The sequence below is a fragment of the Cydia splendana genome, chromosome 11 (genome assembly GCF_910591565.1).
Source record: "Cydia splendana chromosome 11, ilCydSple1.2, whole genome shotgun sequence".
Lineage (NCBI taxonomy): Eukaryota > Metazoa > Arthropoda > Insecta > Lepidoptera > Tortricidae > Cydia > Cydia splendana.
Genome location: NC_085970.1, coordinates 19,517,822 through 19,589,910, shown reverse-complemented (window position 1 = coordinate 19,589,910; position 72,089 = coordinate 19,517,822). Strand labels below are relative to the sequence as shown.

The following is a 72,089-nucleotide window of genomic DNA, read 5'->3' as shown; positions in this document are numbered from 1 at the left end:
GTGTATGCATGTGAAACTCAAAAACTACTGAACGGATTTTCATGCGGTTTTCACCTATCAATAGAGTGATTCTTGAGGAAGGTTTAGGTGTATAATTTGTTAAGGTTTTGTGTAACCCGTGCGAAACCGGGGCGGATCGCTAGTTATTAAAATGTCAATGCTCCTCCAATGGTTGCGGAGTCTATATTAGTAGCATTGTTAACCTTTATTGTAGGTATCTTTCTGTTTTTAGTTTCAAAATCATAACTGTAAAAGGGGTAACTTAGGGTCATGCATCACTCGCGAAATTACTCATTTTATTGAGGAAAACGCTTCATTATTTCTAAAGCTTATCTAAATTCGACCTTAATCTTATATGAATAAGAATCAATACCGAAAATGGAAAGTAAATCCTTCTATCCTTTTGGCATCAAATGAATTGACCACAAGATCTTTGTCAGTCGTGTTAATAATAAACACAAGACCCGATTTCCTGATACCAATTTAACTCGGATAGTATGTTTTTTTTTTTGTAGAAACTAGGTTAGTTCAGAACCAAATCTTAGGCTACCTTTCCACTGAGGCGGAGACGTGCGGGAATCTACCAATAGCAGTGGTTGAGACCCAGCGGATCCTCTTCTCCGCCCACCTCCACCTCAGTGCAAAGACAGCCTTAAGATAATTTAAGTAAGTACAGTCACCAGCAAAAGTCACACATACAATTTTTTTTTTTATTCAAAATCAAAACAATTGATTCTGGAACATGCGACTCCTCTGGTGTTGCAGATATCCATGGGCGACGGTACTTTCTTACCATCAGGCGATTCGGCTGCTCGTTTTGCCTCCTATATAAAAAATAGTATTGTGCAATGTTTTTCTTTGTTATAATTATGAGTATTGAGTAGGTATGTTTACCGATGGAATTGTGTTGTGGTGTGCATAATCTCCATTTTAAATCGCTTGACGCATATATTCGACGTCAATAGTTGTTTAAAACTAGAATAGATAATACAGGGTGCTTAACGTTCTGCCATACTTTATGGAGAAAATAGTTATAGTCTGTCAAACAACTTTGTCGTAGAATAAGGCGCGAAATTCAAATTTTCTATGGGACGATAACCCTTCGCGCTTACATTTTTTTGGCGCTTTTTTTCTACTGACGGAAATAGCTTGACAGACTATATGTAGGTGGTAATGAACAACTTTTTAAACCTCGTAAGTGTATGGGGTCCTGTTTCCTATTTATTTATTTAAACTTTATTGCACAAAAGAAAACTTATCGTACAAAAGGCGGACTTAATGTCAAAAAGCATTCTCTACCAGTCAATCTTAAGGCAAAGCAAAGAGATTGTGGGTGGTGCTACTAATCACTAAAGATAATGTGAAATTTAACATACATAAGCAACGACATACATATATTACCTACAACTACGCAATATAATACATACAGTGAACATAATATACTTAATACACATAATACATACAAGAAATAATTTATATACACTAAATTTAACACTACTAGAAATCCTTCATTCTACCAGCAAAAAAAGACCGTACAGATTTCTTGAACGCAAATCTATTTGTGGAAAGGCAGCCTATTTCACCTCACAGACATAGATGAAGCTCATTCAGATTATGGGTAAACGTTAAAAACACGCTGTATGTCTGTTACTATTGAAAAATACATTATTGATTACTTTTGACATACATTATTGATTCTACCTTTTGCTGCATTAAGTATTGTCTATAAAAATATACAACTTCATTAGGCGAAGTAAAGTTTAATGCAAATGCACTTAGGTCTTATTGACCGGGTTTGTCTAGAGGAGTTTTTATTTACTGCGTGTACAGTCACTTGCAATAATATGTTACTCTTCGAAAGTCGCAAAAATATGTGCCACGCTCTTATGGTTCTAGAAATAAGATCGTGTCAGATATTTTTGCGGCCTTCTTTGTGTAATCTAGTATCGCAGGTGACTGTACCTGACCATGGTAGACCTTATCGCATTGTAATAAGATTTAAGAATTGCAAGTTTAAGTAGTAAATTAATAAAGAGAAATATCTCTCTCTCTCTCTCTCTCTCTTTGTGAGTGTACATGAACCATATTTTAATTTAGGTATTATTCCCTGATATAAGAAAGATGTTCTCTGGCGCAGCGCGCCGCCAGTGCAGCACAAGACCGCACTGGCAGGGTCGCCATGTAATGTGGGGCGTTGAATTGGTTTGGAGTATACTGCTTGAGAGTATGGCTATATTCTGACTTAAGTAACACTTACATGCGCTTGTACATATATGTAGGCTATGCTGGTGTGTGGGTGAGGCGTAGCATGCACACTGAATACAGCATACTGTCAAACAGGAATGAACTTGATAACGAAATGGTGCCCCAAATGTCAAGCTGTCAGTAGTCTGCTACAAGTAACGTTTGATTGGTTTGCATATTTTTTATATTATAAAAAAAATATAAATATATTATAGGCCAATTGCTGCGCACAAAGGGCTACAAAGTTAACTAATTTAACAACCACCATATGAATTCATTACGTGATTAACAGATCCAATGCGCAGATACTCGCGTAGATAACACTTCATTGAAAATATCTGTGCCAAGCTAAATATAGCCGGTCGTTGACACTTAGCTAATTTCTGACACGGCTCTTTATTGTGAGTATGCAGGGCAAGGCAATGCGAGACATTTGTACAGACAGCTACAAAGATGGCTGACATTACAATTTATATTAACGGAATAACTTTCGTTTTTGGTACAAGCTTTTGTCGCTGACTGTACTTTTCTTACCACGGGCAGCTAATGCTCATCGAGACTGTTCTAAAAACCCTAAACACAATTTACACACAATTAGGTTGCGTTGTTTCATCACAGAGTTCCTATCTCCTCTTATCTCCATCATCAGATCAGCTCGATGGTACCATAATATTGCATTGTCACCCGACTTACACACCTATGTATGCACATTTTCAGCTTCATTGGAAGTTGGGAAGTGGGTCAAATTTAACTTGCAAGATTTGGCCCGTACATACATACTTAGGTACATTAAAAGTCAATAAAAAGCTTGTAAAAAAGTCATATTTGGTTACACGATTGAGCGAAAATCGTGAAGGTAAATCCATAAATATATTATCTTTATCATGTTTGTTTGTATTTAATATTTAAATGCGTCAATTCTAACCTACGTAATATTTTGCTATTAACACAGTTGAATCATCAAATTTAATGACGTTTTAAAGGTGTATATGTCGCAGTCGGATCGTATAATCCGCCGTATTACATTACGGCTAGCCGTTTTCAAAAACAGGGGCGTTTTGAAATGCGGCGGTTTAACGATTAGCCGGATTGAATACGGCTGAATGAGAATCCGCCGGAATGTATTCGGCGCCATACGTTCTTCAACACGGCTAGCCGTAATGTAATACAGCGAGTCATTAGCCGCCGCTTTGACAGTTTTTAGTTCCCATTTTTAACACCTGTGGCGCTGCCTGACAAACGCTGGGGTGTCCATCAAATCTGGAGTTCGTCGGACTGTTTCCTTTCAAAAAACATTTTCTTCGCAACTTAACTAGACGGAGCCTCGCTTCGCGGGGCTCCTATTTCTGAGCGGTTTGCCCTTCGGGCATCTGAAGCTACCTAACGAACCTAACCTACCTACCTATTGATTTAGTGAGACGTCCGTGAAAACATTACACTTTGAGGAAAAAAGCGTAGGTAGGTAAGTAGGTTAGGTTCGTTAGGTAGCTTCAGATGCCCGAAGGGCAAACCGCCCAGAAATAGGAGCCCCGCTTGCGGGGCTCCGTCTATTTAAGTTGTGAAGGAAATGTTTTGGAAAAGAAACACGTGTAGTGCGGTGGGACCATGGTAAAAATAAATTAAATTGCAAACACTCCGGTTACGTAGGCGACCGAAAGAACTGGTCACTCTACAATCTAAAATAGTAGTACGATGCGGCTAAACGTAGGCCGTCTTATTGAAGAACGTATCGCAATGACAATCCGGCTAATCGTCGAACCGCCGCATTTCAAAACGCCCCTGTTTTTGAAAACGGCTAGCCGTAATGTAATACGGCGGATTATACGATCTGACTACGACATATATATTCGTTTCCGTTTTGCCAATCTGCATATTTGATCTTTATTTGTCTACCATGTTATCCAGATTTGACTGAAGTGGTATTTATAATAGGTATTATGGTCGTCAAACCAGAAGCTTCTAAGATTCTCTAAGAAATGGCGTCCCTTTTATATATGTACTTCGAATATTTTAAGCGTTAAGTACTCTGTCCTTACTTTTGATCTAAGGCAGGCGGGGCTTAATCCGCGATTTCGTCGCGTCGCTACAAGTACATGCGGCCCACACCAATTTTGGTGTCTAGCAGTAGTAGTTGCCGCACCTACGGAACGCGACGCCTGCTCGCGAGTAGTAGTTGCCGCACCTACGGAACGCGACGCCTGCTCGCGCTTGCGCCACCTTGCGGTCATATCTGTCTTAATAGACGCGTTTTCTTAGAGAGTGGACCTTCTTCGTACTATTATTTATTCTGTCTTATGGTTTATTTGTAGGCAAAGAAGAGCTCGGCGAGGTGTCCCTCTGCGAGATGGTGTTTCGAACCAACTGGCTCCTAGTGGTCAAGGCGAGGCGGCCATGCGCGCTGCTGTTGCTGGACGACCAGCAAAGGGCGTTCCGGGCCGAGGTGCTCTTCAAGTCGCCAATACGGGCGATACGAGCGCGTCGAGACAAGTGAGTATTACTAGATCTGTAGCCTATTTCTAGGCAGAGTTCGCCGAGGTGGCCCTCTGCGAGATGATGTTTCGCGCCAACTGGCTCCTAGTGGTCAAGGCGAGGCGGCCATGCGCGCTGCTGTTGCTGGACGACCAGCAAAGGGCGTTCCGGGCCGAGGTGCTCTTCAAGTCGCTGATACGGGCGATACGAGCGCGTCGAGATAAGTGAGTGTTTTCTGGTGGTAAAATTTTTGACCAGAGGGCCGTAGCCAGTCCTCCGCTTTACGCGGACTGAATTGGCAGATTTACGGGCCGCAGTATGGTGACCACTCATGATGCCTGGTAGAGTGGCGAGCCAAGTCGAGATTTGTATTTATTGTTGTGTGTATTTGTTGTATTGATTTGCGTACCGGAGTTCGAATCGACGAACCCACGACCACATTTATTAAAGCCACCATAAAATATGTAGGTAAATAAAGTACCGCATCTAAAATTATAAATTATGTCAGCTACGCAGCATTGCGTGATGCGTAGTGGTAAAAATCCTCAAAATATACGTATTTGGCATTGGTAGCGGGGATTATAATCTGCATGATGAAATTATTAGCGACTACAAAATAGCGCTTTGTTATATGTGACGTTCCACGGAAAAAGGTGCCTTATGGCGGCCGGCGCTTACGTCGCATAACGCCGCAATAATATTGGAGCGGCGTTAATAATAGCGTAAGCGCCAACCGCCATAAGGTACCTTTGCCCGTGGGACGTCACATATAAATATGTATTTCCGAATAAACATCATTCGTGTTCGTTACCAAAAAGTTCTGATCCAGATTGCTGTTTGCAAAGCTTGTACACCCAAGAGAAATGAAAACGGTTCACTTAATACGAACATTTATTACATTGTTAGTTGTTTAACACAGTATTGTTACAACTTAAGAGTCCTTAAATAACATTCTGAAGTATTTAGACTCAAATATACCTTATATTAGCGTTAGCAAAAACAAAGCTTGTGTTAATATTATACTTACACGTTTCAAACGCCTATTTTATATGCAAAATGCATACTCGGAAGTTTGAAACGCCTAATCTAGACGTAATCGTAGCAGGCCTTCAGATGGCCTTCGATTTACTTTGCCTGTGTTGAGACAAGGAATCTTTGTATTATTAAACAGTTTTTAGTAACAAAGATTCCTTGTCTCAAATACTCAGTTAGTATTTTAACAGTTTACTATTTTAGCATTTTTTACTGCGTTTATTACTTCATTGTGTGGGACCTAGGGGGATTACGGACTTAAAATCTTCTGTTCGTGCTCACTTTTTAGGGTTCCGTTCCCAAAGGGTAAAAACGGGAGCGGGACCCTATTACTAGGACTCTATACTGTCCGCCTGTCTGTTTGTTACCAGGCTGGGCAGGCTGTATCTCATGAACCGTGATAGCTAGTTGAAATTTTTACAGATGATGTATTTCTGTTGCCGCTATAACAACAAGTATGGAATCCTCGTTGGGCGAGTCCGACTCGCACTTGTTTTATTTCTAACTACGCCTCTGATTTCGGCTAAAAAACATTGACTAAAAATTCTTCTCTGTTTTGCCGGGTTACTCTTGGCAGAGCAGTCGTGGTCACATTGAACGATTCTACGCTATTTAGGGCCGGTGCAGACTGACTGCGACCCGACTGCAACTTGTATGGGAACTGCACGCCGACTGCACCTGGCTGACGATGCTTCTCTGGCACATGTATGACTGGTATTTCTGTAAATTGATTTTTCACACACGTCGCTCACGCTTCATCGTAAAAAGCGCCGATAAGATAAGAAGACCTTAGCCGAATAACCTAGTAGTCTCAATACAATATAATATTATAACTAAATAGTTTATCCTTAAGAAAGGCCAGGTCAAGAGCACCCTAAACCGGCGAGCGTGTGTGAGGAATGTTATGAAAATGAAGGAAGCGCAAGAGGTATGTCAGGATAGTATGGCAAGTGGAAATCCGTGGTCTCTGCCTAGCCCTCCGGGAAATAGGCCTGATTATTGTGTGTATGTACATTGTTTATTTTACTTGCCTATATTTTAAATGGCCGTTATGTTAGTACCTATTTAAAGCGAAGCGAAAGAGGTATGTCAGGATCGTATGGCATGTGGAAATCCGTGGTCTCTGCCTACCCCTCCGGGAAATAGGCCTGATTATTGTGTGTATATACATTGTTTATTTTACTTGCCTATATTTTAAATGGCCGTTATGTTAGTACCTATTTAAAGCGAAGCGAAAGAGGTATGTCAGGATCGTATGGCATGTGGAAATCCGTGGTCTCTGCCTACCCCTCCGGGAAATAGGCCTGATTATTGTGTGTATATACATTGTTTATTTTACTTGCCTATATTTTAAATGGCCGTTATGTTAGTACCTATTTGACAACTAGTCTAGTAGCTGTAAACTGCCAAGACTGTGGATGAATATCTAAAATAATGAATGGGATTTGAGTAACTTTCTTTATAGGTAAGTATTTCTTACTAAATAATTTGTTCAGATATTTTCTATTGAATGTGTTCTCTTGAAATTTGTCACAAATGTATATTTTTTTAAGATAGCGGCATCATCAATAGGTAAGTATACGTACATATTTATACACGAATCTATTGTCATGGTGTTATAGTAGGTACTTATAGTGTGTGTTTACATGTTTTCGAGCACCTGTCTAGTACAGATATTTATGATGGCTATAGTCGAGACCGTGTTTTGAAACGGAATCATAGATAAACGTGTTTCTATCATTTCTATTGTTATTTTATTGTTATCACTAAACACTAGGATGTCCACAGCACGTGTAGATCGCGTACACTCAAAACCAACGAAATCTAGTAACTTTAGACATACATTTCTGTACGAAGTGACTCATTTTCATTGATCTAAAGTGTACTGTACATTACTATTGTAATATATATAGTTACTTATAAGTAGAATAAACACTTTGCGGACTTATCTACCCTTAAGTCATGCATATTATTCATGTATCGCACCACCTGAGTCAAATGAACTTTTAATTCAGATGATAACACACATAACGTTTAACATACTTATTGCATATTAAACAAACTTCAAGATTTTTATGGAGGAGATTCTTAGTCTTAGTAATAGTAGTAGTAGTAAACTCTGTTGTACAAAAATACATATTAAAAATAACATACAGCGAGGAAATGCCGCCAGCATCCTTGGTACAATGCCTCAAGGGCCTGTTTTAGATTTAAACTAGTTATTAATTTCGTTTAGTTCACTGAATATATCTTGTATGTAAATTATTTTTACATATTAGTAAAAAGTACAACGGCGAACTTTATCTCAAAGTGCCCCCCTGCACCTTACTTTGATTTATGTATGTTCCCCTATATTTCGAAAACGGCTGGACCGATTTAGAATATCATTTTTGTGTTTAAATGCCTATACATCACAGTTGGTCCCATTGTCATTAAGTCAGGATCTGTTGATGGGATCCTGAAGAAATTGAGGGATATCTTCAATTATTATAAACGCGCCTACAAAAAAACGGGTTGCACTCCGGGAGTGCCAGCAGAAGTGAAAACTCAATGACATTGTAACAGTTTTTCGATCAGGTCACGTGTCCGTCTTAAGCTGTCGCGAGTTTAACATTTTTTTCCCCATCACAAAAAGTGCACAGCGCCACTAAAGAAGTTTTCACTTCAAAAATGAAAATTCGTTTATTTGTCCAGGTATAAAAATAGTACTTGTACAGGTCTTCTAATATTACTGTTGTATCACTATGTTGTGCCGTATGGCGTGATTTTTTTTGTCATTAATAGACTGTGACTGCCTTGTGACTGCAGTGATACTTTTATCGATATTTTTTATACTAGCTCAAGAATTTACTTTCGGACAGCATCATTTGGTAAAACTGCTGATGAAGATCAAAAAACCGAACAAGTGCGAGTCGGACTAGCCCACCGAGGGTTCCGTACTTTTTAGTATTTGCACAGAATAAATAATAGTACTACCGTACAGAAAGGAAACTTCCTACAAAACCGAAGTTTGACAGCGGTTCAGGGTCGAATCATGCTATCCCTTTCTAATATATGGCACTATCCCTTTCGGCTATTTAGGGTTGTCAAAATTCAAGTGATTATCTTATCTGTGGTCGTGCACACAGAAGGAAGTCAAGTGGTGCCAACCCTAATAATTGCTCGGAGCAATGCTGAGCCGAGCGGAGCCGAGTTTGACCGATCTCAGGAGTTTCGCACCCCTGGTATTTGTTGTTATAGCAAATACATAATCTGTGAAAATGTCAACTGTCAACTATCAAGGTTCTTGAGATACAGCCTGGTGACAGACGGACAGTGGAATCTTAGTAATAGGGTCCCGTTTTTACCCTTAAAATGAAGACATTTCAAACTATTTTGTGAAGTCAGTTATTAATACAAAACATGTATTTTTCAGAGTGGCAGTAGTGTTGTCCTCGAGCATACAAGTCCTGTCTCTGCCGTCACTGCAGCGGGTCGCGCTAGTGCGGACGCCAGCCGGCTCGCGGCCCTTGTGCGCATTAGCCACCGAGCCGGGGGCAGCGTTGCTGGCCGCGCCTGCGCCGAGGAAAGGCTCAGCGCAGTTGCTGGTAAGCTCATCAGTTTATAACTATTACCATAATTAATAGTGGCTATGTAAGCTATAGACCTCTTATCTCCCAGTTACGCGCCATTATGAAAATTTTCTAAAAACTTAATTGACAAAAAATCTATATAATTATTGAACCTGCTCACAAAATTTCACGAGAATCGGTGGAGAAATGCGATTTGTAGAGCCGATTTGCCAAAAAAAAATAACTGTTTTTGACATGCCAAACAACATTTGTGTCGCTTAACTTCAAACTCGGGTAAATCCATTCGACCCTCTCAACAAATATCTACCCTATTACCTTTTCTTAATACCAAAATCGCATAATCTGACAGATGGATTTACCCGAGTTCGAAGTTAAGCGACTCATTTATGGTAAGTACATACCTAACACGTGTAAGATAGTTTCATGTGCCAAAAAACATTTGTAAGACAGTTTGAGATGCCAAACAACATTTATCAGACCGTTTGAAGTGCCTAACAACATTTATAAGACAATTGGTGGTGCCAAACAACGTTTTTATGACAGTTTGAGATGCCCAACAACATTTATGTTGTATTTTGAGCTGCCAAACAACATTTATGAAACATTTTGAGATGCAAAACCAAATTTATAAATCAGTGTAAGGCGCCAAACAACATTTATGGTTTATTTTGAGCTGGCAATCTATCAGTTTTAGGTAAAAAACATTAATACAACTTTTTTTTCCAGGATGTGTCCCGGGCGGTAAAAGGTGCCCAATCGAGCTCCCCAGCCGTCCTAGGCTGCCACCAGAGCGAGCTAGTGTGCCTAGGTCTCTCGGCCAACGGCGCGAAGCTGGCTACGGCGTCGGCGAGGGGCACCATCATACGGCTGTGGGACACCGCGTCGAAGCAAATGTTGCACGAACTGAGGCGGGGCTCTGACTATGCTAATGTATATTGGTAAGAAATATTTTTGTTTTTTTTTTCAAGTACCATCGCGCACACTGTTAATTGTACATCGGACGACCTTATGCCTTTTCTAATAAGGTCCACCGATGGACAGTTAGGAGTGTTGCTGTTTGTACATGAATTCGAATTAAATAAATAGCTCATCACATCTCTTTGAAGGCCCCTTGGCATGAACAGCATGAACTAATGAACTTAGAGCATTTAATAACTGGAGTCGCCTTTAAGACCTTACTCCTATGCCGAAAACCTTGCACAGTTGTGCAAACTTGGACTGACGTTTATCTGATATGGCTTTGACGTTACGTACAAATCATGTACAAATAGTCATACATTTGACGTGCCCCTCCCCCGCAAAAATCGGCAGACTGTTTTGTACAGAAATTGTCAGCCAAGGCGTCTCCAGTCACTAAATGCTCTAAGCATGAGATAAGATGATTTAAAAAAATGTAAACGCTCATATATTGATTAATTTTGATAATTTATTGTGAGAGGTGATACGAAATGAACGCAAGTGAATGATGAAATAACGGGCGACAGAGAGGTGTGGAAAAGAAACACATGCTGCGCCGACCCCAAGTGAATGGGACAAGGGCAAGAGAATGATGATGATTAATTTTGATGACAGTATAAAGTTCAACCCCGGGGGCACCCTGGTGTGCTGCGTGTCGGACAAGGGCACGCTGCACGTGTGGGCGGCGCGCGGCCGCTACGCGCACGTGGCCGCCGCCAGCGCGCCGCCCGACACCAGGGCGCTGTGCGCCTTCGCGGGGGACGACCAGGCTGTCGGTGAGTGTCTATAGGCTACGGGGACTGCTTACCGGACGGGTCTGCTCGTTTGCCGAGGGTACCCTGCTCCTCAGGAGACTGATGCTGTAGAAGGACAGCGTGATTAAGTACCTACCTATCTGTCAAACATCGATTTTGTAAGACTGCGAATTTTGTACATAATACGCGCCTGACGCCGCCAGCGCCGTGCCGACGACCAGCGGTGGCAGCATGGTTCCATTTTTATCGCCTGTCACTATGCCCGTCACCTCAAAAAGAAAAAACGGAACCCTTATAGGATCACTCATGCGTCTGTCTGTCCGACCGTCCCCCCCTTATCTCCGAAACTACTGGGTCTAACATTTTGAAATACACAAAATAGTTATTTACCTATAGATGACACCTATTAAAAATGTGCAGTCAAGCGTGAGTCGGACTTAATTACTTAGTTTTTGATCCCACCTCTACGGGTTTTTTAAAGACATTTCATTCACGTTCCACTTAAAAAAAATACATGTACGGAACCCTTGAAACGCGAGTCCAACTCGCACTTGACCGATTTTTCTTGAAGTTCTTCATCATGTTTTAAAAAATAACTGTCTCGGGCGAGACGAGACTCGATGTCGGGACTCCGGAATTGCTCCATTACCAGCGTGGCGAACTTTATCTGAATACCTAAGGGCATACAATAAATAATAGTAGGTACTAGGTACAGAAGATTCACTAGATCTCTCTAACAAAACGCGTTTATCACGCCAGACATGACCGCTAGGTGGCGCAAGCGCGAGCAGGCGTCCGTTCCGTAGCGGTGCGCGGCAACCACTACTGCTAGACACCAAAATTGGTGTGGGCCGCATGTACTTGTAGCGACGCGACTAAATCGCGGAGTGAGCCACGCCTGCTAAGGAATGATGAAGTAACCAGGACACTTTCCTTTTTCCAGTGATATGTGAAGACGGCACGTTCCACAAGTTCACATTCTCGGCCGAGGGCAGCTGCCATCGGAGCGAGTTCGAGTACTTCATGCAAGTAAGTTAAAAATATCTAAGTTGTAATCTATGTTAGCACTTTGAACGCCGCAGACGGCAATCGACGTCAACGCAAAATCGTGATAACGACGCCAAAGACGCCATTTGACGTCGATCGTTTTTTGATGAAAATGTACTGAAATACACCCTACTTTTATGTTGGCATTATTTATTCACAAAACTAAATTTTACCCCCGTGGCGTCAGTGGCACGGCAAATGGAGGCGCCGTTTGGTGTTCAAAAGGTTAAATATTTTTTCCTTTTTTGTGGGACGTACCACATTACATTATAATCTATGTCAAAATAGTTGTACTTAGAGTCAGACCGAGGTAAGACTGCAACGATTTTGATAGTGTAATTTTAAACGTTAAACTTCTATCATATGATGACGTATAAATAACACTTGCACGGCGTGTGCTATCAAAATCGTTGCAGACTTTCAGTCTAACTCTAATTAATTATTATAGTAATGTCAAAAATCGTACCCAGCTTGTACAACGCCACATAAATTGTGGTATACAGACGTCAACTTTTGAGAACCCGAATTACTATAGGTACCGAAATAGGTATAAAGGCCCGTACAGCACACATCTATATACTTCAGCTATCGAATTAATTCGCGTGAATCGAATGAATGAACATACATACATACATACCCACATACATACCGGTCAAAATCATAACCCTCCTTTTGCGTTGCCGTAGTCGGGTAAAAACGGGACCCTGACTCCGCTGTCCGTCCATCTGTCTATCTGTCACCAGGTATTTTTGATGCTGCTACAACAAATACTAAAAACAAAATAAAGTAAATATTTAAGTGGGGCTCCCATACGACAAACGTGATTTTTTGCCGTTTTTTGCGTAATGGTACGGAACCCTTCGTGCGTGAGTTCGACTCGCACTTGGCAGGTTTTTTCTCATCGGGTCATCGCATATGGAGTCCCAGGGCTCTAAATTTGCAAGCCAAAAAAGACCATGAGGTCCATGAGATTTAAAATTTAGAATTGAATCGCATCCGTAAGTCTCTAGGGGTTGATTATTTTTTGTAAATTCCAGACTGTTGGTATAGAGTAAGTACGCTAAGGCTAGCTCAAAAATGGCTAGTTTACTATGCGATTATACGTGGCTTTTCACAGAGAAGGGTCCTTATGCACATGAGACATAAGGACCCTTCAGGCATGGAACGCCACAAATAGTAATTTTTCTATTTTTTTTTTCACGTGAACCTCTTTTTTTTCAGGTGGGCGATGATGACGAGTTCCTGCAATGATACAGCTTACAATATTTTTGGCAAAAACTGTTTATAAATATAAAGTGAAAACCGCAGACTAAGTAAATCCGTAAGTGTCATAATTTAAGATGATCGGATAAGTGTGCAATCTTTGCAATTATATAAGTAATTGGCCAATTAGATCCACACTTACTAACGGGCCTGACGTCGTGCCAGGGGGCCTACCGCGAACACCGAAGTTTGCAATTTTTTTTTTCTCTTTTTTACTCTCAATAAGACGTAATTAGAGTGACAGAGAAAAATGCCCGCAATTGACGAACTTCGATTTTCGCGGTTATAGCCCTGATCAATAATGGTTTTCCGTTTCACGAAATACTAGAACATCTTTAACATATTTTACATGTAAAATTACTTTGTCTCTCATTGCCAAAATGTTAAATGTTTGATATTTTTCCATTTGAATTTTGGAAGTGTAAACTTCTTTTTAGCGGCGCTGTGCAGTTTTTGAGGTGGGGAAAAAATGATAAACTCGAGACAGCGTAAGGCGTCTCTCCTCTCTTTCTACCGCGCGGCGAAAATGTATGCCTGAGCCTGCTGTTTCATTTAGGCGGCGCAGGGCGCTTGCGTGACGTTATGTGTGACGGACAATGTCATTGTTTTTTGATTTAAATGCCATCTAGTGAGTTTCCCTCAAACTGGTATTAATATAACGGTAGTACCAGTAGTAGTCACAGTGATGTGCTTAGGGGTTTCAAGTAATGCGACGATACAACGCTAGATGGCGTTAACCTCAATTATACATAGTGCTGCAGACATTTTGCACTATATGGCGCTGTTATTAATATTTTGAGTTACAATGTCGTTGAGTTTTCACTTCTGCCGGCACTCCCGAAATGCAACCCGTTGTTTTTTTATTACATTTTAAATATTGTTAACGATGTGCTGATATTTCGTAAAACGGAAAACGACTCTTGATCGGACCCGACATCGGACCCTATCGCAAGGCTGGATCTAATTGGCCCTTAAACAAATTGTGTCCATTTATTTACTTTAATTTTATACGAATGTCAGTAACCTAGTAGATTTTTTTAAATATTTTATTCCATAATCCTTGTGTAAATATTTCTAGTTTAAGTTACACTATAATATAAAATTCTTGTAAATTATTAATGTGTCTACCAATTCTAAATAATATATATAGTTGTTTAATAATTATCAAAAATGTGTTCTATGTAAAACAACACATAGGGTTTTCGATTTTTATAGTGAAGAAAACCTATGTTTAGATTAATGTAAACATGTGATCTAGGGCTTTTAAAGTTAGGTTTAATAAAAGACAAGCTCTATTATTTCGCTATGGCAATAAAAATGAGTGACCGAAAACTTGAATGAATGGGTTTTAAGGGAATGTAATTGAATGATTAAATGAGTGGCTTAGGCGTATATTATACCATATTTTAGTTCTTTTGCATTCCCATTTTTCATACTCATTTTTGACAACGATTCATAGATGTCACGGTTTTCTAAGATTTTTTTTTTAATAAAATGGAGGTTCGAAAAACGTGACGATATTTCTTAAAAGATTTGCAAATAATGTAACACGTTGAATGAATGGTATTTGAATGTTTCCTTGCAAACATTTAATTACTTATAATAATCATTTTTGTTATTTTTATTTAGTTTAAACCAAAAATTGTGATATAGAATCAGTTTTTATTTTTTATTTTGTAATCTGTGTTCATGGTAATAAATTAAAAACTATAGCCTGTCAAACAACTTTGTCAGTAGAATAAGGCGCGTAATTCAAATTTTCCATGGAACGAATAACCCTTCGCGCCTACACTTTTTAAATTTGCCGCTTTTTTCTATTGACAGAAATGGCTTGACAGACTTTATATTTACTCATCAATCTCAACATAGCTCAAATATTTTTTTTTCTATTGTACCTTGCATTTGCTCATTTTAATGGTAAACTGAGAAAATTAAACTTTGGCTTTTAAATTATTTTAGACAAACAGAAATATTTATTATTTGTTTCATTGGCAATCACTAAGTAGGTACCTATTTGTGAATATTATTATTATTATTCATTTGTAAAACACATTCTATCGTCATTTATACACTCTTATTCTTCACCAGCTATTCTTTAAAATGCATCTTAGGGTGGTATCACCTGTCCAATATTTAATGAAATTTGTATTTGCGTCTCACTGCATGCTTCACATGCTTAATGAGAGAGTGAGACGTATTGCACATTTGATCAAATACGGGACAGGTGGAATACCACCCTACAATTAAAAAATTGCCGGTCAAAAACGACAGTGTAAAGAAGACCTTAAGAGGAAAAGGGACGTTCACGTGACCGCTGACCAATACAAACGTAGCCACCATTTTCCTCTCTGGATATTAACATTATATAGAGAATACGTTTGTATGGAGACACTGTCGACCACTATCCTCTTTATTATCTCGCTTTCAAGGTATATTACTGTGACTATGTAAATATATGGTTGGTTATTATAGTTTTTATACAATTGTATCAAGAAATTGTAATCAAATGCTGTTACAGCCTGGCAAAAAAGAGTAGAAATTAAAAAGTGGCAACACTGTAGTGTCGTCCCGTTCTCTTATATAAATTGATTTGAAAGCGACGACACCACAGTGTTGCCACTTTAAATTTCTACTCTTTTTTGCCAGGCTGTAGCTTTGTGGCTAGGGACCCAAAGGCTCGAGCCCAGCTAGCTCTTTTTTAGGGCTCGCCTCATCTCTTGACGCCTAAAAGGCTAAAAGCCTTTTTTATTTCATTAGTAAAATAGGCTTTTAGGCGTCAAAAGATGAGGCGAGCCCTAAAAAAAGAGCTAACAGGGCTAGAGTCTTTTGGATCACTATTTGTGGTAACTCCTATATACTTATGATGATTTTTTCTTCAAATGGTAAAAAAAATACATTGCATAGAGTCGGACCAACAAAAGTCTGCAGCGGATTTGATAGCCCACGCAGTGCAATTGTCATTTGAGTCGCTTTACTTCAAACTCAGGTAAATCCATCTGTCAGATTATGCGATTTTGGTATTAAGAAAAGGTAATAGGGCAGATATTTGCTGAGAGGGTCGAATGGATTTATCCGAGTTTGAAGTTAAGCGACACATTTATGCGTCACAATTTCATAGAAGTTTGACGTTTAAAACAACACGTGCACTGCGTGGGCTATCAAATCCGCTGCAGACCGCTGCTGTATATCATTCGATACCTCTCTATTAATAGAGAGGTATGAGAGGCCGTGCCCGCCTTTCGGCTGCGACGGCTGTGGCGGGTCGCTCCCCACCGCGTGGGGAGGTCAGTGGACGTCAATTTGAGGACGTCAGTGCTGCTGGTCCGCTGCAGACTTCATGGACTGACTAGCAACTTTTTGATAGCCAACAACTTGGGAGTGGTATATCCAAGTACCATGGCCGACACTGTTAATTGACAGTTCGTAAACCTTATTACAAAAGCATAAGGTCCACCCATGGACAGTTAAGAGTGTTACTGTTTTTATGTCTAAGTACATTCAGCAGCAAAAGTTGCTAAGCGGGCGAGGTGTTCAAAATTACCTTGACACGCTCTTATTCTCTTAACAATAAAGTTGCGTCAAGATCATTTTGAACACCTCGCCCGCTTAGCAACTTCTGCTGCTGACTGTACTAACCCAAGAACTATTTACTAGATTTACTTGAATGCTTTGAAAAGCACGTTTTAAATGTAAATACAATTGGAGTTTCAAGGACACTTATTTTTTTACAAAATTGCATGCGACAGGGACTCCACTGTTTTGTACAAAGTTTTAGGGAGCTCCGCGGGGTCCCCAAATAGGTTATTTTGGAAATTCTAAAATAAAAACTTCTTTATATTAACTTGTGGTTTTACTTTATTTACCTAAACTTCATGCTGGACTTATATCTTTTATTGAAGTTTTGACCTGAATTGAATATGAAATTATTTGAATAGAACAAAGTGAGGCCATAAATAAATAATATATCATTCTATTAACTAAACTTTAATACAACAACATTAACATAATTAGTATAATTACACTATTTACAACATAACACATAATATTCACTCGCTCTGAGTCTTCTTGCGGTCAAAGGGATCACTCCACACTTTCATATCTAAAAATAAAAAATACTTATATAAAATCTTCCATATAAATATCATTATTGCACAATATGTACCAAAGGTGAGGACGCGGGTTCAAATCCTGGAGAGCGGTGGTAGCCGAGTGGATATGACGTCCGACTTTCAATCCGGAGGTCGCGGGTTCAAATCCTGGCTCGTACCAATGAGTTTTTCGGAACTTATGTACGAAATGTCATTTGATATTTACCACTAGCTTTTCGGTGAAGGAAAACATCGTGAGGAAACCTGCATACATCTGCGAAGAAATTCAAAGGTGTATGTGAAGTCCCCAATCCACATTGGGCTAGCGTGGGGACTATAGCCCAAGCCCTCTCGCGCATGAGAGGAGGCCTGTGCCCAGCAGTGGGACGTATATAGGCTGAAATGATGATGATGATGATGATGATGATGATGTACCAAGGGCTTCTTTAGAAAAATTATAAAGTCTCCTATATTTATGGTAACAAATTCCTGTGAATTTGCAATACTCTAGTGACAGAAATGGAGGTAAGGTCAATGTGGCTAATTCTGTCATAGGGACTATTCCGTCCATTAGCGTTTTACTCCAACAACAAACAAAATTGATAAATTTATGTCGAAGCAGCGACTGCTTTTAGGTTCAGCAATCAAAAGCAAATGGGTTTTTTTTCCTATGAAGGAAAATCAAAGAAATATATGCTTGTGAATGGAATAGTCCCTATGACGGAATTAGCCACATTGACTTTACACTAATTTAAAAGGAATACTGGAATACTTTGATTAGATCCATTGGTTTTATCACTCATTCTAAGATTATAAATATAATTAACTGGGGCAAGACACTTGTAGGGAATTCTCATACTGTTGCTCTTGCCCTGAGAAAATAAAAAAACTAGTGATCCAAAAGACTCGAGCCCTGTTAGCTCTTTTTTTAGGGCTCGCCTCATCTCTTGACGCCTAAAAGGCTAAAAGCCTATTTTACTAATGAAATAAAAAAGGCTTTTAGCCTTTTAGGCGTTAAGAAATGAGGCGAGCCCTAAAAAAAGGCTCACAGGGCTCGAGTCTTTTGGATCACTAAAAAAAACTGTTTGTCTTACCCCACATGACATTACCCAATTTTACTAGCATTGAGGATAAGGCTGCGATTCCATAAAAGATGTGCGAGGTCGAGGATGCATAGCAAGGAAAACAAATGAAGTGATTCTATTGGTTCTTAACAAACAAACATCCCTCACTTCTTACTCGTACATCTCTGGTGGAAGTGCAGCCTAAAGTTATCATTCCTGATATGATATGCTCTGAGAACAAAATATTTAAATTATGAATTTATACTTACTACCAGGTTGAATGTCTTCAATTTTGATATTTTCTCTAGCTTCCTTTTGAATGCTTTCTAAAACAATGAATGATACAATATATTTCAATCTTCACTAATATATTTATTGAGTAGGTTGCGACAAAACTAAAATATTGCGAAAAATCTGGTAGAAAGCTTGTACTAAACTTTTGTTAGACCTACAAAGTCAGGTTATGTCTATGTTTTCTCCTCCTAGTTTCTTTTTAACAGGGCATTCGATTCTACGTGGGCAAAACTTGTAAAATAAACATTGTGTTGCTAAAAACTTACTATATTCGCTAGCATCCATCATTGGGCTAAATGCAATTGGGTACAGAGTCAGTCCGATCATTCCCACAAAACCTCCGATGAAGGCAGCGTACCGCCAACCTTTGAATAATGCCATATTGTTTAGTGATCTCTATTCTTACTAATTTAGTTCATACGTTTTACTAAAGCAGCAATGGAATTCCCAAAAATAGTATTTTACCGACAAAATGATTGTTTTACTTGTTATGTCATTTGTCATTGAAACGTCAACATCAAGGTATTAAAACTGTTCGAGTCGCAGAGTAAAAATTAAAACGTCCGATGGGTTTTTTCTTCGAGTGGGCTGAAGCTATACTGAAACACACCCAACTTGACAGTAGACAATGGCGCGAAATACAATTTTTCTATGGATGATGAAACTGATCAATCCTTCGTGCCTACATATTTTAAATTTGCTGCCTTTTTCTACAGACAAAGTGGCTGTGCCAGAGCACAGAATAAATAATAGTACTGCCGTACAGAAAGGAAACTTCCTACAGAACCGAAGTTCGACAGCGGTTCAGGGTCGAATCACGCTATCCCATTCTAATATATGGCACTATCCCTTTCGGCTATATAGGGTTGTCAACATTCAAGTGATTATTTTTATCTGTGGTCGTACACGCAAAAGGAAGTCAAGTGGTGCCAACCCTAATAATTGCTCGGAGCAATGCTGAGCCGAGCGGAGCCGAGTTTGGCCGAAGTCAGGAGTTTCGCACCCCTGGCCAGAGTATCTCTGCATGGTATGTGCTATGACAAAGTGAGGCTATGTCATTACTAATTTAAAATTTCTATAAAACAAAAGAAAGGGATGAGCTTTCCTGGTTCCAACTGGTTCTTACTGACTGTGTTTGCCAGACTATTACGCAATAAAGTTGCTAGAAAAAGACAGTTATTATTTATTTATTTATATTTATTGGTTCACCAACAATTGTTTACACTTTTTAAAATATAACTACAAACGTTTTAATTATTATCGCTTAGCGTAACAATTACTTAAAGGTGAACACCACATGCATTGAATAAAGTAAGAAAATTGCATTTACGTAACATACCTAATACCGTTTACAATAATAATGCAGGCATTAACTATTATCTATTACATTGAGTGGATTTCACTAGCTTTATGATATTATTTTTGCTAAGCAGGAGCGAACAGATTTTTTAAAGTGATGCGCAGAGCGCAGAGTTACACAGTGGCATGGTTACTTTTTATCACACTTGCGTCATGAAATATCACAAGTTGTAGTTCTTTAGTTTAACCTTTTCGACGCCGTGTCAAACACAAAAGCTGTCACTCGGACGCCACGTCACCGAAGTGTCAAAACTGAAATTGAACTTTATGCATATGCACGTAGGTCTATGTTGCTCTGTGGTCTGTGACCGATTAATCAGTCTTTGGAGTTGGACCTGCGGTGCGAATATATCGGTCATTGGCGTCCAAAAGGTTAATTGCTTTCTCAAACAATCTACATTCATCCTAATTTACTAAACAACAAGGTTCAAATCAAAAATGGGAATTTGTTTTCTATGGTGTGACATTGTCCATTCATTCATTTAAGTAGGGTAAGACACCCAATGATAGGCTCCGAAAATGCCAGTTATTGGCAACCGATTTTTGCACCATTGTCAAACTGACATTTAAACTACACAATATAAGCAAAAATAACTGCTGGATGGTCCTTCACGAAGAGTATTGGACTCCACTTTTACACATTTTTTCTGCTAACCAACTATTTCAATTATTCCGAAATCGGATAAATTACAAACTTTTTCTAAAGCGCTCTCGTTGGTTTATTGTACTTCATGTAGTACAAACAGTAACACTCTTATCTGTCCATCGATGGACCTTATTACAAAAGACATAAGGGCTTGTGCACAAATCACGCGAGGTTCGATAGGGGGGGGGGGGATCACGAAAACATCACGATAGAGCACGTTGGGGGAGGGGGGTATACGGAAACCTCACGTGTATTTTTCTACAGTGAACGGAACTAAGAAAAAAACCGGGCAAGTGCGAGTCGGACTCGCGCACGAAGGGTTCCGTACCATAATGCAAAAAAAAAAAACCGGGCAAGTGCGAGTCGGACTCGCGCACGAAGGGTTCCGTACCATAATGCAAAAAAAAAACAAAAAAAAACGGTCACCCATCCAAATACTGACCACTCCCGACGTTGCTTAACTTTGGTCAAAAATCACGTTTGTTGTATGGGAGCCCCATTTAAATCTTTATTTTATTCTGTTTTTAGTATTTGTTGTTATAGCGGCAACAGAAATACATCATCTGTGAAAATTTCAACTGTCTAGCTATCACGGTTCGTGAGATACAGCCTGGTGACAGACGGACGGACGGACGGACGGACGGACGGACAGCGAAGTCTTAGTAATAGGGTCCCGTTTTACCCTTTGGGTACGGAACCCTAAAAACAAAAAAAAAGCAAAAAAAAAACGGTCACCCATCCAAATACTGACCACTCCCGACGTTGCTTAACTTTGGTCAAAAATCACGTTTGTTGTATGGGAGCCCCATTTAAATCTTTATTTTATTCTGTTTTTAGTATTTGTTGTTATAGCGGCAACAGAAATACATCATCTGTGAAAATTTCAACTGTCTAGCTATCACGGTTCGTGAGATACAGCCTGGTGACAGACGGACGGACGGACGGACGGACGGACAGCGAAGTCTTAGTAATAGGGTCCCGTTTTACCCTTTGGGTACGGAACCCTAAAAAACCTCCCACATGAGTAGATACTTTTTCTCGGTTTCGTTAAACATAAATCTTCACTCTGCACTTCAAAATAGCGAGTCTATTTAACGTAAATAGAAAAATAAACAAGATTTTCCATATACAATACTATTTATCTTAAAATTAGGTCGAATAAAAAAAATTCAATAAAATACACGTAAGGTTGTTTCGGGGGAGGGGGGTAGCCACAAAACCTCACCAAGTATCACCAAGGGGGAGGGGGGATCAAAAAGTAGCCGAAAACACCTCGCGTGATTTGTGCACAACCCCTAAGGTCCACCGATGGACTGTTAAGAGTGTGGGCGACGGTGCAACGCACAGCTTATTAGGGTGGTATTCCACCGATCCAAAAGAGACGCAAAAAGAAGTTGTATAGGTGGAATACCACCCTTAAATAGAAACTCAGCTTTTGAAAATCATAAAAAAGGTACCTAAACAATCTTGAGTCTTGACATGTCTTTTAATGGAAAAACACGTTTTAAAAATAAGTCCGGCAAATATGTAACAATTATGAATCTAATACGATCATTTATATTCTTTTGCTTTCGTACATATTAGTGATTTTAAAAAACGCGTTTTTTCAATTAAAAGACATGTCAAGATAGCTTACCTTCTTTCTAATGCTAAAAACAACGAACATAGAGTTCAAAGATTTGTTTGTAGATAGAACTATGTTTTGAATTTTTAAATAGCAATTAACGTGGAGATATCTAAGTAGAGATTTCAATGACCTCATTACAAACATTCCTTCATCATCCCGACGTAGGTATCTACTGATAAAGAGTATCCGTTATGATTATGACTCACTCGGTGTATGAATGTGCATATTTTATAATTGAATGAACTACATAATTATGACAATACCAATACTAAAGTAATCAGTCATCATAAGCATAAAGGTTAAAGGTATCAATGTGAATCATATGTTTTGTTTTGATATATGTAATTATAATAATATTATTAAAGTGTAAGATGATATGACTGGCCGAAATATTGCGTAATGCCGCCCAGTTGGCGAATAAAATGCAATAAACAATCAAATCAAATACTCTTTGTTGCACCAACGATAAACAAAACAAAACCGTGTAAACATTATACTAAAACTAGAGGCGGTAGATAAACAACCGCTGATCTTATCGGTGTAAGGTGCCGTTCATTTATTACGTAAGACGATTTTGGGGGCAGGGGATCGAACATGTCTTATTTTTTTTGCTAAGGGGATTGGGAGGGGTTTTTCATAGTTCTTACGTAAGATCACAAACATGCGATTGTTTTCTAATTTTTATGAAATTATGACCTTTAAAATAATACTTCGACAGCTTAGACAGGCTCTCCAGTACCTTTGTAAGTAAGTATGTACTTGTTTACAAATAAACGTTACAATTTTTTTTTAAATAATGACAACTTAAACAAACCAAACGAGAATTAATTTTTCCCTGATATTCTTACGTAACATAAGGGGGAGGGGGTCAGTCTATTCTTATTTTTTCTTACATACCTACCTAGGGGTGGGAGGCTGCTGGTCTAGCGGTAAGAGCGTGCGACTTTCATTCAATCCGGAGATCGCGGGTTCAAACCGCGGCTCGTATCAATGAGCTTTTCGGAATTTATGTACGAAATATCATTTGATATTTACCAGTCGCTTTTCGGTGAAGGAAAACATCGTGAGGGTTTCCTCACGATGTATTCCTACTATGGACTAATCGCAACAAGGCCTAGTTTTCCCTCTGGGCTGTAAGGTCAGATGGCAGTAGCTTTAGTAAAAAGTAGTACCTACACCAATTCTCGGAATTAGTTGCCAAGCGGACCCCAGTCTCCTATGAGCAGTGGCATAAAGCCGGGATAACGCGAGGAAGATTGATGATGACCTAGGGGTGGGAGGGGGTTAACAACTGGCAAAAATCGTCTTACGTAAAAATACCTAAATGGCCAACCCTTAGCCATATTCTATGTGGTGAATATATAGGTGATACAGAGCAACTTTTACTACGTGACCAACTTCGAAATCCTCGTAAAATTCAGCGAACAGTTGAAAGAACTCCATGTAGGATAAATATGTATAATTCAAACAAAATACTTTTAGAAAGATTGTATGTACTTTATTACTAAACATAATATTACAGCTAATCTCACATTCATTTTAAAATACGAAGTTATCTCACTTCCCTTCCGTAAAACAAGTTTTATCAACAGTTATCTAAATTTCGTCTATAAATGGGCTGCCCTTAATGCTAAACGTATCAACTTCATTAGTTATGATTTCTACGTCTACGTCAGGATATTTACTACCTCCTTTTTCTAAGAGGTCTAATAACTTGTTGTACACTAACTTAGGTGCATCAATTGCCCACAGAAAATCGATATGATTGAACTCTTCCAAAGGCACTACATAGTTCTCAATGGGATTAGGTAGTTGGTTATATAGATTTGTGACATCAGCGGTGCTGGCTAGCCAATCGTTCTGCGCACCTAAAAGGGCGATTGGCAAGGTAATCTTCTCAAGAGGATACTGAGGCGGCGTTGGAGTCCCGTACTGTATCTTATTTCCATCGTGGCCGAAGTCAAACATTTGGAATTGGCCTTTATTGCGAATCTCTTGGGCGTAGTGGACAAGAGTCTTCGTTGAAGCGCCTGCTGGCACGTGGCTCAAAATGAGAGGTAATAACGTCCTGTTGAATTGCTTCTCATCATGCCCGCAAAGCATAAACAAGGAATTTTCACAAATAGCTTCTTCGAAGTGATTTATTTCGCAAGCGTGCTTTGACAGCCATCGCAAGACAGAGTTCTGCGGCAGAAACTCATTCTGGCCAAGAAGAGTGAGTAAATATTCAATGTCATCGGCGAATCTGGCCAGCATTCTTATCGGACTTCTAATATCCGTCATGTAAGCTACAGGCGCGAGTGCGTAGCCTGCTCTTAAAACTTTATTGTAATGGGTTTTAGTTGACAGCAAAGCGAATAAAACTGATGTGCCCATTGAATGTCCAATATAATTGAGCTTGGCGTCCCATCCTTTGTTCTCCATTATGTAATCGATCACAGCTGGCAAGTCGTGCTGACTGACCTCGTGGAATGTGAAGTTCCAAAAAGCCCGGGATTCTGAATTTAAAGTTATATGAGCTCTCGAATATGTGTTCCCTCTGACATTCGCCATCCAAACATCATAACCGGCGTTAGACAAAATATATGCCAGACCTTTTTCTGGGCCCGCTATTATCCAGTCTGCAGAGCTGCCGAGTAGACCGTGATGCAAAAGAACAGTCTTTCGAGGACTTTCAATACGTTTGCTCCCATTACCCACTTTGGCATGAGGAATTCTGTGCAGCGTGAGAATGTATCCGTCGTCAGTAATGACCATATGGGACTCGGCGGGGTATCCATGAAAGGCTATTAATTGAGGCGTCGTCATATGAATCGTTGGATCATCGGACGTGCAATTAAATTTAATATCAGCTGGAGCGATAACTTCAAACAACTCAGAGTCAGAAATATCCGCTTCATTTAAGTAAATTTCAAACCTGCCATTAATCTGTTCTTCTGTTGTCGTTGTCACGTCCAATGACCTTCCGCGAGCCGAAGGTTTAAAATAAGAAGTCACTTTATTTTGTACACCATCAAAGTAATTTACGAAACTGCGTCCTTTGTCCTGCACATAATTCTTCATCTGTGTAGTTTTTTTGTTGCACATATCGACGAAATTTGACCACCACGCGACCCGGCAGTCACCGTATTGTATGAGAACGATTGTAAACAAAAATAAAAGCGGGAGCCTCATGACGCCGCGCGAGTATGTCGAACACTGAAACTATTGATGCCGGGTGGACGTAATTTATTGTAGAGCGGGGTCAAGGAAGCAGTGAACCCGAGTTTGTAAACACGTATGATTCATATAACACTTCTGGGAGCTGACGTACGCGAATTCGTTTATATTTTATATAACGCAGCGTCGTAAAACAATGTATAAAGTGGAACTGCTATATAAATAATCCGTCGGTGCAAAGGTGTACGAAACCGGTCTTAATGCCATTTGATATTCTTGCCATTGAAAATTTCAAGGTCGATAAGCAGCCGGCAGTCAGCAGCAAGTTGCTAAGCGGGTGAGGTGTCCAAAATGATCTTGACTTCTTGACGCGACTTTATTGTTAAGAGAATAAGAGCGCGTCAAGGTAATTTTGAACACCTCGTCCGCTTAGCAACTTCTGCTGCTGACTGTATATGTGGATAGATACATTACCTATATTATATCCTGATCAACATAAATTACCTATACCAGTGCCTCGTTAGCAAACTATAACCATCGATTTAACGTAAAATAGCATTTAGAAATTACCTACACATAAACAATCATAAAGACAAAGCTATACACAACTTAATTAGTTAAAATGTTAAGAATATGTGGAGGTTTCAAACCAGGGACCGAATACCGGTACCTTTTTAATACAAATTAACCGGTATTCAATTTCGGTATCGCGGTTGTTTATAATGTACTTAGGTATATTTTTGCACTTAATTTAGCTAATGTGATTAATTATTATGCTTGCCTAAATACCTAGGGGCTATTCATAAATTACGTCATTTCAAATTAGGGGGGGGGGGGTCTGGACATCGGATGACGGTAGCATGAAGTAGGAGGAAATGGGGTCATTTGATGCATGATTTTTGGATGATTATAGGGGGGGGGGGGTCCAAAATCGTCAAAAATCGATGACGTAATTTATGGACAGCCCCCTAGTAGGTATTCTATAGGTCTATACCTATTAACCTACCTACCTAATATGAAAGAAATATTGTGGATGCTACTGTACAAAATGTGACGTTTTCAAGTAAAAGGTACCACATTTCATTTAATTTTAAAGCTTTATGGAAATTAGCGTCTTTATTGACCACCGCCAATAAGTACCCGTTTGGTTGAGAACGCCACAAATAACGCACATATCGTAAAATTGTTATCATCAAAGCAACACACTTTACTGACCAACACCCATTACATGTTATCTGTATGAAATAAGTCATTCGGTTAGTCACTTATGGGCCGTTATGACGTTATTCATACAGGCGTTTTCTGATTTTATTAACGTTATGAATTGTATCTGAATCGGATCTGTCAGTGTCAAAACTGACAATTCTTCAACCAAAACCGTCCGAATCGAGATTTAATACAACATAATCTATTATTAAAATCAGAATACGCTTGATAAACGTTTTTCAAATCTAACAAACCGTTGATAGAGTTAGACCAAGAAAAGTCTGCAGCGATTTTGATAGCCCACGCAGTGCAAGTATCATTTTATCATTTTAAATGTCAAACTTCTATGAAATTATGACATATTAATAACACTTGCACTAACTCTATGAATCATTTCCGCAACGTTTGATAGCCGAACTAGTTGGCGCTAAACGGTCGTTGTAATTATACCTATGTTATGTTATGTTATATTGTTACTGGATTGTGAAACGTCAACTATTGTCAACTAGAGTTACCGCATAATCTACGTAGCTTAGCGGTACAGCGCCATCTATATGAGCTGTCAAATTCGAAGCAGGATTTCTTAAGCCGGATTCACATTTGTCTGTCGTGTTGTGTTGTGATGCATCAGAACGGTATCGGTTTCATACATTTAATATGGTTGCGTTCACATTTCTCTGATGCCGTGTGTTGTGACGGCTTGTGTTGTGTCGCATCACAAGCGATCCCGGTCCGCGTCAGGACGGGTGAGGTGCGGGGGGCGGTGCAGCGACACGACACAGCGCATCAGACTAGTGTGCACGCGCCAGTGTTGAGTGTTGTGTTGTGACGCGTCAGAGCCGCATCAAGTATGGACGAGGAGAGTGAACTCTCCGAGAGCCAAGACGGAACTGATAAAAATGCATCATAATGCGTCATAACACGTCATATAGATGTGAACAGTATGCCATCACGACAGAGAGCATCACAACACAACACGACAGACAAATGTGAATCCGGCTTTAGACTTCACTCATCTTTTTACAATTAAATTTATTACTACACCTTATAAAACAAAGTCCCCCGCCGCGTCTGTTTGTATGTTTGTATGTTCGCGATAAACTCAAAAACTTCTGAACGGATGTTCATGCGGTTTTCACCTATCAATAGAGTGATTCTTGAGGAAGGTTTAGGTGTATGATTTGTTACCCGTGCGAAGCCGGGGCGGGTCGCTAGTTTACCTATAAGTACATACTGTTAACCAAAATGTTTTAATTAATTATCTAATTTAATTTGTACTTTTAATATAGACATAAATAACACGACGTATCACATACAATTAATACAATGATTTAACTTTATCGCATAATTCTTCAAAATTAGGTAAATTCCATTTCCTCAATTCTTTTTCCAAATCTGCCGCACTGAATGTATCGAAATACTCAGGATCTGCAACAAAAATTAATAAGTGACTGAGCGAAAGCGAAGGTCTCCATATCAGCTTGAGCAAAAACGCTTTCGTATGTCTGTCCAGCTGTTTTCCTCTACAGGTCGCAGTTCACAACTGATTCTTATGAAATTTTGTGAGCAGTATAATATTTCAAACTTTCGCGTTTTGAACACATATTATCTCTGTTTTAACATTTTGCTGGGACATCAGTTAGCCGCGACCACGACCAGTGAAACCTGTGTCTAAACGTCGGTAAATAAAGGTAATTGAATAAATTTCGCGTTAGACCCGTCTATAAATGTGAGTTTTGTGAGCAGGTTCTATAATTTACCTATAACATTTTTTACAAAAAATAATTGAAATCGGTATAAAGAGGTGGCAAAAATTAGAATTTTGAGTGCCTATTAAAGGTTGTTTTACCCTACATCATTCTTTTCACTTGAAATGGTATTTTGACGCCATCATCCGTATAGTTAACCGCGTATACTTTGTATAGGTACTTATAGTACAGTCGCCATCAGATATATCGGAGCGGCTAAGGTGGTCACAAATATCTGAACACGCCTCTATTGTTATGGTGTTAGAGTGGGTGTTCAGATATTGATGTGACCGCCTTGGCCGCTCCGATATATCTGATGGCGACTGTATATACAGTAGAGTCCGGTTATAACGACGCTCAAGGGACCGCTGATATTACGTCGTACTAACCGGACGTCGCACTAAACGAACTGCCAATTTAAATATATTTTTTAAACAAAATAATGACATCATTTTGTATTTATTAATACATATGCGATAATCACAGAAAAAAAAAACATTTCAATTACATTTTTTATTTACGTTAGTATTACAACCCTTTGTCTTCAATGGAGAGACTTTTGTGTGTTTAGTAGAAGGTACTTTTGTAGGCAACGCGTAAGACTCATCATCCGCAAAATACTCGAATCCCGTAAAATAAAAAGTCGTAATTCTTGGGAATCTAATCAAGATGAGAAGATGACAATCAAAAAAATCAAAAAACATTTCAATTTTCACTCAAGCTTTTATCGCTGACTGTGTACTTTTGTTTCAACAAGCAACTTATACTCAATTGAGTCAATTCTTACATACACAAACTCAATTAGTATGCGTTTTGTCACACAGTTACTATGACCACCTCCTGAGTCCATCATCAGATCAGCTCGAAGGTACAGAAATATTACATTGTCACCCAACTAAGATAATTGTGTATATGAAGTTTAAGCTCAATTGAATAATGGGATTTAGGTTTTATTTTGTTTGCAAGATTACGAAAAGTCGCATGACTATTTCATCTCGCTGCATGCGTATAGGCAAAGGGGGGAGAGGAGTTGAGTGCGCGGGACGGAGTAAGTTTCTTACCAACAATTTATTTGTAACGTCGCTCGTCGTTGTAACCAGACTTGACGGACGAATTTTGTGTCAATTTCCGTCGTTAAAAGCGGTCGGTCGTAATAAGCGGAGTCGTTCTAAACGGTTGTACTTTCATAGTAGCTTGTACTAAAACCAAACAAGTGCCTACTCTTACGTCGCTATAAGCGGTTGGTTGTTATAAGCGAAGTCGTACTAACCGGACTCTACTGTAACTACCGAAATGGTGACTACTAGAAATGCCAAAAAAATTATACTTACTTACAAATAGGTATCATTTGAACAAAGTTTGTTTTACCTAATGAAAAATGAAAAACGAAAAATGAAACGCAAAACTGAATGTAAATGCAAGGTTTATTTATAGTTCATGATGAAGAACCATATTATTATTTCTTTAACCTCCTAAGACCCAGTCATTTTTGCAGTTTTGAATTTGGAACTTTCTTTTATTCCGTTATAGTTCAAAATTCGTTTTCAATTTATTCTTTTTAAAGGAACTCTGGACTTATTAAATATATTAACAACGGGTCACTCACGTATTTTAAGTCGAAAAACGATACGTGAGTGACCCGTTGTTAATATATTTAATATGTCTGTGTCTCACGGAAGTTTTGTTATTAGAACTCAGGACTTGGTACAAACTACTTCGTAAGTTTGTACCTAATTGAGGTATAAAATGTTTTGTCTACATTCTTTGCTATTTCCATTAACCTTTTGAACTCCACGCCTAGGGGCTATTCATAAATTACGTCATTTCAATAGGGGGGGGGGGGTCTGGACATCGGATGATGGTAGCATCAGTAGCATGACGTAGGAGGAAACGGGGTCATTCGAAGCATGATTTTTGGATGATTTTAGGGGGGGGGGGGGGGGTCAAACATCATCAAAAATCGATGACGTAATTTATGGACAGCCCCTACTCGCGCGGCGCATCAGTTACGTCTTTGGCGGTCAACTTCAGATAACCTTAAGATAAGATAATTACTTACTGTACACAGGAAACCATCCGCTCAGCTCCAAAACAGCGACATTGAACGACGTCAACATTTTAACACCCGCAGTGCTCAGTCTTGGTGTCACCAGTACTCTCACCACCTCGCTATCCTGACACCCTGGTACCATATCACTACACCGAGGTACCACTTCCTTACAGTCTGGTATCGCATTCTGGCACTCTGGTACCATATTATTACACTGAGGTACCACATTCTTACACCCTGGTACCATGTTATTACAGCTTGGTACCACAGTCTCCCCATTAGTAACTAATATATTATGTCCTATGGACTTTGATACGAAATATTCAGCCAGTTTAAAGATGTGTTTAACGGCTTTGGTTTTTGTTTCTTTCGTCACTTGGAAACAGAATGCTGGGACGACGTTATTAATTATGTAGAGGGGACCTTTTAAGTAGGTGCATTTCTGTAACAAAATAATTCACTGATTAAATAAATTTAAATTAACACGTTTTTATTAAATTGTAGGTAAGTAACTAATAAAATAACCAACTTACAATATAATAAAATCATGCAACTCATGAAAGCAGACTTTAATTTGACTGAATGACTTGGCTGCTCACTATACATTGTCGTATACAGTGTTGGCCGAAACGTTAATGCAATTAACCATTACTGGCCATTAACCATTATAAATTGAACTGTAAACTGTAACCGTCCGTTACGGTTTACGGTTCAATTTATAATGGTTAATTGCTATTAACGTTCGGCCAACACTGGTCGTATCACTCGTATCGTTATTATATTTTGGAAAAGTCAGCAATAAAAGCGTAAATGTATCAAAAAAGAGCTACTTAAAATGTCTTAATACTAGAGATGCAACGGATAGTTGTTTGGCCGGATACCGGACACCTGATATACGGCCAGACCATCGGCCGAATATTCGGTATCTGGCCGCCGAATATTCGGCCTGCAGAACTATATACCTACATTTCGGTTTTTTTGGTGCGCATTGTCCAGGTTTTGACCTGTTTCGTAGTGAACGTCCGCGCGGACTCATTTCTAGGTTCGAAATGAGTGCACGTGCAAGTGAGTGGGATGTTTAAATTGTTTTAAAATAATAAACGAGTACGATTATGACGAACACTGTTTCTTATTCCAATTTTGTTTACTCCGAAATCAAGCAATTTACTATCCGGTATCCGGCCGGATAGTAGACCACTATCCGGTATCCGGCCGGGTGTTAAAATAATGGCCGGATACCGGATTGTAACCGAATATCCGGTACATCTCTACTTAATACTTATTGAAAAGCATGTGCCAGTGGGCCAGTGTGCCTGAATCTATGAAATAGCAAAGTAGATGTTCGTCAAGTCATTAAGAGCCAACGGGAGTGGTCATTTCTCCATACAAACGTACTTCTCGTTTTCCTCCGTGGTTTTTGAAGCTAGAGCAATGATTTTTTCAACACAGATTAATATTGAAAAGTTGGCGCCAGGCGCTGTTGCGTCAATACCGATCCCGCGTAATTTAATAACTAAAAATAGTCAAACCTACTCTGAAGACGTAAAAATGTATTTAATTAGTAGATTATAGTGCAATTACTTACGACAAGTGTTATCTCAATCAACAGTTTCCGTGTAAGACTAATAAGTGTACTCTATTTTTTTTTGTGGATTGCTAGTGACATTTTATGTAATAGTTTACAAAATAAAACATCCACCCCTACACAGTTGTGTAGAGCAGTGTTTATAAACATCTAGAAACTCAAAGTGATGATAATTACTTTTAATAAATCACAAAACATCTAAATTGCTTAACTGACATAACTTTCAAAAGTCAATGACCTCACAGCAAAACTTTGATAAGTGCAAATAAACAGTGCAAGTACAATAAAATAGTGTCAGTGTAATAATTACTTGCGTATTCTTGTGACGGAATATAAATTCAAGAACATTAAAACATAATAAAGAATGTTGCATTAAAACCTTCTGTTGGACATTTAAATTCAAATCATAACTCGAGAAATGTAAACAAACCATAATCCAATAGCAGCATAGAAGACCCGACCAATCAGGAAACATCACCACAGATAAGATACAGTTAGCACCTAGAGTAAGCACGTATACGCAAGAGTGTAAAAAGACAACAACGCCATCTAGTTTTTAATTCCCACAACACTCAGAGCACACTAGCATTCGATAAGAAACTTATATATTATGTTTAACTAAAGAAACATAGAGGGCGATTACAATAAAAATACGAGTTATTTATTCTAAATAATACTAGAAGGTTTTTATGGACAACAAAATGGGTCAACCAACGAAATGCGATCATTGTTACACCAGAATCTCGAGCAGACGTTCACTGGACTGCTCATCTTGTCAAGTGCGGTACTGCTTAGACTGTCTGGAACGTAAAGGAGTGAGTGGCAAACGATACACTCTAATGACTATCGGTGATAAGAATAGATGGAAGTGCCGAATTTGCTGCGAAAAATTGCTTCCACAGAAACCAAGTAGTCCTTTGCCAAAACCTGGCACATCAAGGCTGCCGCGCTTAGTTTACCCTCAGCCGAAAATGAGCACCTCCAGACAACAACAGAAATTACCGAAACCCCTAATAGACAACTCAATTGTAACAAACTCATCCATGGAAAGCAATGCACTAAGTGAGCTAGGTGATACAAAGTCTTCTCTAGCTGACGTAACAATAACGCCAAATAAGCCAGCTTCAAGTACAATTGTAGACTTGAATATCTCGCCAAATAATCCTCAGTTGACCACAATAAATGGATTAACGTCTTCACAAAACACGCATGCCCTCCAACTGTCCGATGCTGATTTTGTAAAAATAATAGATGAACGTCTAGAAAACCAAAAATCACCAAAAACACAGGGAACCTACCAAAATCTAAACACTAGCAAGACATTGGAATCTAACACTTTAAACAGGCTTCCGATCCGAAAACAAAACACAACAAAGAACCCTATTACCATAGAAGATTTCAGCAAGCTTCTGGATGAGAAATTGGAATTAAATAACTACACAATAATCTCACGTTTCAAATCTATTGTACAGCACGAAATTTATGCGGCAATATCTTTATGTAAGTCAGAAATGACCATAAAAGCCGATGATCTCATAAAAACCGATGATCTCTTTACTAAACAATCGCTTATAGAAGACAGTATAAAAAATCTTAGCCACAAAATACAGACACTAGAAAATGAGAAGAGTGAGCTACAAAAAAACATTAAGTATATTCAAGAAAACACCTCACAAACGGGCTCAACAACATACAATAGAACCTTGGTACTACATGGTCTACACGAACAACATGGAGAAACAGAGGAAGATGTTCACCTAAAGGTTATATATATATTCCGTGACCTAATGAATATCAATATAGAAAATTACATTGAAGAAACTCGACGTATTGGGAAGAGAAAACACTCGAGACCTTTGGCAATAGAACTTCTCAGTAAAAAAATGATACAACAGATACTACAACATAGACACCTTTTCCGAAATACCGGCCTTGCAATCACAGAGTATCTAGATGATATTTCTCTCAACACAAGAAGACAACTAACAATGATTTTACAGGAAGCCAGGCGTGCAGGACACCATGCAGTAATCACAAACAACCAATTATTGATAAACGGTAAAGTCTATGAACCCAACAAACAACAAGACGTACCGCATCAAGGACAAGACCATCCAAGTATACCTCAGAATACTACACCGCCTACACAAGAAACTGAAGTAATTACAGACTACCAAACAAACAATCAACGAAATCATTCCTTTCGGAACTAACTTTTTGATTTTTATACAAAATGTACAAAGTTTAAAAAACAAAATGCACACATTAGAAAGTTTCTTAAGTGAAAAACAGTACCAAGCAATTTGTCTTACGGAAACCTGGATTAAAAAGGACCATGAGGATTACATTAACATACCTGGCTATCACCTAGCTGCCAACTTTGGGCGATCTGAACACAGAGGAGGAGGCACATCGATCTTGCTAAAAGATGGTATCGAATACAAGGAGAGACCCGATATAACGGAACTTTCAATAGAGTGTGTTATAGAGTGTTGTAGTGTAGAAATTAAGCCAGATATATTGTTAGTAACTATCTACAGACCTGACCGTAGCATAGAATCATTTTTTGAAGTTTTAGATCAACTTATGTGTAAATTAAAAGTACAAAGCCATAAGCATGTCATTATTGCAGGCGACTTCAATCTTAACAAGTTCCAGAACTCTGTGCACTACCAAAGACTAATCAATACAATGCTTGAGCTTAATCTCCACCAAATTGTTAATGCACCTACCAGAGAAACAAGTAATTCAGCCACCTGTATTGACCTCATATTCTCTAACTATAGAAACTTTGAAGTGAATGTAAAAGATGAGGGACTCTCCGATCACAAATCTTTAACGTATAACTTTAAGCAGAATGTAAATTTGTTAAATAACAGCATGTACTCCCTCAAAAGAAATTTTAATAATAACAATGTACAGAGATTTAAAACAGCCCTAAAGGATACTAAATGGAACAACATTTTAGATAAACACAATAACATTAACACTAATTATAATATATTTCATTGTCATTTACAGAAACTCCTAAATGAGATAATTCCGCAAAAAAATATTAGGCTTAATAAAAATAAGCCTAAACCTTGGCTAACAGAGGGCCTTAAAAAATCATGCCTCCACAAGAGATTATTAAATACTATAGTCAACAATAATGACAACGATGTTTTAAAGAAACATTATAAGGCATACTCTAAAATCCTACAAAAATGCATTAAAAAATCGAAAAAGCTTAGTTACATCAAGGACATGGAAAAATCAAATAACAAAACTAAAACTATGTGGCAAGTAATAAAAAGGATAACAGGAAAAAATGCCAGTAAACAACACAAAAATATAGAACTAAAAATTGATAACACTACAATTGAAAACCCTCAAATCATCGCCAATACATTTAATGATTACTTTACCTCTGTAGGCCAAAGCACGGACACAAATGAGCCCCGTGGTCGCCCTTGTCCTTCCCCGTCCATCAAATCAATATTCCTTCAGCCCGTGACTGAATTAGAAGTGCAAAAAATTATAAATAACCTACCAAACAAATACACTTGCGGCTTTGACGAGATACCCCCAATTTTAATAAAAGCATGTAACGACGAACTAACATCACCAATCACATTATTAATTAACCAGTCCTTCCATGAATGTTGTTTTCCCGACAAGTTAAAAATAGCAGCTATAAAACCAATTTTAAAAAAGGGCGGAAAACAGCATAATCTTGCTGACTACAGACCAATCGCTCTCCTACCCACAATCTCAAAAATATTTGAAAGATGTATGGCAGACCGAATTTATAACTTTCTAGAAAAGTTCAACCTATTAGAAGAGAACCAATTTGCCTTCCGCAAAAATCGATCATCCACCTTAGCAGTCTACACATTTATCCAAGGAATACTGGAACACCTTAAAACTAAAAACTACGCTATTGGTCTTATGTTGGACATGTCCAAGGCCTACGACAGGGTCTCTCACCCTATATTACTCACCAAACTGTATGAAATGGGAATTCGCGGCAATGCTCATAATTGGCTAAAATCATATCTTAACAATAGACAGCAGTTCGTACAAATAGACCACCACTGTAAAGACTCCGACAAACTAATAAAACCGCAATCTAACTGGCACACTATTAATAGCTCTATCCCCCAAGGTAGTGTATTAGGATGTTTGCTATTTCTAATTTATATTAACGATCTTCCTAAAATTACCAACCACAAATCTATCATATTTGCTGACGACGTTACCCTCCTGTTTAGACATGACAACGATTCCAATGACTACTCGCACATTAAAGAAACATTCACAAATATCTCTGACTGGTTACAGGAACACAATTTAGTAATAAATACAAACAAAACAAAGATAATACAATTCAGGCCCTACCAGAAAAAACCTACCGATTTAACACCGCTGTTGAAGGATCTAAAAATAAAAGAAGACACAGACTGCACTCTATTAGGGATAACTCTTGACACCCATATCAACTGGAAAAAACACATATCAAAATTAAAATCAAAACTATCTTCTTTCCTTTTTGCCCTGAGCATCCTAAAGGCAAACACACATATTGAGTGCGCCTTGTCCGCATACCACTCATACGCTCAAGCTTGGCTTCGTTACGGTATTATATTATGGGGCCATAGCAGTGACGTCCACGATCTCTTTATAGCCCAAAAAAAATGTGTCCGCATACTAATTAATATACAACAAATCGACAGTTGCAAGAAACATTTCACCAACCTCCAAATTCTGACTCTTCACTCTCTGTACATTCTAGAAATTTCAATTTTTGTCAGAAAGAATATAAAATTATTTGAATATTGTAAAAGCGCACGTAGAAATAATAAGCTCGTCCCTCCGGAACCAATTTTAGACATCTACAAAAAAGGCCCTTATTTCAGGGCCATCCAGATCTACAATAAACTGCCTAATAATATCAGAAACATAGAAAATCTAAATTCATTCACATCAAAATTAAAATTATTATTAATAGAGAAGGCATACTATTCCGTCCAAGAGTTCATGGAAGATAGCTTCTTTTTGTAATTACGAGTACCAGGTACTAATACTAATCCCCTGTGTAAATAATGATATAGGTACAACTATTTAATTGTTAGTAGAAATAAGTTAAGAAAATGTTTTAATTAAATTTAAAATTAGGCTTAGTTCTAATGTTCATAAGCTACCTAGAAGTAAGATTTATTTGCAATGCCCTTACAGGGTGCCATGTGTTCTCACAACCTTTTACTGTAACAACTAAATGTACCATGGTTTCGCAATAAAGAATTCTATTCTATTCTATTCTATATTGTCAATATCTGTGTCGGACCGTTTTGCTTTTTTTGATATTTTTGTTTTTTAAGGCGCTAGAGCCCTTCAAAAATGGCCAAAATGGCCTAATTGACTATGCCGCAATGAGAGGCGTGGCATTCAAAACTGATATCATCATCATCATCATCATCTCAGCCATAAGACGTCCACTGCTGAACATAGGCCTCCCCCTTGGACCTCCATACGTGCCGGTTGGAAGCGACCCGCATCCAGCGTCTTCCGGCGACCTTAACAAGATCGTCTGTCCATCTTGTGGGTGGACGTCCTACGCTGCGCTTGCTAGTCCGTGGTCTCCACTCGAGCACTTTTCGACCAAACTTTTTGCACTTTTAGCAAACTGATATCAATTAGCCAAAAAAGCAAAACGGTCCGGCACAGATAATTTCATAATCATTTAGATTTCCAAATTTGGTTACGATTGGTTAAGTTTTGGAGGAGGAAACAGAGGAGTACGAAACCTCGATTTTTGAGATTTTTACGCAGGATTTTTCGCCTTGTCCTTATCGCACTACTTTTAGGTACCGCTTCCGTTAGCGAGACGGGTATATTTACCTAAAATATTTAAAACTCAGCTCCTGTTTCGTCTTAATACATTTCAATATGTGTTTTTACTAAAGAAGAAAAACTGAATATGATCAAAATTAAACAAGGTTACTTACATCAGTTGCAACATGAAATGTATTCTTTTCATACATCAAGTGATAGTGTAGATGGTTCACAGAAGCAAAAGCACAGAGACTGTTGAAACCAATTTTTAGATCACTGCAATTCAATTAAATAAGATTAATAAAACTTATATTCCTCGAAGCTAATTTTTCATAAAAAAACATTAACTAAACAAACATTACCTTAGCAGCATTTGTCAAATGCAAATTTATAATGGCTCCTCTACACGATGGGCCAGCGCCGGCCACTCCAAGGGAAGCAGCAATACGGTAGAATGAGATAGCAATATCACTTGCTCCCTCTAACGCATAAATGCGTCCCTTGGAGTGGCCGGCGCTGGGCCATCGTGTAGAGGAGCCATAATACATTTAACATGTCTCAATAACAATAATACTGAGTTTATAAGAGATACTGAAAAATGTTGATGCCTGATATAATAGGTACCAATTATAGGGTATTTTACCCCATAATGTATGCATAGTGTGTGTTACATTACATCCTGATGTAGGTATTTTATTTTGATTTTGTATAAACCTAGTATGTCAGACTAGTTATTATTATTAAGTACTTATAGCTTTGTTGATTATTTGTATAATTTTATGTGCATTAAATTATAGTTAATAATTTATTAGTGAAATTTTGCAATTTTATTGTATTATTTAAATGAATGAAAGGTTAACTAGGTTAATATTCAAACACCCTGTTTTCACTTTGATTCTTGTTCTTAAAAACCGAACAGACAAAAACATCAGCTACCTATTCTTAATCCATATACTTTCTTAGATTACTTGCCTAAACTCACCGATCCTGCGCCAAGAACTTGACATCTAATACCAGTCTAATACTGTCTTCAGTCACAACTTGTGGCAGACATTTGTTGACCGACGGGCACAGCAGAGTATGGTACCGGGATATGGGACTCACATTTACTAGGAGTAGGTGTGTGTCTTTACCTAAAATTATTAATCAAGCAGTTAAACTTGTGATTAGTTAGATCAGATTTGATTACTTGTAATTTTTTTTATTTTATTTTAAATACAATTGGTTATCACAGACCAATTTAATATTTTAATAATTTTTTACAGATAGTATAAAATTATACTTTGTTTTATCCAAAGAATGTCATTAAAAAATTATATTTTTTTAGATGAGCCTTTGAATTTTATTTTAAATATTACTCAACTGACTATTATCTTGCTCAAGCATTATTAAAAGAAATTCACAGAAGAATTAGAATTTTGTTACTAATTTAAGTGCGAACAAAACTGTATTCATTTATTGTTATTACTGGCTACGGCTAGGATGCAAATGTACAGTCGCCATCAGATATATCGGAGCGGCCAAGGTGCTCACAAATATCGGAACACGCCTCTATTGTCAGGGCGTTAGAGCGCGTGTTCAGATATTGTGAACACCTTGGCCGCTCCGATATATCTGATGGCGACTGTACACTAGATTAAGTAATTACCTTGTAATAAATACCTAATGTTAAATAATTACTAAAATTAAGTACTATGACAATTAAACACTGACTTAATATTCTATATCAATGCAATTAAAGGTACAGCAATACTTACTGTTGTTTTCATGCATAGTAAACAAATGTTCCTTTGATGATGTTTTGTTAAAATTGAACTCATCAGGGTTGTACGGCTTTTGGATACTGTCTATGTACTCTGGCTCCCTTCTCTTGAACCCACGGTCAGGATTCAACTAGAAAAAAAATGGTAGGTACCTATACATAATAAAATATAGGGATGTATGTTAAAATCTACATATATATATATACGCGAAAAATAGAAAACATAGATGGTTACCAGTAGCATGTATCTATTATCCACAATTCTTTCTCTCATTTTGTTAACTTTGTAGCGAAAAACATCTGGTTGATCGTGAATTTCGTCCCATTTGGTTTTAAGCAACTGTTTGAAGCGACTACTATCGACATTTGAAATGTCTTGGGCACTCTCTGAACAATTTGATGGGATTTTGATAGTAAACATAATAACTTAGTTTTTAACAAACGTAAATATTTAAACTTATAATAATTATTATTGAAGTAGATACCTATTTTATAAAGTTTACAAATTTAATGGTTTACAAAGATATAAAATGTCAGTGTCATCGTGTCATGACAATGTCAATGTCAAGCACAGCTGTTCAACCACAGACTAGGCACAACAAAGAACGAATTTCACAAAACCGGAATAATCTCAGGAGCTTGAAAATGAGTTTTAAGGCGTATCCAGACTAGGCAATTTTTCGCCAATCTGATTAAATTGCCCGATCGAATCAGGACGTGCGGACGCAAACGCCAATTTGGCTCGCCGAATTCAACCGCCGATAATGACCGATATTACCGATAAAATGAGGTGCGGACGCAAGAATACCAATTTGTGACGCCAGTATTTTCGTTCTGAGGCATTTTTTCAATTAGAGGGCTCTAATATCACTATAAATCTACTATTGGTGATTAAATTGGAGAATGACACCAATTTCATTTCTGATCAAATCGGTCGATTTGATCATCCCGTCTGAATTTCGCGCCTTTTTCTACTGACAAGATTTGCTTGACCATCTATATCCATCATATTATTATATGAAAGGGAGCATTAAAATAAAAATAACATTGAATTACATATAATCAGACTTTAATGTATTTGGATTCAACGGGTTATTCGCATCATAGAGCAACAATATTTCCATAATTTTATGTGACATTGTAGCTGCATCATAAGAATTCATTTGTGAAAGTTTTCTATTCACTGCTCTGCCTATTTTTGCATTTCTAGAATTGTCTAGACCGAAGGCGTCATTTTGAACTCCTTTGAATATAGTAACTAAGTTATTAGCTATAGCTGTGCAGTTAGTGTTTGTAGCGGAAGTATCTGAGGCTGCGTCATTGTCATCACTACTCCATTCATCTTCTTTGGTGGATAGCTGACTGTTATCCTGAAAAGCACACACAGACACGATTCAACAGTAAGTTCCTTGATAAATAAATACATAAATGTCGTAGACATTGTAGTACAATTTTACACAAGTCAACCTCTCAATAAGGCTTGTGTTGTGATACTCATAAGAACCACAGAAATCTCTTACTATTTTTCAAAATGAGTCATATCACTTATACACCGTGTTTTTATTGAATTCCGTTAACTTCGGGGTATAGTTAAGTACGTTTATAAGAACTAAATGGCATAGTTAATTTTCAAAAAAAAATTTTTTTTTTGTTTTCTTTTTTGTTTTTTTTTTGTTTAAAAAGTAATTAAACGTAGCATATAGCGTTGTTGTAACACGGGTATTACATTTAACTCAACCAAACAATTGAAATCTGTGACATATCAATGTCATTTCGTACATCAATCGACCGAGATTGTACTTAAGTTTAGTAGCAAATGTATGAACTCATTCTAAACACTAATCAATATGTAAGCCGGTCCTAAGGCAAGTGTACACGCTTGTAGAGGCCTTATAGGAAAAAAATAAATTATGGATTATCTCCGAAATGGACTTAATTAGAACATCGGTGTCTTTGAGAAAGTTACTTGATTTAAGCTCAGGAATGCACCCTTGAAATTAACGGAAATCAAAAAAAACACGGTGTAGAGGTACTGGTACTACCTCTTACAAATTAGTAAGGTAAGTACATTTTGTTTATACTTAATTGCATTGTCAAAATTATTTCAGTAATTAAAATTAAGTAAATTGTTTGATATTAATTTATTATAATTATTCTGCAACTAAAATAAAAAAAAAGCTGTTATCATTTTGTGTTTCTTGTTGTTTTAGTTAAATAATTTGAAAATTGGTGGCAAAACTAAACTTTTGAGAATGGCTAAGGAAGTAGTATCTTTAATCTTACTTGTCCAAAGGAAGGATTCAAAATTATCTTACTGTACCACTTAGAAATATTCAAGTGAATCTTACTTTTGTCTCATCAACAACATCCTCAATATCCTCCGCAATACTAGCAGATGTATCAGCTTTGACTCTACGGTTCACTTTCATTAAGAACTGACAGGGCTCCCATAGAGGCCAGTTGACTTTATACTCCTGAAATGTAAAATTCATGATTGTTAAGGACTTTATTTTCTTTGTGACTTCCTAAATAATAACAAGACCTGTGGGCGCAGCACGGTTCCATTTTTATCGTCTATCACTATGCGCGTCCCTTTCGTACTTACATACTTGTTAGAACGTGACAAGCATGGTGACAAGGGATAAAAACGCGACCGTGCTAAGCCGCCTGGAATTATGGTAAAGCGCTTCCCATACCATACTCAGGGGCGTATTTTGAAATTTGGCACCCCAGGCCAATACGTTTCGCCACCCCAGAAGTCAAGGGACAAACACAAAATGCAATCCGCCAGGGTCACCCCTGGGGGTTGGCGCCCCGGGCCATGGCCTGGATGGCCCTAGAGTAAATACGCTCCTGACCATACTTAATTGAGTAACTGAAGACAGGGAAGCAGCTATAGATTAGATACAAGCAATAGCTGTGAGCCTGTCATCCGTTACTGAATCAAGGTTGAAGCGCTTCAGCCTGTACCATTAAAAAATGTATACACTTTACTTATAGTTTAGTATCATCATCATCGTCAGTCGTTTCCTCTTGTGCTATTTGCATAAATATTATGCCTATTTCACCAAAGAGGAAGTAAGGACTTCACTGATCATTATATTTGAAAAATTTGCGTAATCTTTCGACTTTTATAGCACTTACGTCAATACTATCGTGTTAAATCGTAAAATATTGTACCAGAAATAGCTGAAATAGTCGGGGTAAAGCAGAGGGCCTTCCGCGAAAATCGAAATTCGCAAATTGCGACGATCTTTCTCTTTAACTCCAATGAAGGCGTAATTAGAATGACAGAGAAAGATACCCGCAATTTGCGGTCTTCGATTTTCGTGGTTATAGCCCAGATATAAGGACGTAAACAAATTGTACATAGACTTGCCTCACCGTCGCCTTTCATCCGACTGGCGGTAATTTTCCGTACATAATTAGCGAAAGTAGACCGAATATTCGTCCACCTGTCTTTCACAGCCTGTCCTGTGAACTCATTGCCGTATTTCTCTGCAAATTCTGCGTAAGTCTTGTCCCTGTACTCCACGGAAGTATATTTGGGATGCTTTGGGCTCCAGATGTTGGGTTTACTCTGTATGTATTTTACTAATTTGAGATTCATCTTTCTGGTCCAGAAGACCTTCTCTTTGGCAAAATCTGATATCATTTGTGTTTATTATTGAATAAAAACGGAAGTAAACAAACTGCATATCGTCCAAATAATTTTGTTGATTTAACATTGACATGACAGCATTGACATAAAAAAAACGTTACCAGGTAAAAAAATTAAGTGTTCGAGCCTATTTTAAAACTAGTCTAACTAGTCTTTACTTTGATATAAGTGTAGTTATTAAAATTTGTATTATTTTAATATTGTTACTAAGTAAATTAATTTAGTACATTTTTTTTCCTTATAAAAAAACTTTCATTGACTGTATAGAGAAATATTTTCTTCCGTATGTCCCAACGTGTTTTCATTGTGTGGCTCAACTACACTTGAACGATTTCAATGACGTCACAAGTTCAAATGTTTCCCGCCGAGCTTAACAAAGTGTAAACTATACAGTTGAGTAGGACCGTAGGTACTTACGTTAAGTTTTCATGCCAAGTGCTCCGTCAAGTAATATGGAACTTATAGGGATATAGTAGGTATGCATTTTCTTACTGACAAATTTCTGTAAAATAGTCATTTACCTAGTCATTTATTCAATATTGCATTGTCATGTACATAGTAACCTATGTACTTACAAAATATTAATAATAGGTACTTTTTATAGCAAAAAATCTTATAAAACGAAGTTTTTAACCTACACAATGATTTAAAATCCTAATTTATATTATTTAGTAAGTTTAGGTAAAATATTTCATTGTATTTTATTCCATATAGGGTACCTACAACTTTTACTTAAAAAAGCAAGAACAAATATTAACACCTGCATTTTGAAGGCCGGATCTCGGTAATCAGCTATATTTAAAATCCCACATTGAAAAGAGAACGGCAAAAAAACGTACACTGCTATCCAGTTTATGAGATAGCCGACCATGACCGGCACAACGGTACTGTGGACCGCGCAGCGCTCAGTCGACAGCGCGGCCTTAACCGCCATGGGTCGTTCCCTGCTCAAGACGTACCAAACTTTCGCCACAAAAAATGTTCGATACGCAACCACGGGCTGCCCGTTTTCGAAACGGCAGCGTTCCCAAATAGCCCCAACAGCTGAGGTTAGCGAAGAAATTTTCGCTAACGCCAAACCTTACTCCGAAGTGCCGGGGCCTAAACCGATTCCGATTTTGGGGAATACGTGGCGTATGGTGCCCGTGATCGGTCAGTTCGATATATCCCAGTTCGCGAAAGTGACGAAGTCATTCCTGGATAAATATGGTCGGATTGTCCGATTGGGTGGTTTGATCGGACGTCCGGATTTGTTGTTTGTGTACGATGCTGACGAGATTGAGAGGATGTATAGGCGCGAGGGTCCGACGCCATTCAGACCAGCTATGCCGTGCCTGGTGAAGTATAAGTCGGAGGTCAGGAAGGACTTCTTCGGAGAGCTGCCAGGAGTTGTGGGGGTGTAAGTACTTATTTATTAATTTTGTTGCATCTATGTTCATTAAAGTTTTGCCAGTGAGCGATAAAATAATGGAAAGTAATTAATCCACATCCCACATTAATTTTAAAATGGGCAAAGATAACATGATTGTTATTTTGGATATAATTATTCACTACTAAATAATCGAAATCCATTTAAATTTTGGATCACTAAAGAAAGCTTGCCCCTTAAAAAAGGTTCCTACGAATTGTGAACCTCCTTTTTTTAAGTCTGGTTAAACTGATAAACTATATAGGTATTATTATACGTAACTAGGTGCATATAAATTCCCATATACTTGAGACAATACCTAATAAAATAAGAAATTCCTACGACACTGTAGATAATTTTAAGGTCAGGTGGTACCTACCAAACCTTTATTCGTACCTAGGACACCTAGGTATAGGTACCTAAAGGTACCTTACTTGCTAATTTTCTTCGATTATTTGTCATTATTTAAAAATTAGGCACATAACCAGTATTTTCACGTACCGTGACGTCATCACATTAAATGCCGTTACTAATGTGGTTCAAAAGTTTCTCTGCTTCTTAATTTGATACTTTCACTTTCTGCCCAGACATTTTATAACGATGACGCAGGTTGTATATTTATTTTGATCAGAGTATAATCTACTCGACGATTACCATAAGGACGAGATTTGATTGTACCTTTATACGAATAACTTGTTAAGGCGTCCTTATGCCAAGCGACAATGAGGGACTTTTTGTTTGGAAACGACACATACAGCCTACTTAAGTAGGTTACCTAAGTAGGTACTTTATTTAGAATATTTAGTATAAAGACAAAAACATTACCTAGTAAATTGATCAGGTACCTACGCGGGAATTTTCATTTTAACTTGTGCCTACTTAAAGCACGACTTAAGTTATGTTTAAAGCACGACTTAAGTTAATATGTTTAAGTTACGTCTAGCCGTCAATTGCGGTCAATTTTGTGATGACTGCTAACTGGTTGTTAATTGTATGTTAAGTGAAAACGCCCACCTACCTACTTGTCTTAAGTTAGCATTAAGTACGTAAAGAGGAAAAGCACTAAGTATATCTCATTCTTGTATGTCTAGGCCGAAAAAGACTAATCGGTACTTTTAAGAGGACGCTAACGTAAGGTTGTAGTTTTTATTTTTTTATTATTAGACGTAACGCATTCACTGCCAACGTTTTCGTAGCGCTATACGTTAGCCGATTTTACCGTTTTCCCGCTTTGTAAAGGAAAGCAGTATAATGTTAATATAAAATATAATAAATTGCTAAGGGATCGAGCAAATTTTAAACAAAAGCATATTTTCAGAGCAATTGAAATTAAAGTTTAAAAAAACCCGTGCGATGACCATTTCTTTCCTCTCAAGTTTCGCGAAATAATATATATCTTTTGTCCCCTTTTAATTTCCTGGTTTTACGAGCGCCTTAAAATAAAAAGGTTAGACTTATTTCAGACGTATTATGTTATGATGTTATGAAGGTTATGAATCATACTTACATCCGAATTCGAAGCTAGATCAAGATCACCAGCTGTATTACTTAATTTGCTGACCTTACCTCAGTTATTTAAAAAGAAAAAATAAATGACGGAATCTAGGGAAAAATTATACATAACAGGCCATTATACGACATAATTATTTGCTCGTGTTACAGCTAGAGTTAGACCAAGAAAAGTCTGCAACGATTTTGACAGCACAGTCAGTGCAAGTGTTATTTTAAACGTCAAACTTCTATGAAATTATGACGTATAAATATATAAATAACACTTGCACTGCGTATGCTATCAAAATAGTACTATTTTTCACCACAATTTCATCAAATTATAGGGAACTTCAAATATTGACGAAATAAAATGGTAGGTAAAAATTGATTCTCATCGTTTTTCCCCTTAACTTTCCATTACGTACGGTCAACCAAGAAAGTGGTCTACCACTTTTCGACTCTATCATCTGATTGATAGAGTCGAAAAGTGGTAGACCACTTTCTTGCCTGACCGTACGTGCTACGGCGAAAACCGAATATCGAAATTTTGGTTATTTGCCTATCTATCGCTCTTGCTTATTCAAGCGATATCTAGAGAGACAGATAAAGTTTCGATTTTCGTTTTTCGCGGTAAAGGGCCTCAGTGCTTAACATGCATAGTTAAACATCTTGTATTAACTATTATGCCTCCCCTTGACACCAGTTGCATTCAGCACGCAACGTAGGTATACTATCGTCGGCTAAAATCGCAAACCTCTTATTTCCTCCAAAGGAGTTAACAAGTTTGCAACTTTAGCTAACAATATTTAAAGTTGCAAGTCTCTTAACTTCTTTGGAGGAGATACGAGGTTTGCGACGTTAACCGACGCTAGTCATTTTAATACTACTTAACTACTTTACAGTTTGGGACCTTGGAAGCCGAGTTTAAGGCCTTTAAGGAAAAAAAAGTATTAACAGCTTGAGTATAAACCTTAAAATGCCAAGTACTGGTTTTAATCCGAAAAATAAGCGTAATGGAAAGATTATGCAAATAAAATAGTGTCTTAGAACAGAAAATCATCACTTCATAGTTATATAGCAGGGAAGACAAGTGCCACTTTGATCCCTCCTAGCAGGGAATAAATAGTAGTTTGTGTTACAAGGGATCAAAATGATATATTTCCGTCAAGGACTTCTAAAGTAGAAACCTGAGCGCAATGAGAGATTCAAGTGTTAACGCCCAAGACGAAATAATTTTGATACCGTGTGACACATAAGTAATGCTTTTCACATCAACTACATTGAGGAACATAAAAAAATCTTAGTGTTGACACAATCTGATGCTTAAACAGATTATTTAACCTAAAAAAAAATGCGCAAAAAAATTTAAAAATAGTGTGCTAGATCAGAAAAGTGTTACTTTGATCCCTCCTAGCAGGGAAGAAAAGGGCCACTTTGATCCCTCCTAACAGGGAAGAAAAAGCCCTTTTCGAATGGGTAATGTAAAAAGTTATTTTAGTTAATTATGGAAAGCCCACTCACTTAATTTAATTAAGTGCGTTTTTTGGTAGATATGAATATGATATTTGATATCTTTGTTTAAGTTTAATAATATCGTAAACAAATTGTACTCAATAGTTACAATGTTCTAAACAAACTACTAAGCATCTAGAGTCACTTGATCGTCGGGAAAGTATATAAGTAGTAGCATGAGAAAGCCGACCGACGGGTGAAATTGTTGTTTTGTAACGAATCCCACTAACGGAGTTTTAATAGGGTCTAAGAAAAAAAAATCTGTCAAGTGCGAGTCGGACTCGCGCACGAAGGGTTCCGTACCATTACGCAAAAATCGGCAATAAAATCACGTTTGTTGTATGGGAGCCCCACTAAAATATTTATTAGGTATATTCTGTTTTTAGTATTTGTTGTTATAGCGGCAACAGAAATACATCATCTGTGAAAATTTAACTGCCTAGCTATCACGGTTCCTGCATGAGATACAGCCTGGTGACAGACAGACAGACGGACGGACGGACAGCGGAGTCTTAGTAATAGGGTCCCGTTTTTACCCTTTGGGTACGGAACCCTAAAATTAGTAGCAAAAAATGCCAATCGTAATAAATTTTTTTTAATAATTGCGATTCCGATCTCGTAATTATTGTATTACGATAGTGATTATGTAATTATTGTATACGGCGGATAACCTCAATACATACCTACATATTTTATTAAGACGAAGCAAAATTAGTGAGTCATAAAGGATGACTCACGTTAATAGACCGGGCCGTGGCCGGGCCGGAGCTTCCGCGGAGCTTCGTTTTCTATGTAAAGCACCACGTGATCACCGATCAGTCATAGAACCGATGAGAATGTCATGGAAAATGACATGCTGGGATTGTTGGGCGCCCCGGCCCGGCCACGGCCCGGTCTAGTGTGAGTCATCCCTAAGAGTGATTTGCAATTTTTTTTTTACATAATTAGCGTAGTTAAGAAGCAATGATTAGTCTTAAGTTTATTGATTTAATTGTGTTACGAAACATACGTTTTTTTTATGCTGCATATAATTTAAATAAAAATGGCTTAATTGTCGTAAAGTAACACAATGGAATCTATTAACTTTTGACTAATTACAGGTGCTTAACTATGTACAAATTTATTGCAAATCACTCATACACTAAGATTAAATTAATCAATAGAGATTTTTCACATGACCCTTTAAAATAAGCTAATAGTAATTTCTGGACCGATACGAAAATCAGGACTATCAAGAAAAGAGCGGCCTTTAAAATGGGAGTTCAACATAAAGGCCGCCCACGCAATTGCAACCCCTCTGAGGGGCTACCGCGAAAACCGAAATTCGCAAATTGCGGGGATCTTACTCTTTTACTCCAATGAAGGCGTAATTAGAGTGACAGAGAAAAATGCCCGCAATTGACGATTTTCGGTATTGGCGGTAGCCCTACTGGTTACAGGTGTCCATAAGCGACGGCAATTGCTTACTACCGACGCGAAGGTAGTCGGATTCGCCCACCGAGGGTTCCGTACTTTTTAGTATTTGTTGTTATACCGGCAACAGAAATACATCAAGAGTGAACATTTTAACTGTCTAGCTATCACGGTTCGTGAGATACAGCCTGGTGACAAACAAGCGGACAGGAGTCTTACTAATAGGGTCCCGTTTTTACCCTTAGGGTACGGAACCCTAAAATGACCTGCCTCATTAAATTCCGTTTAGCACTTTTGAATCCGGCCTTCGAACTAGGGTTGCCAACTTTTTTTTGGTGGAAATATTTTTTTTTCCAGAATAAAGAATAAAAATATAGTACATTCCAAAAAAATATAGTACTTTCAGATAAAATACTAAACATGAGTGTAATATACGTTTAATCGGAAATATAGTATTTTAGCGTACTATATGTTTTTCCAAAAGTATATAGTACAGACGTACAGAGAGCCAAAATATAGTACAATACTATATAATATAGTACGGTTGGCAACCCTACTTCGAACGCTAATCTTAGGCCTAATCTTACAATTAGATAACTTCTTGACCTTGGTAGGTATATTTAAAATTTTCGTGTTTTGAACACATATCTATTACTCGTAACTATTAACATTTATAGACGCGTCTATCACGAATTTATTTTATTAAGTAAGTACCTAAGTACCTAGCTTTATTTACCGACGTTTCGACCGTCTATAAATCTATAAATCTCGGTCGATCGATCGTCTATAAATGTGTGTTTAATATGTGTTCTTGACCTTGGTGTAGCAAAAATGCTGCATCACTGTACACAATGCTGGTAACAGTTAGCTAGTAGATGCTAAATGTGCTAAATTCGATGACAGTGAGATGCAAACGTATTCATTGTGTTAGTTTTGTATTTATCGCCTAGTGTCTTTGGAATTAGCACGCCTTATTGGGTTTAGAGGATGCTCGAGTTAACATTGGTTGTGGGTCTGAAGGCCGTAATAATTAGGCGTAGGCTGATATAGACGGCACGCGAACTCGCATGCGATTTTAGTTACATTGCGGACTTTTGGTTACGTCCAATTCGACCGACCGATCAAAACCCGCAATGTAATTAAACTCGCATGCGAATTCTCGCATCGTCTAAATTAATGAGCCCTAAGGATGGCTTATTACGCTAGACCAGGCCGGAGCTTCCGGCGATTCGTTTTCTATGGAAAGCACCACGTGATCACCGATCAGCTGTCTCATAGAAAATAACATGTCGGACGCCTCCCGCCCGGCCCGGTCTAGCGTGAGTCATCCTTTATGTAGGTAAAATAATTAAGATGGGCCCCGGAAATTAATGCCTTTTCGATAACTCTCGATTCCAGCGAACTTTATGTGAACCACCTCAATTGAAAGTTAGAATGAGATTGCAATTGCCAATTGAATTATAGAAATTGTATATTTATTTACTTACATAAAACCGAGCCATATCGACATAATTTTATGAGCATAAATAAATGTTTTAGTATAAATATATAAAGATAACACGTCTAGACTATCAAACCAGTCTGTATAAATGGAAAAGTATAAATATCCGTAGAATGGGTCAAACAGGTTTTAGAAAAAGGTCATTTTTATGGACAAGAAATATATAAGTTACTCAGTTAGTTAGTTAAGTTATTATACTCTGTTGCATATAATTATTCTGCGCCTTCCGACATCCGATATCGGAAAGGCGCTTCAGCACCTGAACGTATTGCCAGAGCTCTTGAGTCATAAGTTACGTTTTTATTGCAAAAGTCACATCTTTAACCCTAATATAAGGGGTGTTATATGTTTGACGCCAATGTCTGTATGTCTGTCTGTAGCATCGTAGCTCTCCAACGGACTGACCGATCTCTTTACCGATTTCTTAAAAAAAAATTAAATACCCCCTGTATCAAATATCATATTAATCTTTACTTGTGTAAATGCTTCAATCTACATCACTCTTAGTGGGTATATAAGAACTCCTCATCATCATCGTTCACACAGTTCGCATAATAACAATGCAGTATTGTGCAGATCTTTAGCTATAATCTTTTAGCGACAAGACAATTCAACGGACATTTAAAATTTATCTGATCTGTGTACGCATGCGTCTGGTGTTACATAATAGTACCTATAGTAGGTACCTGTGCCTTTACAATATGTCACAATACATTTTTAAGGGCTGATCACATTTCACGAATTAAGACCTCTCCTCATTTTATGAAATTGATTTAAAAACATGAACGCCTTATAAATAAAGTATGGCGAAAACTGAAAACGCAAAACGCTGCGTTTACTGTGCGTACCGTAAAATGGGGTGAGTATGGTTCGCGGGGAGAGTTGGGTTATGAATGGGGAGAGAAGGGATGAACGGGGAGTGAGATGGGATTTTAAGGCTACTGCTACAAAAATAATGTATTCCAATAAAATTGAGCTAAAAAATCGATCCAACAATCTTCCAAAATCACCTTTGTATGAAAACCCAACTCACCCCAAATACGAGGGACTACGGGGTGAGGTGGGATTTCCTGTTTATCGTCAAAGTTATGAAATGGAACTACCCAAAATAAAATATCCCATTCTTGTTGTTCTTATAAGATATCCCATTTTTTTTTCTGAATTTTTGTTCAGTTGGTCAGGGGTCGGCGGACATTGTTTATTAGTTTCAAGTTCACAACTGTGACATAAACAACGTTAGAAACAATGCCGTCATATCATTTTAGCGAAGGCGCGCAAATTGTGAGAACTCTCTTTGAATGACTGGCGTTGACCTTGGGTTATGGTTATGCAGTAATTTTACAATGTGAACTAACAGAACACACAAGTGACCATCGCCAGTGGAATGGAGTGAAATATCATTCAATTGTTCGGATGCGCTCAGACCGCGAACCACGTTCGACGTGTTGCCTCTCTGTCATACTTGTAAATTCGTATAAGTGTGACAGGGAGCTCACTACTCCTAGCAGTCCGAGCAGTCCTATCGCTGTTAAGGGGCCCACTGATTAACAGTCCGGCGGATGGTATCTGCCTAGGGTTGCCAGATCGAAAGGCGCTATTATCGGGAAAAAATATCAATTCAAATTAAAGTATGTAATTGTATTAAAAACAACGATATTTTACATTATTGGCACTACGTTAGCTACGCGCTCGACGCGGGTCGCTTGCTCGCTCGACGACAGTTCGGAACATGAAATTATTGTTTTATAACGTGAAGCTGTTTTTCGGGACAGTTTTCACTAGGTTGGGAATCGGGAACACATACTAAAAATCGGGAGAATCCCGCCAAATCCCGACCATCTGGCAACCCTATATCTGCCTGTCAGTTGTTCGGAACTGTCAACTTTTTGTTCTGACAGGCCGATTCCGTCCGGCGGACTGTTAATCAGTGGGCCCCTTTAAACAGTTTTAGGGTGCGTCTCTGTCTGTCCGGGGTCTGTCTGTCACATCGCTAAATATCTCGATAACTACTTACGCTATCGATTTAAAGGCACAGTTTTAAAATTCTTTTTTTAAGCGTGGTGATTTCAAGGCCCATCGGTGGTTCATGGTAAATGAACCACCGGTTACCAACCACTGTTCTAATCTAACGTGATTCTAACATAAGGCATGCGTAAACAGAAGGCCAATGCTCCAATGTTGTTAGAACTGCGTGATATGTGACCCACATGTGAAGCAGGGCGAAAGCGTCAACGATCTCGCGTGCCTATCAGCGTCGTGACAAGCACGCAGAACTGCGTACCTACTCGTATATGGTGGCAGGAGAGTTGAGGGGAATGAATACACACACAGCTACAGTACTAATTACAAAAAAGGTACTCATTAACAAATGGGTGAATGTAATTTATAATTTACGTAATGATATTTATAACTACTTTTAAGGAATTTTTTGATCAATCTTGCAGTTGGCTGTGGAGCTTATCATTCTTTTCTGTATTCCACGGCAGAATTCCTGAACTTTGCTGTGCCTAAGTTGTTGTGTGCATGACCTCAACTCTAGTGCCGATACCTATAGGTTAGGTAGGGTAAAACCAAGAAAACTCGTGGTAGGTAGGTATATTATTTTTACCAATTTTACCGTGAAAATAGTTATTACACCATTTCTTGAGAACTATTGCATAGGTAAGGTAAACGTACTAGTGTTCGACATGCTAATGCCCAATAGATGACACCTTGCTGTCACCTCTATTGACAATGACTTAAGTTTCACGATGACATGTATGATGACAAAAAAAAAAAAAAAAAAAAAAAAAAAAAAAAAAAAAAAAAAAAAAAAAATCCGAGGCTGAAATGATGCCTTTCACCCGAGTTAAACACTCTACTTTTCATTTTGAATACGAGGAAAGTAAAATGCATGTGTTTTTTTTAAAACATGACTAAGTATACATTTTTATAGTATTTTTGAGGGTACTTTCAATTAGCAATTTAGGCAAAAGTATCGTTATTTATTGAATGGGGAGTCAAATATCAGAACGGAAATTGTATAACAAATCCATTTACCTATACCCAAATTTAAATTGCTTATCGTAAAAAAAAATATTAAAATGCTCTAGTGCAGAAACGTATAATTCTCTGCACAGCTTTTAGAACAACAATGACCCTCTTTCAGAGCATGAGAAATGAAAAATTATATAATGTTTGGTTAGTGGTAACCCTACATACGGATCTTATAACGGATTTTTGACCGGTTGCCCTTCTTTATTTAGAGAGGTTTTCTTTGTCTCGTATACCTACAATGTTTGTATAAGAATAGTACCTTATGAATATTAAATAAGAGACAGTACATAGACGACCGCTGATTTGTCGTTTTATCACGCTATGTGAAGAAAGAAGAACAAACGGTACAAAAAAATACAAACAATATCATATCGGACGAATATTATACATGTCGGACGCCTCGGTCCGGGCACGGCCCGGTCTAGCGTGTGTCATCCTTAAACTGAAATAAAAGTTAAACAGTATTTTAACTTAGATTTCATGCTATTATTTACATTTTTGTTTTTTGTGTCATGGTGCTACAAGGTAAAGTACTAGTATAAGTATTAAAAGTAACTTTAGCCACCTCCTTCTGTTAGGTTAGGTCCGTTAGGCCACTCGTTATTATCCTTAATGACCAAGATAACAGAAATAAACCATACATACTAACCCTTCATAAACGCGCAACAAACCTCAATTAGCAACTAATCGTTTGTCTTTATCTGTCATTTTGACTTATGTATTTGTCAGAAAGGGATAAAACATAATTGAACTAAATCGGGCTCGTAAAGTTTTATGAATAAGGGTTTTAGTTTCTTCTATTTTTGTAGATACAAAAAACATTTAGTTTATATAACACGCACACAACTCCAAGACAGGGCCTCGGTTGCAAAACCGCAGGTTAATCTTAGTTGGCCCGACATTTCGCAACGCACCATCGTATAAAATTATAAATGGGAAGGACATTGGCACATGCTGCACGGGCGAGAAACTTAATGTGATGATTATATTTAGGTACAATATTACCAGATACTAACTTACTAAGGTATGATTAAAGGATGACTCACGCTAGACCGGGCTGGCCCCGGTACAGTAGGTACATATGGCCCTTTAAATTTTCGACATTTGTTTCATCGAGCAATATTATTTAATCCTAATAATATTGTCGTTCATGATTCAACAATGAGATTTTTCTAGCACGAACGAGGCAACTCTAGTGACTTCCTTCCGATATTAAGTTTATCGATACCTATCTTATATGTTTCATATACAAAGGTCACATTTGGAAATAAATGAACAGGAATAAACTAAATATCGGAAGGAAAGGCCCGATTCGGATTTTGAAATAGACATCTATTAGATATCTTTTAGACATCACCAAGATACGATAACGATATGTTTAAGATCTAACCTGTCAAGTTTACATTTGCGCGATTCTGGAGATACTCTTGAACGATTTCCACAGGATATGACTTAGAGATCCAATTCACATCTAATAGATATCTTACTCTATCTAACGTAAAAGTGACATTGGTTGCCCGAATTGCGCTGCAAAAGAGAACTAGTTGATATCTAAACTATAACGTATCTAGAATGGATCTAGTACGTGTCGTCTCTTGTGAATATCTTGAAGTTCGAATACGGCAGTAAGTCACTAGCGTTCATTATCATTATAGAATATTGAATAATTATGAGAAAAGGCAAGCCGAAGTTAGGGTGGTATTCCACCTGTCAATCTTCTTTGTCCACTGTGTATTTGCGTCTCACATTTCGCTTAGTGAGAGAGTGAGACGCAATGCACATTGGACCAAAAAATTGGACAGGTGGAATACCAAACTTAGACGATAAGTTGTTAGATCTAAATGTATTATTCGTAATACAAATAAGGGGTTGTGCACAAATCACGCGAGGTGTTTTTGGCAACTTTTTGACCCCCCCTCCCCCTTGGTGATATTTGGTGTGGTTTTTGGCAACCCCATTCCCCCCACACAACCTCACGTGTATTTGTTTAGAATTTTTACATTCGACCTAATTTTAAGTTTTGTATATAGAAAATCTTGTTTATTTTTCTATTTTCGTTAAATATACTCGCTATTTTGAAGTGCAGAGAAAGTATCTACTCATGTGGTAGGTTTTTTTTCTTAGTTTCGTTCACTGGTTTCCTTATACCCCCCCCACGTGATCTATCGTGATTTCTTTCGTGACCCCCCCACCCCTATCGAACCTCGCGTGATTTGTGCACAAGCCCTAATGTAAGCAAGCACACACGTAGACTCAGTATTCCCTTGGAGTAGAGATGTATCAAGTCATAAGAATGAGGGAATTATACGTGACTGATGTGTAAAAGACCAAATACTTATTGTTTGCATAGATAATACCAACACACATACAGGATGATTCATGAGACGTGAGCAGGATCAAGCCTAATACGCATACAGTAAGTTATAAGCAACTGTTTCGTACCAGTATTTGTGAGATTAACTTTAATTTATTTTATACTGTTTTAAAAAAGTTTTAATTTATTGACGACATTTATGGTCACCCTCTTCGTTTTATCCATTACAAGCTCGGAGTAATTAACAATGGAGCCGCCATTAACAGGCGTTCCCCTCTGTCGAAAATAGGCGGCCAATGGTCAACCACATGTCAACCATATGTATGGACTGACGTTTATCTGACATGACGTACCTATACATTTGATGTGCCCCTCCCCCGCAAAAAATGACAGACTATTTTGTACCGAAAATTTTAGACATGGCGTCTCCGTTGGTTATATCCTCTAAGATTACAAGTGCCAAATTGAATGTCATTACTGTCATCAGTCTGATTACATTAAAAAAATCGTATCTCGCTAAGTGTGACATGTCATAACGGTTACAAAGGTTTTATCTTTAGTTAAATGTTGTAGGGTGTCCATGATTGTAGACAAAAAGAATAGATAGTATAGAGGGGTCCTGTCATTGCAAATTTTGTAGTCACAGTAAATTTACTGCCATCTATCGACACACGACTAAAACTCAAAATGAAAACGTATAAAGCTATCAAAAACTGTATATATATGGATAAATGATTTTATTATTTTTATATAATTTTGATCCATGTTCATTCACTGATATCTATGTGTTAAAATGGTTAAATATGAAACGGTGTCGTCACGCCATCTAGCCGAGGATAGGCTAAAGGTGTATGCGGCATCTATTCGAGAATGACTTTTACTTGAATTCCGAGGCACGTTTTTTCCTTAGACTTTATTCGTCTTATACGAAGTTACATATGTCTTTGTTGTAGATAAATAAATTTGTCCTTACCAAAAAGTTTAACAACAGAAAAAAAGTGATTGTTTTACTTAAATATTGAGGTGAACGATTCATTAACATTAACTGATTGTGTAGGCTTAGTCCTGCTCACGTCTCATGAATCACCCTGTATATTATGTAGGTACTACATACCTATGTGTGTTGGACTTCTAAACGGATATGATGTGATCTTTTACATAATCATATTATATGTATCTAGATCGAGATATCTGTTTAGATCAATAGATATTCTTTTGTAGCTGAAATATGGGGATTTCTTGAACGTATTTCCGAATTCGTTAAACCTAGGTTCACAGGCGATTAGGTTTTTTTAAGGTTAAAGCAGGATGCAGCTACCTGTTAGAGTGAAATAGTTATGCCTACGTTAATTACTTTCTCACTCTACTCAAGAACATTTTGTGTTGCAGTTCTGATAGTAGGACCGTGGGTTAGTAGGTAAGTAGTGTAAGTACTAGGTTTTAGTTATAGTATAAACAACATTATTTGCGGTATTTGACGTCTGTCACTCACAACAGCAATACTATGTAAAATGTCTTGCACATCGAAATCACAAAGGAAAACAACTGCACTGCGAACGTTTACGTTCTACGTCTTTTTTTTTTTATTTTAGGGTTGGCCGGCCACCACCGTTATGAATCGGTAGTCGTCTAAGTAAATCGATATGAATTTTTCAATTTTCTTTTAATAAAAATAAGGAAAAGGTGGATAATTAACTGTAAATGTGGATATATTTATCGTCACCTAACAGACAACAAATTTGACACAGAAATAACATAAATAAACTTTAAAATAGATCCCCAGTTAGTTTAGGGTGCGACCTACTCGGTCGGTGTATTAAATGCATTTACCTTGCGGGAAAACCATATAATTTAAATCTTAAATAAAAATTCATTATACATCACAATTCGATACCTCAGTCTACGTGCCATCCAATCGTAATCGCTTGCTGTGACAATCGATTTGCGTTAGTTACATCTCTATATACGTCAGTCATAATGTCGCTCCTTGAGAAACACAGTGTCATTAAGCGAAAAACATGTTTTTTGGGTACAGAGCTTAAAATTTTCGAAATCTTCAAACGTCTAAAACTGCCGTACTAGAGATAAAAGAAAGAGTTTTTTGCTATATTTTGTTAGATTTTAAACTAATCTTGTGAGTCATTTGAGTAAACTGTGTTTTTTTTGTTTAATTTCTAAAATAATTCAATTAAAAGAAAATTGTAATGTCACTATTCCGTTTAGTTTTGCTTAATGTCACATGACGACTTCGCAATATTGATTCAATTTATGGAACAGTGACACTATATCCAGTTATTTGATATAACTTAACGTTTATTTCAAAGAAAAAGCGCAAATAGAATCATTTTATATGGATGTTAATTAATATTTACTAAAGTAAGCGACTTTCAGTCTTAAAAAATTAGCAAATCAGACTAGTTTTTCTTTAAAACTAGAGTATTCTTAGCTTGTTTTGTTTGGCTATATTTTTACGATCAAAAATTACCAAAGTAAATAAACAAAGGGGAGGATAATAATTGGGGGATGCGATGTAAGGGGCCCGAATGTTATGTAACGGACCCCAGACCAGCCTCTCCTGCGCGTGGTCACCCTGTGGAATACCAAACAAGCCTCTGGCGATCCACCAACCCGCACTGAACCAGCATGGTGGGCTTATGGCCCAATCTCATTTGACATGTACGACTCCTCGTTACGGTGCTAAGTACCCTGTAAAAGTGGTGCTAAGAATCCCCGGGCGGAAGATACCCACGTCATCATCATCCTGCTAGGCCTTGTTCTCATTTACTTGGGGTCGGCTTTCCCTGTTCTTTTCCTCCATTCTGCACGATTGAGTGCAACGTCGGCGTCTATATTGAGGTCTTTCAGGTTTCGCTGAACCGTCGTCAGCCAGGTGGCAGGTGGTCTTCGACGTCCTCGCTTCGTCGTTGAAATATCGAGCGCTACCTTAACCATGTAGTCTACAGGACGCCTCTGTACATGACCGTACCACCTCAGACGTTTTTCTGTTAGCTTTTCTGTTATTGGCGCTACTTTGAAACTACCCGGCGGAAGATACCCACACACTTTGTCGTCAAAAAGAAGTGGCAGGACAACATTGTCGGATTATCAAATTACTCCGACAAGGTGGCTGTGTTGACGTTAAGCATATCCCAAATCCCAAAGCTATATACCTACCTTAACCGCAATCAAAGCCTACGCATCAACATCTACACATTGCGATGATAAGATTGAAGAGTATTACTGATGAAAAGCAGGAAACATGGACCATTGTCCTTGGTGAAGTCAGATCAAGCACACATACATAGTTGGACCACATATGGCCTTGGCAGCAGAAACGACCGTAGTTCTAGGTCTATTCCATTTACCTTTGGTCGAAACATGAACGTAGATAAGTAATTCCTTCTTTCTCAAAAAAAAAACTTCAAAGTCGCTGGACCTGGACTTCACCTGGCGCAATATCACACACGAAATTGACTACTTATATAATAATATTTTCATCTGACAAAAGTTTAATTAGATATTTATTTATGTAGGTATTAGGTACATCAATAGGTTTAAATTTAGTTCCGATCACAGACCCGTGAGAGCAAAAATAAAGTTTAAGACTTAAATCCACCGTAAGCACATAAATAGGCAAAACACCTAAACAGAAACACACTCTTCCCTAATAGCATTTTCTTGTAGGGATTTGGTTGGGCCTTTGTTTACGTATTAGTTGGGCAACCGTTATATTTGGCCGTACGATTTGCTGGAGGGCCCTCGACAAAGGCCCTCCCGAAGATTCCCAACAGAGGGCCATAAGAGTAATTTTTTCGTTGGGCCTATTTAAATAAATCATACAATTATTCAACGGTGGTGGTTTTGGTTGGGCCGTGGTTGGGCCTATACACATTTGTTTGATGGTTGGTTAATTGTTACATTTGGCCGTACGATTTGCTGGAGGGCCCTCGACAAAGGCCCTCCTGAAGATTCCCAACAGAGGGCCATTAGAGTAATTTTTTCGTTGGGCCTATTTAAATAAATCATACAATTATTCAACGGTTGTGGTTTTGGTTGGGCCGTGGTTGGGCCTATACACATTTGTTTGATGGTTGGTTAATTGTTACATTTGGCCGTATGGCTTGCTGTAGGGCCAACTGCAAAAAAATAAAAAAGGGCAATTTTTTCGTTGTGCTTCTGTTTGCAAATTCAACAATTACCCAACGGCAAGTCAGGTAGGTCGGTAGGTAGTCGTGCACCAGGTTGGAGGCCCAACACAGCTTGTCCCACAAAGGGCCAACATTGTAACTTTAACGTTGGGTCTTGTGTAGGATTCTTACAATACTACCATAGGTAAATCGTTGTGTAATTTATAGTGGGCCTACAGTCTAATTATGTAATGGGCATTTGTTTACGAGTCCTACAGTTACCCTACGTTAGGTAAGTGGTTGTGTAATACGACGTTGGGCCTTTGCTGATAAATATTACAATTACACTACGGTAGGCATTGGTTGTATGTATACCCACATGAAGGTCCTAGGCACCAGTTGTTGTTAATCTTCTCTGTATCGTTCCAATTTTAGTATATGTACTGCCGAAGCAAGTACACTTACTATACACTCTAATTTGTATATATACTAACCGCACTTCAAAACTTCGTAAGCGAGATTTATGTTTTTTGAGATTTAAATTGAGAAAATGTTGGTAAAATACATTTTTTTACATTAATGTATAAATTTTATAGTTATAGCTATTAGATTTATAAGTTACTTTAAAAAAATATTATGATTATATCCGGAATAATCGAGAAAATAACTATAACTTCGATGTTTGGAGACAGTAACGCCATCTAGTGACGCCACAAGCAAAGTTCCACAGCCAATGTTGGTAAATGCGACATTTGTCGTCATTGGGCCATCGGATGATATCGTTGATTAGCCAACGTTACCAAAGTAAACAAAGGAGGCCCATTGTTGGGCATCAGTGCCACAGCCAATGTTGGTAAATGCGATATTTGTCATCAGTGGACCATCGGATGATATCGTTGATTAGCCAACGTTACCAAAATACACAAAGGCCCATTGTTGGGCATCAATGCTACAGCCAATGTTGGTAAATGTGACATTTGTCGTCATTGGGCCATCGGATGATATCGTTGATTAGCCAACGTTACCAAAATAGCAAATGCCCATTGTTGGGCATCAGTGCCACAGCCAATGTTGGTAAATGCGATATTTGTCATCATTGGGCCATCGGATGATATCGTTGATTAGCCAACGTTACCAAAATACACAGAGGCCCATTGTCGGGCATCCGTGCCACAGCCAATGTTGGTAAATGCGGTATTTGTCATCATTGGGCCAACTAATATTATCGTTGTTTAGCCAACGTTACCAAATTACACAAAGGCCCGTTGTTGGGCATCAGTGCCACAGCCAATGTTGGTAAATGCGATATTTGTCATCATTGGGCCATCGGATGATATCGTTGATTAGCCAACGTTACCAAAATACACAGAGGCCCATTGTCGGGCATCCGTGCCACAGCCAATGTTGGTAAATGCGGTATTTGTCTCCATTGGGTCAACGAATGTTATCGTTGTTTAGCGAACGGTAGCAAAATACACAAAGGCCCATTGTTGGGCATCCGTGCCACAGCTAATGTTGGTAAATGTGGTATTTGTCACCATTGGGCCAACGAATGTTATCGTTGTTTAGCGAACGGTAGCAAAATACACAAAGGCCCATTGTTGGGCATCACTGCCACTGCCAATGTTGGTAAATGCGATATATGTCATCATTGGGCCAACTAATATTATCGTTGTTTAGCCAACGTTACCAAAATACACAATGGCCCGTTGTTGGGCATCAGTGCCACAGCCAATGTTGGTAAATGCGATATTTGTCATCATTGGGCCATCGGATGATATCGTTGATTAGCCAACGTTACCAAAATACACAAAGGCCCATTGTTGGGCATCACTGCCACTGCCAATGTTGGTAAATGCGATATATGCCATCATTGGGCCAACTAATATTATTGTTGTTTAGCCAACGTTACCAAAATACACAAAGGCCCATTGTTGGGCATCACTGCCACTGCCAATGTTGGTAAATGCGATATTTGTCATCATTGGGCCATCGGATGATATCGTTGTTTAGCCAACGGTACCAAAATACACAAAGGCCCATTGTTGGGCATCTATGCCACAGCGAATGTTGGTAAATGCGATGGTGGGCCAATACAAATTTTAATGTTGGCTACGGAACGAACCTCATCCCAACGTTTTCCCTACCGTTGGCACCGTGGGCCCCAACGAAAATGCTACTAGGGTTATTTGTAACCACGATCAGTTTAACTTAGAATTACGAAGTAATTTTGACACCTTACAAGAAGAGATACCACAAATACACATTCAGAAGTTCAAATTCAAAATAACAACATTATAAATACTTTAGAAACAGCCAGTAGCAAAATTAAACCAACCCGGAAAAACAACAAAAAACTCACAAGCGACACATTACGTTATTAGAACTAGCTCTTCTGAAGGAGGTACGAATTCTTCATCATCATAAGTATTAACTTTATTAACAGTTTCAACTAAAACAGTAGTATTAACTTTATTAAAATAGCTTTAAACTTTTTTGTCATTCAAGACACATTGAGACATTTTCTACTGTAAGAGAACAATAGTTTTATGGGTAATTAATAGGTAAGTACCTACCTAGTGATAATAATAATTAATGTGTGTTTTGTGTCACCTTGTCAGAAATAAAATTGGAACATAACAGACATCACAAAAATAACTTGCTAATTTTGATGAATGAAAAAGTATCACACAACACAGAAATAATATTATATTATAATTAATAAATATGGGAATCTTACACATACCAACCTAGTTCCAAAGTTAGATCAATAGGGCTCGTAATGTGGCTATATCTATCTAATTATAAATAGTCGTCTAGTAGGTACCCATAATACAACTCTATTATGAACCTTATAGAAAAAATACAACACAGTGACATTAAACAACGAGTGACATTCATTAACCACACCGTTATAAGCGTTCTGTACCAGTTGTAGTGGCTTTAAGCTTAAAACGACATTTTTCACTTAAGCATGCCAACTGTCGCTATGGTAAACTAAGCTAGCATATTGACACTACACAGATAATGACGATCGACCTGCTAAAACTTCTGTCAGCTTGTTAAAATCACAATGTCACTTAAAGTAAAAGAACAGTACGTTTTTATTTTTAGTCAGCATTATGGCTTTAAGTTTTAAGCAAAACCGTCATTATAGGTATAATGTCACTTTACTTATTTCAAAACGTTATTCTATTCTATTAAATTCAAAAGTACAAGTGTCCTTAAAGGGAAAAGTACGATATTGCTTTAAATTGAGTTTTGATTTTGATACCATATTATAAGTTTAAAGTGACATAGTACGTATAGATACACTATTTCTTATGTAAATTGACGTACTTACCATTAAATCTCATAGAAAACCGTCACTAAGCAATAAAATACAATTTATTTCCCTTGAATGACATTGTTCCTATGAGACAGGCACCTATTCCCTCTATTCGCCATAACGACATTAGCGCCCTCTGGCGGTTCTAATAGAGCTAGGGCGATAGGTGTCTTCGTATTGCGTGCGTTACGATCATACGAGCTAGATGGCGTTATTAACTCAAAAACCCCATTTTTTGGATAATGACGTTATGTTTCTCAAGGAGCGATGTGTCAAATACCGCAAATAATGTTGTTTATACTATAGCTTGTAGTCGATACATCAGGACAACCGCAATGAAGGTTGGCTTACGCAAATAATAGAGTTTATAATATAATCCAATCATATTAGTAGGGATGTTTGTGGCTTTGCCTGTATAACGTAGTTTTTTTTTTAATTTTTAGAAAAGGTTATCCTGCGGAAGCTGATATTTTTAACTTTAAAGTTTACGTATGCTTGCAATAACAAATAACACATTTAAAATACCTTCTATAAGGACTTACTCTCAACATGTTGGATATAAAGTCTGTCAAGCCATTTCCGTCAGTAGAAAAAAGCGGCTAATTTAAAAAAAATGTAGGCGCGAAGGGTAATTGTCTAATAGAAAATTTGAATTTCGCGCCTTTTTCTACTGACAAAGTTGTTATAGCTATCAGCTTTAGTATAGGCATAGTGTTTATTCTACGTAACATTTGTTTGAGTGTTTGCTGAACATACTTCGCAGGTCAACAGTAATGTTGGCTTTATGATTACTATTGACTATGCTTTCGAGACACATCTTACGTTTGTTTGAGAACTTGAGATAATAATCTTGAATTTCTGATACAATTCCAATTCAATTGAATGCAAAAGACAGCTGTCTTACTTGTAAATTCGTACGTAAGTGTGACAGGGAGGCAACAAGTCAAACGTGGTTCGGGGTAGGCCCTCTGAGTTTCCAGGGAACTCGATTCCCACCGGCTTTCACATTTCGAGACAATATGTAGGTATTGATGAATTTGCAAATCAATTGAATCGGAATTGTATCAGAAATTCAAGATAGAGAGGCAAAACGTCGAACGTGGTTCGCGGTATTAGGCCCTCAGAGCTACTATTAGATACAGTCTGGTGGAGTACCTACCTACTCCATGTACAATCACCATCAAAATTAATGGTTATTTATGTTTTCTCTGTTTCTGTATAATATAATGCCATACGATTAAATAAATAAATCGAAAAGAATAACCACGTAAAGAGTCATAAGAATCTATCCGCCGCCATTAAATCGAAGTTTTACCTAGTTCCACACTAAGGCTCAATAAGGCTTAAAGGGGATACCTAAGGATGCGTCAGTGTTTACAAAAATGTATATCCATTAACACATCTCCCATTCAAGTTGTAAGTATGTTCAACGTGTTAACAAAAGGTACTTTAACGTACATTCAACGTACCTACATGGAATTTCCGACAAGGCTAAGTCAAACAAATGACCATCACCGAGAGAACGCAAAAATCGCATGAGGAATACGAAATAAGATCCCATATAAGGTCTTGTTAAAAATCACTTAAAAATAAAGGCACGATGGGTTCGTCATTTCTTTGGACATAATGCCTTTTGAAGTTTAACTTTTGAATAAACAGCTATTAAATGTCGGCGTATTTAAAAAGTCGTATCTAACCATGAGTAGGTATAGTATCGAAGTAGATATGTTTTAATTAACACTGCATTGTTAAGATTTTCCGTGACGCAATGCAAAAAAGGAATCATATTTATTGATATTAACAATGATGAACTGAACTATACAAGGTAAAATAAATGCTTAAAAGAGGAATTTAAATGATAGTACAGCTAATATTCCTGAGATAGAGGTAAAAAGTTCACCAGATATTAGCACAAATATTACTGCACCTACCTAATAGTCACCAAAATCAGACGTACACAGTCAGACGCGGCACGGACACGCTAGAAAGGCGCATTATCACCGGGAGTGTCGACGGACGAAGGAGTAGAGGGCGTGCACCCAGTAGATGGTCAGATGTGGTCCAGAATATTACCCAGACTTCGCTCCAGGCAACGATGCAGATGGCCGAAGATCGAGAGGCCTGGAGAGCATAAAGAATACCCCATAGGAGTCACGACCCTCAGACATAAGGTCACGACCAAGAAGAAGAAGTCACCTAAATTTATTCTTAAAACTTTTTTCATTCATCTTTTCATTCCACCACCAAAGTACAACTTTACTACGTAATCCTGACTGACCTTCCTCATTCATTTCAGACATGGCGAGAAATGGCGCCAGTTCCGCTCAAAAGTCCAACGCCCGATCCTCCAGCCCCAAACCGTGAAGAAATACGTGGCCCCCATTGAGACCGTTACTGAAGACTTCATCAAGTACATGGAGAACGCCAGAGACGAGCAAGGGGACCTGCCTCATGAGTTCGACAACGATATTCATCGGTGGTCATTGGAGTGTAAGTTTTATCTGGATCTATAATGTCCCACTCGAAAAATATCCCTTTGCCCCTTTGAAAACATGGCCCTATTGAAAAACGTCCCGTGTCTCTGTCTACTGCATTACCCACGAGTCTTTACCAAGATTCAAAAAGTTAAAAGTAGGTTGCGTTGTAATTAATAAACATGCCAAAAATGCCTTAATTTCCTTATCACCGTAATGTTGTGCCCGTGACAATGAAATATTCAATTATTAATACACACGTTTACAGGCTTAAAATTACAGTGATGGTGATAGTCATACGACTGAAGCTGAAATGCTAAAAATACAGACACGATAGAATATAACATCGATTTATCCAAATTCTACAATAATTATGAGATACACAGCGTTTTAATATATACGAAACTCTTGATCTTTAATAAATCTTTAAAATTAGTAACATTACATTCTTTCATAACACAGAGTTTCATAAATTAACAACAACGCCATCTATATTCCAGGTATCGGACGAGTAGCGCTCGACACGCGACTTGGCTGCCTATCATCCGAGCTGACCAAAGAATCTGAGCCGCAACGCATTATAGACGCGGCAAAATTCGCACTGAGGAACGTCGCTGTGTTGGAACTGAAGGCGCCGTACTGGCGGTATATACCGACGCCGCTGTGGACGAAATATGTTAATAATATGAACTTCTTTGTCGAGTAAGTAGCAAAATACAAGTCTTACTTAATACCACATTGGTGGTGACGCCTGCAACAATACTCCACAGAAGGGTTGCATAGTTGCTGCTCCTAAAAGCCAAGGCCTACTGCAACCTTTGTAAGTCAAATTTCGTGTATCTCTCTGTCACTCCATTACTACCAAACGATAAGGATACATATACACCATCTTCTAATTTCGATTTATGCGATGGAACTTTGTTTGATCACGCTTTATTTGAAGGAATTGCTACTTAAAATTAAAAACCTTGCCGATGGCCACTTTAATGAGCAAACGTGTCCAAAAACTAAAAAAAAACTTAAATTTACGAGAGTTGAAGGATAAATGAGGATTAAGATTATTGTAAGAATTATTGGAAAGTTAAGAAGATAATAATTAGATGAACCCAATCAATATTTGGAAAATAATTCCAATGCATTAAATTATTTTTAATCTAGGTCATTATTACTTGATTTTGTGGTTTTTATTTCAGGTTGTGCTCAAAATACATAAACGAAGCGTTGGAAAGGCTAAAGACCAAGAAAGTGACCTCCGAAAACGACTTGTCCCTACTAGAGCGAGTCCTGGCCAGTGAAGGCGACCCCAAGATAGCCACCATCATGGCGCTTGACCTCATTCTTGTGGGAATTGACACGGTTAGTTTTCCCAGTTTATTATTTACCTTTGATCACTTTAGATGATGGATTATTATTTCGTAATTATATGTGCAAGGCATACATTAGGAATTTAGGACCAGTCATATGATAAAAGAAATAAAACTAATATATTTCTAGTAACGTGTACCTTTTACCATCTCATTCTTTAGTTAGGGGAATTTTAACACAGGCAATTAACGTTAAATGTTTTTGTAAGATTATTCGTTTTACATTTTTCCTTAAATAAAAACATTAATTTTACTCAAAAAAGGCACTTTTGAAATTGCCGACATGAAACAAAGATACAAACATTTTATTTAGTTATCGTTAAAAAATTGCCTTTATTTAACTTTATGTAAGTTAAAAAAATTAAATTAAAACAAATTTGTCATTGCTACACTCTCGCTTTAACTTTTTTAGTTTTATTTCATTAGAACTAAAGTGGCATTCTATAGAACTTGCTAACTAGGGTAAGACCTCCAGTGAATGAACACTTAAGGCATTATCCAAGTTTGAAAAATCATTTCTCAGCATTCATTAATAATTTCAATAATTATCTGCAATTTAATGAATCCTCATTTAATAAATAAGAAAGTAATTTCTGCGATTTTTTATTACTTTCATAGTTTTTGAGTTATAGCAGAATTTATCAAAAAGTACCCAAAAACCTAATGAATGAACATACAAACTAGTGAATGAACACCGCAAAATCCAGTGAATGAACATCATTTAGATATTTTTAATCAGCTTTAAAAAAACATTTTTAACACTTCTAACATTTTTAAACGTTTCCAGCTCTATTTTAGTAGGTATAGCGAAAGCGTTCATATATTTTTATCCCCTCCATATTGATTTCAAATAGATTAGAATGTAATAAAATGATGGTTATTCACCAGAACCTATTACATATTATTAATAAAAAGAGAATCAATCTTTAAAACAAGAAACAATCAGCACATTCTGATGAAAGAAGTTAGGATTAGCAAATAATGCTTAAAATAATAAACTTGTCATTGCATTGTTCGTGGTTACATTGTTCAAACATAGAATTAGTAGAAATCTTATAAATGAACACCCCAAATGTTGTATTGTTCATACATAGGCATGAAAAATCCAGTAAATGGACTATAGAAATTTTGTTTGTTCCAATACTGGCTGAAAGAATCAGAATCATTTTCTATGCAGGATCACAAAAAACAAGCTCAATACCAATTCGTTTACACATAAATTTAGAAAAAAAATTAAATGTAGACGACACCAGTAAATGAACACACCGTTCATTTACTGGTTTCAGAACATTTGATAAGCCAGTATTGGAACTATAAAAAATAAAGACTTAATCACATAATACGTCGACAAAGTGTACATTTATAGAAGGTTTAACTCTTAATCTAACCAAATAACCAAACTTTGTACAGGTAAACATTAAATAAGCACTTCATATGTTGCTCCAAACGTACACTGTTCTTATCTGGGATATAATTTTTGCATACAAAACTTCAAAACCAGAAATACGTAAACTTCAAACGCCAGTCACGTTCAAACTGGTCGAAAATAAATTTAGCAGGGGTTGAAATTGCATAGGAAATAGAGTTGTTAATAAGAAAAAAAATACGACAAGTGGTAGAAATTGCTATATTTCTTATTTTAGACAAAAAACGTGATTTTGTTCATTCACTGGGGGGTGTTCATTCACTGGAGGGTTTACCCTATGTAAACAAAAGTCAGTAGTAAATTCATCATTCAGAGACAATTTCAATATGGATTATTTGCTAAAGAAATACGATTTGCTCCATTCCAGATATCAATGGCTGTCTGCTCAATTCTATACCAAGCGGCCACTCGTCTGCCGCAGCAAGAAAAGATGGCGGAGGAGATCGCACGAGTCTTCCCTGATCCTAGTAAACCCATCAATTATGCGGATCTGGATAAGCTGCATTACACTAAAGCCTTCGTTAGAGAAGTATTTAGGTAAGTTCTGATATTATTGTACCCAAAATAGCAACGTAACAACTACAGTAATTTCACAGTTGTTACGGCTGAATTATTTATGCAGGCGTTTTTATCCAGTGAAATAAATGCCTCTGAGCAGAGTCAGATATTTTTACCACTTTAAGCTTTCAGGTAAACAATTAAGCTAGAGTACAGTCTCCTAACTCTGCACTGAGTTGGACACATGTTGGAAAGCGTTAAAGCGAATAAACGTCCAATCATTTCGTCGCCGGCGGTGCGACTCTATTAGCTTTTTTCATAAATTATTAGTATTTTGATCTATTTCAGAAATTATACGTTTTAAACAATAACAATATATTTTATTTTTGCAGAATGTATTCAACTGTCATTGGCAATGGGCGTACTTTGCAAGAAGACGATGTCATTTGCGGATACCATATTCCTAAGGGGGTAAGTAAATTAATCATTATTTTTAATTGTTATTACTGACTCCTATTTTTTTTTCTAGTATCTTTGAAATGATACATTTTTAGTTTAATAGTAATTTCTGATAGAGTCGGACTAAGAAAAGTTTGCAGCGGATTTGGTAGCCCACGCAGTGTAAGTGTTATTTATATATCATAAATTTATAGAAGTTTGACGTTTAAAATAACACTTGCACTGCGTGGGCTATCAAAGCCACTTCAGACTTTTCTTGGCCTGACTCTAGATAAAAAAAACATTATTTACGTCTTAAATCTCATGCATATTAAATCATATAAAAAAAAGAAGGGAAATTCTTAACAATCTTTCGTTATGGCCTACGGAAGTATGTTAACTTTAGCTCCCTACTACAGTAGAGCCTGACTCGTAAATAGCCTTGTTTGGTCACATATCAAATCACATATTCCTTCCAGGTTCAAGTGGTATTCCCCACCATAGTGACCGGCAACATGGAGCAATTCGTGTCCAACCCGCTGGAGTTCAAGCCCGAGCGTTGGCTAGAGGGCGACGGGCGGCTACATTCCTTCGCGTCCCTGCCCTATGGATTTGGAGCTAGGATCTGCTTGGGACGGCGGTTCGCTGACTTGGAGATACAAGTTCTGCTGGCTAAGGTACTAAATACTCTTGATATATATTAACAAGCAGGCCAGCATTCTAGTGAGAGGCAAAATCGAGCAGTTCGTGTCCAACCCGCTGGAGTTCAAGCCCGAGCGTTGGCTAGAGGGCGACGGGCGGCTACATTCCTTCGTGTCCCTGCCCTATGGCTTCGGTGCCAGGATCTGCTTGAGACGGCGGTTCGCTGACTTGGAGATACAAGTTCTGCTGGCTAAGGTACTAAATAGTCTCGATATATATTAACAAGCAGGCCAGCATTCTAGTGAGAGGCAAAATCGAGCAGTTCGTGTCCAACCCGCTGGTGTTCAAGCCCGAGCGTTGGCTAGAGGGCGACGGGCGGCTACATTCCTTCGCGTCCCTGTCCTATGGATTTGGAGCCAGGATCTGCTTGGGACGGCGGTTCGCTGATTTAGAGATACAAGTTTTGCTGGCTAAGGTAATTACAGATCTTATATTACATCATTCATGCAAACGTGCTAAGATATTTAACGAAGCTCTAAAACCTTTCCACGCGCTTGGCCCATAAATACTTATGATATTTCGTTTATTAGATTTGTTCTTATCTACGGTTCATTTACAATCTGCTACTATACAATACACTGTTAGATACCTAGATAGACATTTATTACCATAGGTGACAAGGTAAAGAAATAAATACTTAATCTTAACCCCGAAAAATAAATATTCGTGTATCCAACATCTGATCCATTTTCTATATCTCCATTCTTCGAATACTCAAAATAGGGTAAGTTATTCTGTCAAAACAGTATGTAAACATTAATAATTAACATGTAACGTAACGAAGCAGGCGACAGCTATTGTAGGAAACAGTTTTAAAACCCTCAAATTTTCCTTTAATTTTTGTGTCTTTTAGATGTCAAGCCATTTAGGACTCAAGCTAACTTGGTTTTCAATACTAACGGTATGAAATATTCAATGGAGTAAACCCTAAATGGCTCAACAATTAAAGCCTGTAACTGTACCTAATAAAGTAATTTTTAACAAATATTTTTCTATCCACAGTTGATCCGGCGATACCGGCTAGAATACCACCACGAGCCCCTCGACTATGCGGTCACCTTCATGTACGCGCCGGATGGCCCTCTGCGTCTGCGCATGATTGAACGATAAGCACTGACTGTTAGTAGACCTTATGTAGTTGTAATAAGGATTACGAATGGTTAAGTATGGTAGTTACCCATATATGTAACACAAATTTAATATACCTAGAATTAAAGGAAAGGTCTGTTGACTTGGCAGAGCGACGCAATGCGTGGTCACGTGATTTGACAAGTTGCACACAGGGGGCCTAGCCAAGATGACAAACATTGGTAAAAACGACAATCGTAACTTGAATACACACTGCTATTGCAATTTGAATAAGCCTCTTGTTCTCGATAGTTAAAATACCGGTAAATAATATTACACTTTATTGCGATTCATCTCTCTTCTAGCTCTAGGTCTTAAACTTTCCTGAACAGGATATCTAATTAAGTAATTATAATTCATTTAATATAGGTACTTACAGAAATAAGTGCAATAGATCGCATAGTATGAATATTTCATGTAATTTGAAAACAAGATTTACCGCAAAAAACGCGGTAGTATCAGATACTTAATCGCCGTAAAATATTTTTAATCAAACAGTAGAACATTCTTAACAATTAGTTTATAGT

At 37.8% G+C, this 72,089-nt stretch overlaps 6 protein-coding genes across 7 annotated transcripts in view; 2 read left to right on the top strand and 4 right to left on the bottom strand.

The window, feature by feature from the left end:
• LOC134794927 (WD repeat domain phosphoinositide-interacting protein 4-like) overlaps positions 1 to 13,444 on the top strand; it is a 16,150-nt gene extending 2,706 nt beyond the window's left edge. Inside the window, exons 3-8 of one of the 2 annotated variants that reach the window (XM_063766785.1) lie at positions 4,554 to 4,731; positions 9,161 to 9,332; positions 10,044 to 10,255; positions 10,890 to 11,050; positions 11,973 to 12,058; positions 13,298 to 13,439. In XM_063766785.1, the coding sequence (XP_063622855.1) occupies positions 4,554 to 4,731; positions 9,161 to 9,332; positions 10,044 to 10,255; positions 10,890 to 11,050; positions 11,973 to 12,058; positions 13,298 to 13,327 (839 nt within the window). In that variant the 3' untranslated portion in view covers positions 13,328 to 13,439. Of the gene's footprint in view, positions 1 to 4,553; positions 4,732 to 4,762; positions 4,938 to 9,160; positions 9,333 to 10,043; positions 10,256 to 10,889; positions 11,051 to 11,972; positions 12,059 to 13,297 lie in introns of those variants that run through there. The other variant, XM_063766786.1, reaches the window with a different exon arrangement.
• Positions 13,445 to 17,311: 3,867 nt separating this feature from the next.
• LOC134794953 (small integral membrane protein 20) lies at positions 17,312 to 19,271 on the bottom strand. The gene is made up of 3 exons (XM_063766825.1): positions 19,052 to 19,271; positions 18,761 to 18,817; positions 17,312 to 17,438 (listed from the first exon to the last, which is right to left on the bottom strand). Exons 1-3 carry the CDS (start codon positions 19,164 to 19,166, stop codon positions 17,386 to 17,388), a joined length of 225 nt encoding a protein of 74 aa, XP_063622895.1. The 5' UTR covers positions 19,167 to 19,271; the 3' UTR covers positions 17,312 to 17,385.
• Positions 19,272 to 23,978: 4,707 nt separating this feature from the next.
• On the bottom strand, positions 23,979 to 25,633 carry LOC134794840 (lipase 3-like). Its single transcript, XM_063766639.1, has one exon. It carries the CDS (start codon positions 25,589 to 25,591, stop codon positions 24,014 to 24,016), a length of 1,578 nt encoding a protein of 525 aa, XP_063622709.1. The 5' UTR covers positions 25,592 to 25,633; the 3' UTR covers positions 23,979 to 24,013.
• Positions 25,634 to 28,055: 2,422 nt separating this feature from the next.
• Positions 28,056 to 40,242, bottom strand: LOC134794839 (GDP-D-glucose phosphorylase 1). Its single transcript, XM_063766638.1, has 6 exons — positions 39,977 to 40,242; positions 39,737 to 39,872; positions 38,962 to 39,112; positions 38,153 to 38,255; positions 30,590 to 31,022; positions 28,056 to 28,210 (listed from the first exon to the last, which is right to left on the bottom strand). The coding sequence occupies exons 1-6, from the start codon at positions 40,160 to 40,162 to the stop codon at positions 28,101 to 28,103; spliced, it is 1,119 nt and encodes a 372-aa protein (XP_063622708.1). The 5' UTR covers positions 40,163 to 40,242; the 3' UTR covers positions 28,056 to 28,100.
• A 550-nt stretch (positions 40,243 to 40,792) lies between these two features.
• LOC134795080 (uncharacterized) lies at positions 40,793 to 43,449 on the bottom strand. Its single transcript, XM_063766915.1, has 3 exons — positions 43,121 to 43,449; positions 42,090 to 42,215; positions 40,793 to 41,111 (listed from the first exon to the last, which is right to left on the bottom strand). The coding sequence occupies exons 1-3, from the start codon at positions 43,394 to 43,396 to the stop codon at positions 40,794 to 40,796; spliced, it is 720 nt and encodes a 239-aa protein (XP_063622985.1). The 5' UTR covers positions 43,397 to 43,449; the 3' UTR covers position 40,793.
• A 774-nt stretch (positions 43,450 to 44,223) lies between these two features.
• Positions 44,224 to 71,633, top strand: LOC134794901 (probable cytochrome P450 301a1, mitochondrial). Its single transcript, XM_063766746.1, has 8 exons — positions 44,224 to 44,801; positions 65,829 to 66,022; positions 66,507 to 66,708; positions 67,200 to 67,362; positions 69,164 to 69,333; positions 69,687 to 69,765; positions 70,212 to 70,409; positions 71,437 to 71,633. The coding sequence occupies exons 1-8, from the start codon at positions 44,272 to 44,274 to the stop codon at positions 71,542 to 71,544; spliced, it is 1,644 nt and encodes a 547-aa protein (XP_063622816.1). The 5' UTR covers positions 44,224 to 44,271; the 3' UTR covers positions 71,545 to 71,633.
• Positions 71,634 to 72,089: the final 456 nt, after the last annotated feature.

Bases quoted from the DNA above. Each gene is read 5' to 3' on its own strand.
- LOC134794901 (XM_063766746.1), top strand. From the start codon at position 44,272: ATGACCGGCACAACGGTACTGTGGACCGCGCAGCGCTCAGTCGACAGC. The intron at 66,023-66,506 runs GTAAGTTTTATC...TCTATATTCCAG, and splicing joins TCATCGGTGGTCATTGGAGT to GTATCGGACGAGTAGCGCTC. The intron at 67,363-69,163 runs GTTAGTTTTCCC...GCTCCATTCCAG, and splicing joins TTCTTGTGGGAATTGACACG to ATATCAATGGCTGTCTGCTC.
- LOC134795080 (XM_063766915.1), bottom strand. From the start codon at position 43,396: ATGATATCAGATTTTGCCAAAGAGAAGGTCTTCTGGACCAGAAAGATG. The intron at 42,216-43,120 runs GCAAGTCTATGT...TTTACATTTCAG, and splicing joins GGATGAAAGGCGACGGTGAG to GAGTATAAAGTCAACTGGCC. The intron at 41,112-42,089 runs GTAAGATTCACT...TGTGCTTTTCAG, and splicing joins ATGTTGTTGATGAGACAAAA to GATAACAGTCAGCTATCCAC.
- LOC134794840 (XM_063766639.1), bottom strand. From the start codon at position 25,591: ATGAGGCTCCCGCTTTTATTTTTGTTTACAATCGTTCTCATACAATAC.
- LOC134794839 (XM_063766638.1), bottom strand. From the start codon at position 40,162: ATGTTTACTATCAAAATCCCATCAAATTGTTCAGAGAGTGCCCAAGAC. The intron at 39,873-39,976 runs GTAACCATCTAT...TTTTTTTTCTAG, and splicing joins ATAATAGATACATGCTACTG to TTGAATCCTGACCGTGGGTT. The intron at 31,023-38,152 runs GTAAGTAACCTT...ATTTTGTTACAG, and splicing joins CATTTCATGTTGCAACTGAT to AAATGCACCTACTTAAAAGG.
- LOC134794953 (XM_063766825.1), bottom strand. From the start codon at position 19,166: ATGGCATTATTCAAAGGTTGGCGGTACGCTGCCTTCATCGGAGGTTTT. The intron at 18,818-19,051 runs GTAAGTTTTTAG...TCATTGTTTTAG, and splicing joins GATGGATGCTAGCGAATATA to AAAGCATTCAAAAGGAAGCT. The intron at 17,439-18,760 runs GTAAGTATAAAT...TTTTATTTTTAG, and splicing joins TGAAGACATTCAACCTGGTA to ATATGAAAGTGTGGAGTGAT.